At 45.2% G+C, this 72,089-nt stretch overlaps 2 protein-coding genes across 2 annotated transcripts; one reads left to right on the plus strand and one right to left on the minus strand.

Annotated features, from left to right (window-relative positions):
• Window positions 1-711: 711 nt before the first annotated feature.
• LOC121851876 (nesprin-3-like) lies at window positions 712-32,341 on the plus strand (the record flags this gene model as incomplete). Its single annotated transcript, XM_042345958.1, has 16 exons — window positions 712-884; window positions 2,196-2,505; window positions 3,949-4,110; window positions 6,513-6,842; window positions 7,101-7,234; window positions 7,839-8,013; window positions 9,825-9,983; window positions 15,393-15,536; window positions 17,953-18,075; window positions 18,914-19,069; window positions 20,959-21,119; window positions 23,895-23,967; window positions 27,973-28,122; window positions 28,532-28,687; window positions 30,109-30,147; window positions 31,322-32,341. Coding segments are annotated over 16 exons (2,643 nt in total), but the record flags the coding sequence as incomplete, so codon positions are not given.
• Window positions 32,342-39,213: 6,872 nt separating this feature from the next.
• LOC103189967 (neuronal acetylcholine receptor subunit alpha-7-like) lies at window positions 39,214-58,025 on the minus strand. Its single transcript, XM_007910555.2, has 9 exons — window positions 57,777-58,025; window positions 50,149-50,193; window positions 49,182-49,291; window positions 48,086-48,165; window positions 47,726-47,893; window positions 44,800-44,994; window positions 43,578-43,664; window positions 42,045-42,154; window positions 39,214-39,621 (listed from the first exon to the last, which is right to left on the minus strand). The coding sequence occupies exons 1-9, from the start codon at window positions 58,023-58,025 to the stop codon at window positions 39,214-39,216; spliced, it is 1,452 nt and encodes a 483-aa protein (XP_007908746.2).
• Between the last annotated feature and the right edge of the window lie 14,064 nt (window positions 58,026-72,089).

Genomic DNA, 72,089 nt, shown 5'->3' on the forward strand with positions numbered 1-72,089 from the left:
GTGCTGGCCGTTGTCAGCGACGTCTTCTGTCGGAAGGAACTTTAAACTGAGGCCCTACTTGCCTGTTCACGTTGACATTAAAGATCCCATTGCATTATTTGAAAAGAGTGGTTTCTCCTGGTGTCCAGGCCAACAATAAATTGGGTTGCCCACACAATAAAATCATTCCATTTTGCAGTCTTTGCGCTTTGAGATGACTTCCTGATGCAAAGGAGCTATATAAATAAGTATTATTTGCTTCATGGCTGTTTTGGGGATATTGCTGTGCGCAAATTGGCTGTCATGTTCACCTAAAATTACACAGTCATTGCACTTTACCATAAATCATGTGAAGAGCTTTGTGATGATGTGCTCCAGTGCTATATCAAATGCAGGATTATTATTTACTGGGGTGCAGTTCCACAATAACTTGCCCAAGTAGCCATTCCTTACAGAGCCCAGACATGAAGTAGTCCAATCAGCTGTGAGGGGCATTACAATTGAGCACAATTTTGCCCTCACTTGACTTCTACATCCAGCAAGGAACAAGTTGGAGTCTATGTAGATTCTACATTAACACCTGATGGCCTGGAATGGGAAATGTATGTTACTATGTAACTTACCTGGTGGATATATTGTAGAGTTACGGTAAATTAAGAATACTAGCCTATTTTCATAAACTGATTGAAAATGGGTTTAGGTAACATTAGTAACTGATTGATTTTACCGCAGAATATTTTGAAGGAGGAACCTGAAGGGAAACTCAAACTGCAGATGGTGCTGCTGAAAGCCGAGTCCCTCCTACACAATAGGAAAGGGGACAAAAAACATGAGATCCAAGCGGCACTGAAAGAGATCAAAACCATGTGGGAGGAGACGACAATATCCATGATCCATTGTCACAGGTAGGTAGGCAGCTTTCACACCCGAGTACAGAAGGCATTATTTCAGCATTTGACCTGCGAGTGTGAAAAGACAGTGTACTCTGTCTCCAAACCGTGCGGTTGCTGACCTGAGTGTTGGATGGACAGTGTAGAGGACGTTTCACTCTTTGTACTATGAATCTATCAATAACAACAACAAATTTACATACACGCCTAATAATAATCCCTCCAAAACCAAAAACAATAATAAATTGGTCATTTCAATCTACGACTGTTTGTGGGACATTGCTGTGCGCAATTGGCTGCCGCGTTCGCCCACAAATATACAGTCAATTCACTTTACAGTGTGTTCTGTGAAGCGCTTTGGGACGTCCTTCCGCTGTGAAAAGCGCTATATCAAATGCAAGGATTATTATTTGTAAAGTGCCTTTCACATCAAGAGGATGTCCCAAGATGCTGGGCAGTGCATAATTTGCCCCCGAGCTGGGTGTGCCTTTACTTGACATCTGCACATCCAGCGGAAAACAAGGTGGGGCTGGGGGAATGTGGGAAGAAAGATGACCAAAGGGTTGGTTAAATAGGAAAGTCTCGAGACGCACCTTGATGGATGCGAGAGAAAAGGCAAGTTGCAGGGACTCTGGGATGGAGATCCAGAGAGTGGGAGCAGAGAGGCTGAAAGCTCGACTGTGGATGGTGTGGGACATGAAGCTTGAAGAGATATTTTTCCAATATTGGCATTGTTCAGAAAATATTTTTTTTATCAGCAAGGTGCCTGACATTTTTCCCCTATCCCCTGCAGTGATACACTCAGTTTACCTAATTCCAGAGAATATCTGGCAAAAGTCGAAACTTTGGCGAATTACAGAGTGTGCGTTGGAGTAACTACTGGGGTTTAACCAGCTGAAAATGCATAGCTTGCAATTGAGAACACTGTATAGGGAGCTTCCTGCTGCATGTACAGCTAGGTCCACTCTACCAATTAGGGCTTTAGCTTGCAGGGTTAACAGGAGCCAAGTGGGAATAATCCCTGCCCCTTGTACCCTTCCTAAATCCTGCCAATGAGCCAAGCTGGCTAGTGTGTCATCAGCAGTGCCCTGGAGTACTGCAGATCTGCCTGGCTCAAGAAACTGGGCTAGTGCCTGCCACAGAGTGTTCTGACATTCTGTGGCTAGGCTTATCATCTTGGAGCAAATTCAGCTCCCATTAACCTCTCCCCTCCCCGTTCCCAGAGAATAGAATGTGGTTGTTTTGTAGGGAGTTACTGATCCTTTCAACAGCTGATTTTTCAGAGTTGAGAGTGAAACTGATTATATTTCCCTCTTTGCACTTTAGTCGAATTGAATGGGTTTTACTGCATTGGTCCGAGTATCTGAAAGCAGAAGGAGAATATTTTTCTTGGTTCTTGAACATGAAGCAGAAGTTGGAGCCTAACCTGGAGTTACAGCTGGACCTAAAGGAAAAACAGTTACAACTTAGCCATCACCGGATCCTACTCAGTAACATCCACAACCAGTCCGCCCTGCTGCAGCGACTGGCACAGGAGAGAGGATCCTTGTTTGAGAAAACAAAAGACCCGACTCTCCATGAGGACATTCAGCGGAAAGTAAATGCTGAACACCAAGAGCTGCAGAGACAAGCAAAGGTTTGACAATCTGCTGAGAAATTAGCCAGCTATTTGGTGAAGGTGTTGATTGAGGATTCTGGTATATTTGTAGAATTATTTAGTTTGGTATTGGCCAGAAGAATGGTTATGTAAAAACTGGATTAGTCAGAAGCAACTGACAGCTCCCGAGACTCTGGTTAATTTGCAGAGCACAATAATCCAGATTGTCGTGGGTCATGTTTTCCTCTTAGCAAGTGGTGCTGTGTTCTCACCTTGTAGGCTCATGTCCTTAGTTTGTTCAGCTTCCTACTTGAGATGCTGTGATTTCTGCTCAATATTTTGAAATGCAAATCTTTAAATTTTTATTCAGACTCACTAAATTGCATGGCTTTTAGTTATTGTCAGCAGTAATGTCAGTTTAAGAACATAAGAATTAGGAGCAGGAGTAGGCCATTCGGCCCCTCGAGCCTGTGCCCCGCCATTCGATAAGTTCACGGCTGATCTTCAGACCTAACTCTAATTATCTGCCCTATCCCGATATCCCCTAATGCCTCTGTTTTTTAAAAATCTATCAGTCTCAGCCTTGAAGATGTTCAAGGACTGAGCATCTACAGCCTTCTGGGGTACTGAATTCCATAAATTCGCTACCCTCTGAGTGAAGAAATGTTTCCTCAACTCTGTTCTAAAAGGCTGACCCTTAATTTTCAGACTGTGACCCCTGGTTATAGATTCTCCTACCAGGGGAAACAGTAGTGTCTACTTTATCAGCCCTTTAAGAATCTTATATGTTTCAATAAGATCTCCCCTAATTCTTCTGTACTCTGGAGAATACAGCCCTAGTTTATTCAGCCTCTCCTCATAGGTCAGTCCCCTCATCCCAGGAACTAACCGAGTGAATCTACGCTGCACCCCCTCGGGGGCAAGTAAATAAGGAGACCAAAACTGCACACAATACTCTAGGTGCGGTCTCACCAAGGCTCTACACAGTTGCAGCAAGACTTCCCTACTCTTATACTCTAAACCTTTTGCAATGAACGCTAACATGCCGTTCGCCTTCTTAGTTGCTGCTGCACCTGCAAACTAACTTTTTGAGACTGGTGTATAAGGACACCCAAATCCCTCTGCACTCTAACACTATCTACTCTCTCCCCCTCTAGAAAATAATCTGTTTTTCTATTTTCTCTACTGAGGTGAATAACTTCACACTTCCCCACATTAAATTCCATCTGCCACCTACTCGTCCACTCCCCGAGCCTATCTATATCCCGTTGCAATCTTTTTGCATCATCCTCAGAGCTTACTCTCCCACCTAGGTTAGTGTCATCCGCGAATTTAGATACGTTACATTCAATGTCCTCGTCTAGATCATTGATGTTTGCCGATATCCATCCTTTCAAAAGGAGATGTTAAATATTGTGTTGATGAACAACTCTGGTGGGCAGTGCATATAAACCTCATTTGTGGAATTGATGATTGTTTCAGGAAAAAGTGAATGTTTTAGAAGCAATTACAGAAGAGCATGAGCAATACCAAGAGAGTTTGGACAAATTCCAAAACTGGCTGAACTCCATCAGCGAAAAATATGATGGGATTACGACAAAAGACTACACAGGCTCCATTGAGGAAATACTGAAAGGTTTAAGGGTACGTCAACCATTTACACCTGGACAATATGTTAAATAAAGTAAGTCATGACTTGTGAACCGAGACCTAACAACACGCAATTTCCATCAAATCTTGAATGCAAGAGAAGTTAAAATAGGTACTATAGCGTATAACATCCCCTGCTTTCACTCCAAAACCTGGTTTAAAAATCATGTCCCTTCGCTTGCACCTTCCCTTGCCTCCTTCAAGGCACATCTCAAAACCCGCCTTCGACCACCCTCCTACCACTATCCTCCCTGCCCTCCACCTCTCCTGGTCCCAACCCCCAGCTCTGGTCCAAATCCCTGACTGTCCAGTGCCTTAGGATATCCTCCTGATGTGAAAGGTGCTATGCAAATATAATTTGTTATTGAATTGTTGGCGGTATCTTCCTTTGGATTAGATATTAAGTCGAGGTTCTATCTGCCTGTTGAGGTGGACATCTGAAAATCCCATGGTGCTATTGGAAAAGAGAATGGAGTTTTCCTGGTCAGCTGGCCAACAATCCCTCAAATAAAATTGGTTACTTGCTCCATGGCTGTCTGTGGAACATTGTGGTATATCCTGCAAAGTGCTTTGAGGCATCTCAATGCTGTGGTAAGGTGTTATAGCAAATGCAAGGTTTATTATAATTAAAATGCACAGTCAATACACTTTACAGTAAATCCTGTGAGACATTTTCACAATATGCAAGGATTATTATTAACTTATACTTTTCCAATACTACCTAGGAAAAGTAGTAAACAGTGAGGAGGACAGTAGCAGACTGCAAGAGGACATGGACAGACTGGTAAAGTGGGCATGGGAGGAAGAATGAGGAGAGGCAATATAAGCTAATGGTACAATCTTAAAGGTGGTGAAGGAACAGAGAGACCTGCGGATTCATTTAAGTAAATCTTTGATGGTGGTAGGACAGGTAGATAAAGCTATTAAAAAAGCTTCCGGGATACACGGCTTTATAAATAGGGGCATAGAATACAACAGTCAGGAAGTTATGATGAACCTTTATAAAACACTGGTTAGACCTCAGCTGCAGGATTGCGTTCAGTTCACATTTTAGGAAGGATGTCAAGGCATTGGAGGGGGTGCAAAAGAGATTGACCAGAATGGTACCAGGAATGAGGGACTTCAGTTATCAGAAGAGGCTCGAGAAGCTTGGATTATTCTCCTTGGTTAAGAGGAGACTTAATAGAAATTTTCAAAATTATGAAGGGATTCGTTCAGGTGAGCAAGAAGAAACTCTTCCCACTGGCGAGTGGGTCGGTAATTTGTGGGCACCGAATTAAAATAGTTGCTAAAAGAAATAGAGGTGAGGAGAAATGTTCTCACACAGTGAGTTGTTGGGATCTGGAATGCATTGCCTGAAAGGTTGGTGGAAGCTGATTTGGTAACAACTTTTAAGATAGAAGTAGATAATTATTTGGGGAGGACAAGTTTGCAGGGCTCTGGGGAGAGCGCGGGGGGGTGGGATTGATCAGGGCTATGGTGAGAGAGTGGGGGAGTGGGGTTGATCAGGGCTATGGTGAGAGAGTGGGGGAGTGAGGTTGATCAGGGCTCTGGGGAGAGCGCGGGGGGGTGGGATTGATCAGGGCTATGGTGAGAGAGTGGGGGAGTGGGGTTGATCAGGGCTATGGTGAGAGAGTGGGGGAGTGGGGTTGATCAGGGCTATGGGGAGAGAATGGGGGAGTGGGGTTGATTTGGAAGCTCTTTTTAAGAGCGGCACAGATACGATGGGCGAATGGCTTCCTTCTATGCTATATAATTCTATGGTTCTAGTACTATAATGGGTTTTATTAACAAAGATAATGAAATCCTTACTGAAAGAGGTAGTAGAAAAACATCTGGAAACTGAAAATATAATAAAGAATAGTCAGCACGGATTTCAAAAAGGAAGGTCATGCTTGACCAACCTCATTGAGTTCTTCGAAGAGGAAACAGAAATAGTAGACAAGGGGAATGTAGATGTAATATGTTTGGATTTAAAAAAAAACATATTGGACTAATAAATAAGGTCAGTGCATGTGGAGTCAGGGGAAACATAGCAGAATCAATAGCAAGCTGACTTCAAGACAGAAAACAGAGGAGGGGTAAAGGGAGCTACTCAGACTGGCAGGAGGTAGAAAGTGGTGTTCCACAAGGATCGGTATTGGGACCTACTGTTGTTCACAACTTACATTAACGATTTGACCGATTCACCAATAAGTGGAAATAATCTTTTACTGATTATGAAAGGCTTTCAGAACCTCTGGGTTTAATATATCCATAACGAGGATAGAAATAAGGATAGAAATTCATCTTGAGAGAGATACAACCGCTATCATTGTTCTTTCACAAGAATAAGGAGATCTTTGATGTTCGTTAGCCAGATACTTTTTCAAGAATTTAAGCTATGACCTTCACAGGAGCTGGCAGATGCAGTGAGTAGCAAAGAAGAAGACTTGCTGCAACTGGAACATAATGGCAAAGCTGTAACAGGGAATACATCTCCACTTGGCGCTGAGCACATCACCAGGGAACTGGAGGAGCTGAGAGAGAAATGGGAAAGATTGCGACTGAGCTGCACACAGGACAAGGAAGCGTTGCTTCAATCACAGCAGGAGTTCACGTCTAGGGCTCAGCAACTGGAGAAAAACGTGGCCGAGTTCAACAATCTGGTACATAAGGTGGAAGTGGAGACTTTAAATGTGGATGACACCAATGACGAACTGGAAACTACCTGGAGGAAATATGTGGTAAGTGAAGTCACGAGGTCATGGTTCACACAGCCTCCTCAAGCACCCATTTTAATTCACTTCATGGGTAATATTACCATAATAACATTACATTAGTGAACTCTTAACTATGGTCAATGGCAGAGACTGTCAATACCAACAACTTGCAGTTATACAGTGCCCTTCACGCAGGGTAGGATCCCAGAACGCTTGAACGGTCACATTCCAACCTCTTTTCCTGCCTCCAGTTGTATGCACATGTTTTACTCTGTGCCACAGATCAGCAGGAAAACGCTATTAGAGGAGCAGCCGCATGTAGAACATTTCATGTTGGAGCTGAAGGAACTTTTCAGCTTGTCGCAGGACCAGAATCTCTCCAACTGTGTCCTGCTTGCCATTCGAGAGTATCACAGGTAACATTCAGGAACTTTCCTCTGAACCTGAAAAATATGGAACTACTTGTATTAATGAAGTTTCTAATCATCAAGATGTAAAATGTCTATTTGGGTAAGATTTGCAAATTGTGTTTTTTACTTTCAAGCAGCATTCAAAGTTCTGTTACAGCACATTGTAACAATGAGAATTTAGTAATTGAGGGAAGAATGTCAACATTTGCAGATAACACAACAGAAAATGACAAACTGAGGGTGATTGTGGAGAGCTGTTGGATGGCATATAGGCCAGCAAGGTGGACACATTACTAGCTGATGTAACTCAATGAAGAACAATGTGAAATAACACATTTTAGATGTAGGAATATGTAAATTGTATGTAATATTACCGTAATAATATTAACTTAATGGTAATTTCTTGGTGTGCACATATACACAGGTATAAGCAACAGCACAGATAGATAGATATCACTAAGCAAAAGGCAAATGGATACCCTTTTGGATTTTATTCCCTCCACGTGATTTCTTTCCTGTTAGTTAAATGTTGTCCCTGGAATAGTACCATGGCTGGATTGTTCCTCATTGCTGACTGTGGACATTATATTTTTCTTTCACCTTCTGACAGGGTAACTGGAAGGTTAGATGTGATGTGTAACCAAGTAGAGATGAAAATGAGGCAGAATGTTCAGCAGCTCCAGGGAGAGTTTCAGCAGTGGAGGAGCAGGACTCGCAGATTGCTGGATTTGTCCTCGGACATCACAGACACAACATTGCTTGGTGTTTACCTCCAGCAAATTGAGGTAATTTATTGAATATAATTGTATGCTTTAGCAAAACATGATGGTCAAACTGGTTATGGAGTCCCAAAGCGCAGCGGTTAGTGCAGTCGCTTCGCAAGTGAGAGGACTGGGTTTGATTCCCGGGCAGGGCAAAACCTTAGGCAAATTTCCTTATTGGACACGCCTCTTGTTTATTTAGCAGTAAGTAGGAACCCAACAACAACTTGGATTTGTATAGTGCCCTCCTCGCCGGACGGCGTCTCAGAGCGCTTGAAGTTGTTAGACGATTGGAGGATTGCTTTCAGATAAATATCTCTAAACAAAAGGCAAAAAAAAATCCTCCCCAAAAAATTAAAAATTGATGAATTAATACACGACTGTTTGTGGGACACTGCTGTGCGCAATTGGCTGCAATGTTTCGCCCACAAAATATACAATCACTACAATTTACAGTATTCTGTGAAGCACTTTGAAGCGTTTCAATGACGTGATAGGCACGCTGCAAGATGGGCCAAATGGCTTCCTTCTGTGCTGTTATATTCTATTCCAAGCAGGGCGAAACCTTGGGCAAGTTTCCTTACTCCACACAGAGCCTAATAATAATCCCTCCAAAACAATAATAAATTGGTCATTTTCAATCCATGACTGTTTGTGGGACATTGCTGTGCGCAATTGGCTGTCGCGTTCGCCCACAAATATACAGTCAATTCACTTTACAATATATTCTGTGAAGCGCTTTGGGACGTCTAGAAGACGTGAAAAGCGCTATATCAAATGCAAGGATTATTTTTATTATGACATCCAATATTTTTACATCCAATTTACCTAGCGTTAGCTAAAGTGGATTCACTATATGTTAAAAACACATATAGTGAATCCACTTTAGCTAACACCAGGTAAATTGGATGTAATGTCTGGTCTCAATCCATTTGTATTCTTGCCTGTTTTATAAACACCTGTTAATTCAGGGGAAAATGCTGCACTGATCTCTGCTTAATGTACTCACTCCCACGTTCTGTGCCACGAGATGGGACGAATCACATTGTGATTGACAGTGGACTCCATCCATTCACAAGCGGGTGGGGAAAGCAACTGCTTCTGAGGGGATCAATTAGTGGGTTTCTGAGGTGATTGACAACTAACGGAGCCATTGCTAATTGATCCCCTTCCTGCCCAATGCGAACGGCAATGGGAGGAAAGAGGCGCTCAGCAGAGGAGACATCGGGAAGAGAAAAGTAAGAACTTTGGTTACTGGATACCGGATAAGTCAGACAAAACTCCCTGCCCTAAAGCAGATTCCACTGTATTCCTAGTTTCCTGAGTAAACCTTGCCAACCTGCACCAAATACTCTCTGGAATTAGGTAAGCAAAGTGTGTCCCTCCAGGGAGAGAGGGTGCATCCCACCCAGACATGGGAATTTCCATGTGTAGGGGCATGAATGGAACTCTGTCTAGTTTGGATACTCTTTAACATGGTGAGGCCCCCCGGCTGCGGAGCCCCCCCCCTCCCCCGGCTGGGCAAAGGAAAATCAGTCTGTGGGTGAATATTAGACACTGCGTTAGGTTCTTTTACGTCACAAATCCTGTTTGAGTAGACTTATTGGTAGAACTTGGATTTGTAGCTAAAGCCACAAGTTTATCAGGTTGGATATAAACAGGAATTACAAAGTTATCAGCTTTACCAACTGAAAATGTTCACATTGGAGACAGAGATTGTGATAGTAAATGCTCAGTTTGGCCCTTTCTTACAGTATTCTGGAGGCTCAAACATTTTCACTCATTCCCTAATTCAGTTTAATGAACAAAATGTTTTCTCTCATTCTCTCTCTCAGGATTGCCTGTCGCAGAGCTCTCTGCTGCACAACCAGTTCAGCAGCTCCCAGGTGAAGCAGAGAACAATGGGCATTGACTCCAGTGAAGATTTATCTGATGTGTTACAGCAGACACAGCTGCTTACTGAGAGGCTGCTGGAGCTGAGACAGAAGCTGCAGGTACTGTCTGACCTGTCAAACAAACCAACGTTACTAAGCAGCAATGTGGATAGGAAGTGCTGGATCAAATACAAAATTATTATTTTATCAGACAAAGTAGATATTAAACAACTTCATTGAGAGGTTGACCTGTGAAAGGAATATTTATTTTGTGATATTTTCTGCTGAGGCATTGCCAGATTTGCTACAAGATTTGAGAATCAAGGAAACAAAATAGAAATTTGCTGATGTTCCCAACATGGGAACATATCAATTTGTGACGAGAATTGTGAAAAATTGCAGGAGATGAAACTTAACTGAAGGCCCATCTGCCAACGGTCTCCTCTGTGTGATGGGAAGCCCGTGGAGTCCGGCAAGGATGGGGGTGATAGGGTCGCGGAGCCTATTGTGGGAGAGGACACGAGCTGCAAAGATCTGGATTATCTGTAGCCTATGGAGGGAGCAGTTGGGGAGGTCAACAAGCCGAGAGTTTGCGTAGTTGAGCCTGGATGTTATAGAATCATACAGAACAGAAAGAGACCATTCGGCCCATCACTTCCTGCCAACTGCTCCTCCAGCGAAGTAACTAAGCTCCAGGCAAACAAGATAGAGACATTTTGTAGACAATCAGAAAACTTTTACATCACAAAGGACAACAATTCTGACTTTACCTATGTTGCTATCCTACTTAGATCTTAAAAGTTATGAAAAAGTTAGTAAGTTAGAATCATAGAACTATACAGCACAGAAGGAGGCCATTCGGCCCATCGTGTCTGTGCCATCTCTCTGTTCCTTCACCCCCTTTAAGATTGTACCATCAGCTTATATTGCCTCTCCTCATTCTTCCTCCCAAAATGCAGCACTTTGCATTTCTCCACATTAAACTTCATCTGCCACGTGTCGGCCCATTTTCCCTTTCTGTCTATGTCCTCTTGCAGTCTGTTACTATCCTCCTCATGTTTACTACCTTTCACAGCTTAGTATCATCTGCAAACTTGGAAATTGTACTCCCTATACCCAAGTCCAGGTCATTTATATAGATCAAGAACAGCAGTGGCCCCAATACTGATCCCTGGGGGACACCAATGTACACTTCCCTCCAGTTAGAAAAATAAACGTTCACCACCACTCTCTGCTTTCTGTCTCCCAGACAGTTCTGTATCTGCTGTCACTGTCCCTTTAATACCGTGGGCTTCTATTTTGCTGACAAGTTTCTTATTTTTCATGCATAGGTTCATAGAATGTTACGGCACAGAAGGAGGCCATTCAGACCATCGAGTCGGTGCGGCTCTTTGACAGAGCGTCACTTTCACTAACCCCAATCACCAGCTTTCTCCCCATAACCCTGCAAACCCGTCTTCCCCGATACCTGTCCAGTTCTCTCTTAAAAGCTGTTATCGAATCGAACTTCACTGCCCTTTCAGGCAGATCATTCCAAATTCCAACAACTCGCTGAGTGAAAACATTTCTTCTAACCTCCCCTCTGCTTCTTTTGGTAGGTATCTTAAGACTGTGGCCACGGGTCACAGACACACCTACCAGCGGAAACAACTTTTCCTTATCTCGCCTGTCGAAACCTTTCATGATCTTGAAGACCTCTATCAGGTCCCTGCGTAACCTTCTCTGCTCTAATGGGAAAAGTACTAACTTCTCCAGCCTGTCCTCATAGCTAAGGTTCCCCATTCCTGGTATCATACTCGTGAATCTCCTCTGCGCCCTTTCCAGTGCCTTATGTCCTTCCTGAGGTAAGGTGCCCAGAACTGGATGCAGTACTCCAGCTGAGGCCTAACCAGTGTTTTGTATAGATTAACCATAACCTCCCTACTCTTATACTCTACGCCCCTATTAATAAAGCTCAGTACACCAAATGCCTTTTTTACTACCTTATCTACCTGCCCCGCTACCTTTAATGATTCGCTTACTTGAACACCCAGATCTTTCTGTACGTTCACCCCCCTTAAGATTGAGCTACCAAGTCTATTGCCTCCTATCATTTTTCCTACTTAAGTGTATCACCTCACACTTACCCACATTGAAATCCATCTGCCACATGTCAGCCCATTCCACCATTCTGTGTATGTCTGCTTGCAGTTGGTTACAGTCATCTTCACTATTTACTACCCCACCTAACTTTGTATCATCTGCAAACTTGGAAATAGTGCTCTCTGTGCCCAAGTCCAAATCATTAATGTATATTAGAAAGAGCAGTGGTCCCAATACTGATCCCTGGGGGGCACCGCTGCACACCTCCTTCCATTTCGAGAAACACCCATTAACCACAACCCTCTGCTTTCTGTCACTCAGTCAGTTCCTAATCCAAACTGCCACTGTCCCCTGACTACTGTGGGCCTCTAATTTTTTTATTAATCTCTGCGGTACTGTGTCAAAAGCCTTTTTGAAATCCATGTAAATAATGTCTACCGCATTTCCCTCATCAACCTTTGCAGTCACCTCTTCAAAAAATTCTATTAGATTTGTTAGGCAAGATTTGCCTTTAACAAATCCATGTTGGGGGTCTCTAATTACCTCATGTTCCTCTAAGTAGAGATTTATTCTGTCCCGGATTATGGTCTCCATTAGTTTTCCTGTTACCGAAGTTAGGCCTGTAATTTCCGGGCTTGTCTTTCTGCCCCTTTTTGTAGAGGGGGTAACATTAGCCACTCTCCAGTCTCTTGGCACCACTCCTGTGTCCAATGAAGATTGAAATATAATGGCCAAAGCCTCCGCTGTTTGAACCCGTATCTCCCACAGCACCTTGGGTGAAACCCATCTGGTCCTGGTGATTTATCAATTCTGAGCCCAGTCAATCTTTTCAGAACTTCCTCTCTGCTATAGTAATCTGATCTATTTCCTCTACCCTCTCATCCAATACTGCAGCATTTGGGGCATCCATTTCCGTTGTGAAGACAGATGCAAAGTACTCATTCAGTACATCAGCCACGCCCTCTGCCTCCACAACAAGATTGCTGTCATTGTCTTTGATTGGCCCCACCCTACCTTTAACTAACCTTTTTTCCTTTATGAGCTTGTAAAATATTTTACGATTCCCCTTTATGTTACCCGCTAACCTCTTGCGATCTTTTTGCCTGTCTTATCACTCTTTTAAGATCACTCCTGCATTCTCTATAATGCGCTTTGCTATCCTCAGTATCTTGCGTCTTCCAATTGTCGTACACCGTCTTCTTCTTTTTCATCCTAGACAGAAGATCCCTGGTCATCCAGGCTGGCTTGGTTGTCGTACATTTCCCTTTTGTGGGAATATATCTATTTAGACCTTGAGCTATCATATATTTGAAGATCTCCCATTGCTCATGAGTCGTTTTACCTGCTTGTCTTACTTGCCAGTCCACCAACTCTAGGTCCCTTTTTAGCCCATCAAAATTAGCCCTTTTCCAGTCAAGCATTTTCACCCTTGACTGTACTTTGTCCCTGTTCATGAGTAATCTAAATCTAAAATATTGTGGTCACTGTTACCTAGATGCACCCCTACCGAAACCTGTTCAATCTGACCTATTTCATTCCCCAGGGCAAGATCCAGCAATGCTTCCGTCCTCGCAATTTTATCAAACACCTTTTCAAAATCCATATAAACTGCATCAACTGCTCTCCCTAGCTTCTGATACTCCCCCTGTAGGATCTCAGCCCTTTTTTCCCTACATCATGGATCCCACAACTTCTGATGTTCTCCTTCCCCCTGTAGAATGTTTTGCACCCATTCTGTGATATCTTCAACCCTGGCACCCGGGAGGCAACATACCATGCGTCTTTGGTTGCAGAAATACCGGTCTACTCCCTTCACCAAGCATCCTGGAGGTCCCACATGGCACACATCATGCATGCAACCGGTCTCGGCTACCTTGCCATATTCCCAGACATGTTTTATATTAATATAACTTATATATTTTATAATTATGCACCTCTTTCCCTCTTTACACTGAATTTCCACTCTCACCAAATTCCTTAACTGAATTCTCACTCTGTTCTACCTCACTCAGTTCCCTCCTCACGCTGCTGGGCTCTCTGCTTATGAATATATGAATATATGTCCTGTAGCTCAGTGGTTAGAGCACTCGCTTTGCAAGTGAGAGACCTGGGTTCAATTCCAGGCAGGGTGAAACCTTGGGCAAGTTTCCTTACTCCACACGCCTAATAATAAACCCTCCAAAACAAAAACAATAATAAATTGGTCATTTTCAATCTACGACTGTTTGTGGGACATTGCTGTGCGCAATTGGCTGCCGCGTTCGCCCACAAATATACAGTCAATTCACTTTACAGTGTGTTCTGTGAAGCGCTTTGGGACGTCCTCCCGACGTGAAAAGCGCTATATCAAATGCAAGGATTATTATTATTATTATGTTGAACTTGATGTTGGCCTAGCTACAGTTACAGTATTGCGTATTTTGGCACTCAATTCTAGGAAAGCTGTAAAAGCTACGGAGTAGGTTCAGTGCGGCCTCACAGCCATATTATCAGGGATAATAATAATCCTTGCATTTGATATAGCACCTTATCATGTCTTTGAGACGTCTCAAAGAGCTTCACAGAATACTGTAATGTGAATTGACTGTATATTTTGTGGATGAAATGCAACAGCGAATTGCTCTCAGCAGTGTCCCACAAACAGACGTGGATTGAAGTGACCAATGTATTTTTTTTAAGGAATTATTACCCCCGGAAAAACGATCCACCAATCGACTAACAACCAGGTTCCTACTTACTGCTAGGTAAACAGGCATATGGAGTAAGGAAACTTGCCCAACATTTTGCCTTGTCAGGAATCGAACCCAGCTCTCTCTCCCGCTTGCGAGGCGAATGCTCTAACCACTGAGCTGCAGGACTCCACAATGAGGGATGAGGGTTTTCTCTTGAAAATAAACTTTGTTATGGGTTTTTATGCAATAATAATAATAATCCTTGCATTTGATATAGCGCTTTTCACGTCGGGAGGACGTCCCAAAGCACTTCACAGAACACACTGTAAAGTGAATTGGCTGTATAGTTGTGGGCGAACGCGGCAGCCAATTGTGCACAGCAATGTCCCACAAACAGTTGTAGATTGAAAATGAACAATTGATTATTGTTTGTGGTTTTGGAGGGATTATTATTAGGCTCTGTGTGGAGTAAGGCAACTTGCCCAAGGTTTGGCCCTCTGCCTGGAATTGAACTCGGGTCTCTCACTTGCAAAGCGAGTGCTCTAACCACTGAGCTACAGCACTCCTTGGCCTGCAATTACCTGCTAAGTGAAGTGGATGTGAAGTGGTGGATCTTTGGTATTGTATTGTGCAAAGCGTCTCAGTGTTTGACATCTGTAGAGCAAACCAATCTTAGTGCGGCTCAGAAAACAGAATAAGGAAAATCAAGCAGAAAAACAACTTTAGAATGGGCCTAAAAGAACTTTAACAAATTCTCTCCATTTATCCTGTTCAGAGTTCATTGTCTCAGTCAGAGGAATTTGCTGCTACTTACCAACTGTTGCAGGAGCGTCTGTCTGCGGTCAAAGTACAGCTAATGGCAAACAGGAAATTACAGCCAAGTCTTGAAACCAAAAGACAGCAGGTTGAACAGCTTCAGGTAATCGTGAGTCAAATAAGACTATGATGCTGTTAGAGCTAGCCAATAAATCATCAATCTCTGCAAGATTTCTATGAGTGAAAGGGATTCTTTGAATTCCAGTGCAAACTTTCCAACTCAGCTCAATTGCTCAAGCTGTTCATTGTATAACAGAGTTTGCGTAAGTATCTCAATCCATTTGGCACAAGCACTCAAAAAAAATTTCCAACTTTTTTCCATAGATTTGCACTAACTTGGTTACATCAGAGCTGCTATTGTGAGTGTGATATGGGAGCACTCGTCTGGGATTCAAGTGAAATATTGGGATGTAGGGCAAGATGTAAGCTGCAACCTGGAAATGTTGGACAAAAATTTAGAGGGAGCTTTATTCTGTCTCTATTTTCTATAATCTAAGTGTCTTGGAACATCCTCCCGATATAAATACAAATTTGTATTGTAGTGCAATGTAATATGCATAGAATAGGGCAAACAGGGAGTGGGGATAAATGGGTCCTTCTCAGATTGGCAGGTTGTGACGAGTGGAGTGCCGCAAGGATCAGTGCTTGGGCCTCAGCTGTTTACAGTCTATATCAACAACTTAGATGAGGAAATAGAGCTTAATGTATCTAAATTCACAGATGATACAAAGCTCGGTGGGAAAGTAAGCTGTGAGGAGGACGCAAGGAGGATGCAGAGAGATATAGACAAGTTAAATGAAGAAGGTGGCAGATGAGTATAATCTAGGGAAGTGTGAAGTTATTCACCTAGGTAGAAAAGAAGAAAAGCAGATTATTATTATTTTCGAGAGTGGAGGGACGAGGTAGTGTTAGTATTCAGAGGGTTTTGGGTGTCCTTGTACACCAATCACAGAAAGATAGTATGCAAGTACAGCAAGCAATTAGATAGAAAGGCTAATAGCATGTTAGCGTTTGTTGCAAAGGGGTTAGAATACAAGAGTAGGGAAGTCTTGCTGCAATTGTATAAGGCATTGGTGAGGCCGCACCTAGAATATTGTCTGCAGTTTTGGTCTCCTTACCTAAGAAAGGATATACTCGCCTTAGAGGGGGTGCAACGTAGGTTCACTAAGTTGGTTCCTGGGATGAGGCGGTTGAGCTATGAGGAGAGGTTGAGTAGACTAAGCCTATATTCTCTAGAATATAGAAGAATTAAAGGTGATCTTATAGAAACCTATAAGATTCTTAAGGGTCTTGACAGGGTAGATAGTGTGAAACTGTTTCCCTTGGTTGGAGAATCTAAAACTAGGGCCATAGTCTCAGAATTAATGGTCAGCCTTTTAGAACTGAGTTGAGAAAAGATTTCTTCACTCAGAGGATAGTGAATTTATGGAATTCTTTCCCCAAAGGCTCAGTCCTTGAAGATATTCAAGATTGAGATCGATAGATTTTTAAAAAAAAACTAAAAGGATTAAGGGATATGGGGATAGGGCGGCTAAATGGAATTAGGTTAGAAGATCAGTCATGATCTTATTAAATGGTGGGGCAGGCTCGAGGGGCCGAATGGCCTACTCCTGCTCCTATTTGTTATGTTTTTATGCATGAAGAAACTTAGCTTATTTTTTCTTCATCACTTCCAGAACATTGTCTGCCTTCGCCACTAGCTCTCCCCAAGGCTGCAGAGACCACTTATCAAGTGCAGCCTTGACTATTCCCATCTTCTCCCTGCACATGCTACAGACTATCCATAGCTCTGCAGCACATGTCCTCACTTGCACAAGCCTATCACCTCCATCCTTGCTTGGCTCCACTAGCTCCCCATTCCCCAGCTGATCCTCACGTTCAAATTCCTCCATAGCCTTGTCCCACCCTCTCTGTGACCTTCTGCAAGTCTACCGATCTGGCTGCTCCTTTTGCTCAGCAAACACTGGCCTCTTCACGTCCCCTGCCCTATCTTCCCACCATCAGTGAGCAAGCTATCATCTCTGTAAAGTGCTTTCAGATGTCCCCAAAATGAAAGAAGCTATACAAATGTAAATGGCTTTGTAATTCAAATTGTAATTGCAAAGCTCATCCCTCCAACATCAGGCTCATTCTCACTACTCTCTGCTGAGGCCGGAAATCCTACTGAAACATTAACAGTAAAATATTGTGAAAGGCTGGATAATTATCAGATACATTCTCTAATTATAGTTAAACTCTCTGAACCTAAATTGTAACTACAAGGAGGACATTTTACACGCTCTTAGATGATTGTGCTGTAAAGATTATCAATTGTCTGTTTAGCAGCAGTCAGTAAATCTTTACCCAAGCAGAACGTTTGTTAGACAGGACAGATGAATCTATGAAATTATTACAATTTTAGTATCATTTTGCTCCAGTTACTTAGATCCAGTTGAAATCAGAGCTTGGTTATCTGTATTAAATGCATTCTAGTTTGAGAATAATTTAGCATGTATTTGTGTCTGGATTTTTTGTTACAGTTCATTAAGAGGGTTTTGTTGGAGGTTGAAGCTGAAGTAAATAATCTGCACACTTCATTGGCTTCAAGCCCATTTCGTTGCCAGATTCTTGCCACAAGCCGTTCATTAAGCAAATCTCTTCAGGTATGCTCAGTGTGTAAAGATAAGTCATCCCTTTGGTATCAGTTCATTCCCGGAATTACTTCACAAAACACACAAGTCACTGAACTTCACAGAAAAATCCTGGGAAGCACTTTGAGACGTCCTCCTGACATCACTTATTATGCATTGCTGCTTTGGCTCAATTTTGGTCCTTTATATTCTCCTAATTTTATCCTAATTCATAATTCAGACAATTTGTAATAAAGTGGATACAATGCAATTTACAACAACAGTTTGCATTTATATAGCGCCCGTCATGCGGAGGGTTCATAGTGATGGACTCTGACACTGAGCCACGGGGAGAGGTAGGGGGGAGTTGACCGTAAGAACAATCAGAACAGTTTACATTTATATTGTGCCTTTCAAGAGGGGAGGACATCTCAAAATGCTTAAATGTTTATCACATGGAGTTTGGCCAGATGTGTGGGAGGAAGATATAATAATAGATATCTCACAAAGGGAGGGTATCGCAGGAGTCACATATGTACTTCACAGCCCGGATGAAGGCTTTCAACCTTTATTATAACTTCACTTATAATGCCTTTCGCATAGAAAGAGCATCTCTAAGAACTTATAAATGGAGCAGGAAATGGTTGAAAAGATGTATTTCTAAGAGGGTCAGGCTGGGACAGGGTCAGGCTGGATAGAGCTGGTCTGGAGAATTGTAAATGTTGAATATTTAAGTTTAAAAGTTAAGATCTGTAGAGAAAGATTGTTTTTGCTGTTAGTTTGTTCAGGCTCACCTAAATACATAATAATAATGTTTCTGCAACTAACCAGTGCCTGAAAACTTTTGTTTTGTGATTTGCTTGTTTTTCAGACATCACTTGGAACAAGTGAGCAGATAGTGATGGAGCATCAGCTGTATCTCGAGAACCTCTCTATTCTCCAGCACTGGCTGCTGTGTATCCAGCGCAGACTGCAATCCCACAGTCACAGCAGCCAAGATCTGCAGTGGTGGAGCAGCGAAGCTGAGGTGTGGTTTATACAATAAAAATAGACCAGATTATTGTTTAATAACTTGCTAATACATGACTTGTTTAATAACTATATAAATGACCTGGACTTGGGTATACGGAGTACAATTTCCAGGTTTGCAGATGATACTAAGCGAGGAAAAGTAGTAAACATGAGGAGGATAATAGCAGGAGGACATAGACAGACTGGGAAAATGGGCAGACACGTGGCAGATGAAGTTTAATGTGAAAAAATGCAAAGTGCTGCATTTTGGGAGGAAGAATGAGGAGAAGCAATATAAGCTGATGGTACAATCTTAAAGGGGGTGAAGGGACAGAGAGACCTGGGGGTTCATATAGTAAATCTTTGAAGGTGGCAGGACAGGTAGATAAAGCTGCTTAAAAAAAAAGCATACAGGATACACGGCTTTATAAATAGGGGCATAGAATGCAACAGTCAGGAAGTTATGATGAACCTTTATATAAAACACTGGTTAGGCCTCAGCTCGAGACTGTGTTCAGTTCTGGGCCCCACACGTTAGGAAGGATGTCAAGGCATTGGAGAGGGTGCAAAGGAGATTGACCAGAATGGTACCAGGAATGAGGGACTTCAGTTATCAGGAGAGGCTCGAGAAGCTCGGATTATTCTCCTTGGAGCAGAGAAGGTTAAGAGGAGACTTGATAGAAGTTTTCAAAATGAGGCGATTCACTAGGGTGAACAAGGAGAAACTATTTCCACTGACGGGTGGGTCGGTAACCCGAGGGCACCGAGTTAAAGTAGTTGTTAAAAGAAATGGAATGTGAGGAGAAATGTTTTCATACAGTGAGTTGTTGGGATCTGGAATGCATTGCCTGAAAGGCTGGTGGAAGCCGATTCCATAAGAACTTTTAAGAGAGAAGTAGATAATTATTTGGGGAGGACAAGTTTCCAGGGCTATGAGGAGAGAGTGGGGGAGTAGGATTGATTTGGATGATCTTTTAAGAGAGCCAGCACAGACACAATGGGCTGAATGGCCTCGTTCTGTGCTGTATAATTATGTGATTCTAACTTGCTAACTTCTTCATAATTTTTAAGATCTAAGTATGATAGCAACACAGGTAAAGGTAGAATTGTTGTTCTCTGTGAAGTGAAAGTCTCCTGAATGTCCACACCTACAGAACGTGTCTATCCTGTTTCCCTGGAGCTTACAGTTATTACACTGGAGTTGGGAGGAGGAATGTCACCTACAATTAGAAGGAACAACAATAATAATTCTTGCATTTGATATCCCGTCTTAATTTTATCACGTCTTCGAGACGTCTCAAAGCGCTTCACAGAATATCCTGTAAAGTGAATTGACTGCATATTTTGTGGGCGAATGAGGCAGAGTAGGAGAGTCCACTGGGGTAGGAAAGGGAAACTCATTAACCTTGCTGGGGAGATTTGTTCAGACGGGTGTCAAGTATGCAGAAACTCATCACCTTTCTCAAGAATATCCATAATGGACAGAATTCCAAATCTGCCTTGTGTCTGGAATACACACTCAGAATAACTCCCCCTGCCTATCCAAATCCAGAGAGTATTAGGCACAAATTGGTAAGATCCAAGGTTTCAGAATCCCTGAGTTTGGGATTAACTTCTGGAGTTTAATCAGCTAAAACCTTGCCTCTGGCTCCCTCAAGAAAACGCCTCGGTTGCTTGTTCAAGCTTATTCGGCTTGACCCCAATTTGTCAGAGTACAAAGGGAGATTCAATACTTAATTCCTTGTTAAAAATGTCATCTTGGTGCCAGCTCACCCCAAGTAAAATAATCAACACATGATCACAGGATAAAGTGAGTTGAGTCGGGGTGAAAGAACTGTTGCTTATACCACGCCGAATTAGATGCTGGTTTTAGCTGTTAATTCATTTGAATTGCTCTTTAATCAGTTACTAACAGCAGAGCTTACAGAGAAGGAGATTCAGCTCCATCAGATTGAAGTCCAGGCAGAGACGGTTTTGAAAAATACCTCTCCTGATGGAAGAAAATATATTCAGGATGAAGTTGAACATCTGCAGAGAATGTGGACAGAACTGAACAAACACTTCAGGTATACTCTCTCTCCCTTCTCTCTCTCTCTTATTGTTTCCTTATTTTAATTCTCTCTCATTTTGTTTGTCTGGCACAATTCCAAATTGTTCATTTGTAGATCAAATAGGATTAGGATTTTAGTGCAGTTTCACTAAACCATTCCTAGAATGAAACTAGAACAGTCCAGCAGATTTTCTGCTGCCGCAACTGGCATCAATTACAGGACAACTTATTTTTTTAAGTTATATCAAAGCATTTAACAAATAGAAACCAGATACAATCAAAGAAATTGTAAAAAAAATTGTAAAGATGTTGTTTCCTAATGAAGGAAATTGTACATTTTTATTTCCATTCCACTCTTCCTGTTTTAGCGAGCAACACAACGAAGCTCACTGACAGCAGTAACACAAGAGACATGGAAACTTATGGAACAGGCTATAAATGATCTGGAAGGCCTCCTCCTGTTCCTGTTTTCCTATGGTTTCAGGTGACGAAAGGGAGATGAGGGTTTCGGCTGTGGCGGGGATAGGTCGTGGTGGAACTCTACTTTTCCTCTTCTACCCTCAACTCCATGACCCCTGATGTCCTGACAGCTGCCTGTCTGACATCAAGTCCTGGACGAGAGACAACTTTCTTCAGCTCAATGTGCACAAAACTGAGGCCCTCCTGATTGGCTCACTTCAGCGCCTTCACACCTCAGGCGCTGACAGCATCAGCATCCAATAATAATAATAATCCTTGAATTTGATATAGCGCTTTTCACGTCGGGAGGACGTCCCAAAGCGCTTCAGAGAATACACTGTAAAGTGAATTGACTGTATATTTGTGGGCGAACGCGGCAGCCAATTGCGCACAGCAATGTCCCACAAACAGTCGTAGATTGAAAATGACCAATTTTATTATTGTTTTTGGAGGCGTGTGGAGTAAGGAAACTTGCCCAAGGTTTGGCCCTGCCTGGAATTGAACTCAGATCTCTCGCTTGCAAAGCGAGTGCTCTAACCACTGAGCTTCAGGACTCCACGATGATCCAAGGCTGCACTCTCCACCTCTCAAAGCCAGCCAGGATCCTCGGCTTTCTGTTCAATCCTGAGCTGTCCTTTCTCCCTTATATCCGCGCCACAACTGGCACCGCCTTCCATCACCTCCGAAACATCGCCAGACTACGGCACTACCTCACCCCTCACGCGGCTGAAACACTGGTCCTTTCCTTTATCACCTCAAGGCTGGACTATGGGAACTCTCTCTTCGCCGGCCTTTCCGGCCCTCCCTCCACACTGCAGGTCATTTAGAACTCTGCAGCTCGTGTACTGTCCCGCACCAGGCTTCGCGACCACATCACTCCCACCCTCGCCCTCGCTCGCCTCCACTGGCTCCCCATCCTCCAGTGGATCAAATTCAAGATCCTCACCTCCAAGGCCATTCACGGCCTTGCTCCCTCCTACCTCTCCAACCTACTATCCCCCTACTTACCTGCCCGTACCCTCCATTCCTCTGGCTCCGGTCTGCTCCACATCCCCCGCCCCAACCATCGGTGGCCGGGCCTTCAGCCTCTCAGCCCCAAGGCTCTGGAACTCCATCCCCCAGTGCCTTTGTCTTGCTTCCTCCCTTTCCTCCTTCAAGGCCGGTCTCAAGACCTTTCTCTTTGACTGTGCCTTTAGCTCCCCTCTCGACTCTACCGCCTCCTCGCTCCCTCCTTCCCTCCCCTCACCCTGACCATTTCCCCCCAATGCTCGGGTCCTGACCCAACTGTACAGCGCTTTGGGACGTCCTCCAGACGTGAAAGGCGCTCTATAAATAAAATCTTGTTGTTATTGTTGAAGTAAGGGGTATTGTGGAGGAAAGCAGACTTGATAAAATCCCAGTTGGAAAGTTTAATTGTATCATCCTAGTGAAACCCTCCTCTGTACTCTTTCCATCTGTGCAATACCCTTTTTATAATGTGGAGACCAGAACTGGACAAAACCTCCAAATATAGTGCAAACAAAGTTTTGTACAAATTCAACATGGCCTCACTTCTCTGCTTTGTCCCTCTGGGTATAAAAAGTCCCAAATTTTATTGGCCTTATCTTTGCCTTTTCTACCCCTGTAGCTACTTTCAGTGATTTGTGGATCTGAATCCTAAGATCTCTTTGCTCCTCTGCTCTCAGGTTCCTTCCATCTAAACCAGGAAGGTCCAGCCTTTTGGCTGCCCTGGGCCGCATTCCCTATTAAGAAAGGTACATGGACCTCATCCAGCGTGGGCTAGCTGGCGGCCCGCGGGCCACATCTGGCCTGAGACTATTTCCAACATTCCAACCCACTCCCCCGCTGGTGAACATCCCAAGGCAGCGGTTGAGAGAGGGGGGGGGAGCCCAGAGGTGGGGGGGGGGGGGAGCCCAGAGGGGGGGAGCCCAGAGTGGGGGGGGGAGCCAGAGGGGGGGGGAGCCCCCGGAAATCGACTAACAACTGGGTTCCTACTTTACTGCTGGGTAAACAGAAGCGTGCGGAGTAAGGAAATCTGCCCAAGATTTCGCCCAGCCGGGAATCAATCGCAGGTCTCTCACTTGCGAGGCGAGTTCTCTAACCTTGTTGAGGGCTGGCCTATGGAAATCAGACTGGAGGGGCTGGAGTAGTGAGTGGAGGGAGATGTATGAGTGAAGTTTGGTGGGAACAGCACATTCCAGGACTTTAGAGATGGACAAATCAGGTGAAAGCCAATTCAACATGTTTATTTTACAAGAAGGTGCTATGTAAGTACTCGCTGTGGAGACTTTCATTGTCAAGTACTCACACATGTATGTCACTGTTTCTGCAGAGCTTCACATAACACCAATGTCACCAGAAGCACCTCTAAGGTGGGAGAAAAAGCCAGTGAGTTTGTCGTGAAGGTAAGTGAAAGTTCCTTCAATAATTCAATAAAACAAATTGAAAACCCGACATTGAGCAGAAAGAGAAAATTAAAGCAACAATTGTCAGTGAATCTTCATGGTGTCCCGAGCTCTGGGGTAAATCTAAAGTTTGTGGCTATTGAAAGTTGTGTCAAATAGGTGTTTCATGTGGTTTCTTGCGTCTTGTCTTCTTAGTAACCTACTTGCTTGAGGGTTGGAACTGAGAGTGAAAAGTTCTGAATTTGAACCCAGATGGGTCCTCTCACTCTTCAATCTTGGATAATAAAATGAGTTTTATGAATCCAACAAGAGAGGGAGGAGAGGTAAAAGGGAATAAACCTTGTGGATAATTGAACTGATTGTGAGGAGTTTACAGGGAGCTCCACAATAATCCAAGAAATTGTTGATGGATGGCAATCCCAGGAATCCTGGGATGGAATCCTGATCCCAAATGATAATAGTGCTTCCCAAATCCTGGGATTTATAGAGATCTATATTAGAAAAAACAGCAGCAAAGTCACTTTCTGTTTGCCATTACATTTTGTTTGTCTCTCTCGCGCTCTCTCTCTCTTGTCTGCCATCCACAACTACTGTACCGCCCCACACACACAAATGTCTCAGTAGTTTCTTTCTGTTGATTTTATGTTCATCTATTTCACTGTCTGTTTCATTTCTCACTTTCTGTCAATCTCCTGTCTGTCTCTCTCTCTCTGTAATTGATGTTCCTTCTCCCTCACTTATGTGTACCAATGACCCTCGTTCAGTTTCTTTGTAAATGTGCATCTATCTCTATCGCGTATGGATCTAGCTCTTCCCCCTTCATTTGTGCCATTAACTGTCTTTCAGTCCTTCTGGTTTATATCCCTCTCTCTCTCAGTATAATAATAATAATCCTTGCATTTGATATAGCGCTTTTCATGTTGGGAAGACGTCCCAAAGCGCTTCACAGAACACACTGTAAAGTGAATTAACTGTATATTGGTGGGCGAATGCGGCAGCCAATTGCGCACAGCAATGTCCCACAAACAGTCGTAGATTGAAAATGACCATTTTATTATTGTTTTGAGTTTTTGGAGGAATTATTATTAGGAGTATCTGGATGTGCCACTTTTTCTCTCTTGTCAATAAATCTGTCCATCATTAAGCCCCCCCTCTCCCTGTCTCAGTCGGTGTCTTGTTGTCAGGCCACTGTGCTGAAGTCGAGGGAAGTGAGTCAGTGACTGGCTGGGTGACATGTCGCTGCGCAGGGCAGTCAGAGTCAGTGTTCTTAGCTGAAGCGAGATTTAGCATCTTGGGATCCCAGGGTTTGGGGCAATAAAATCCCGACATCTTGGGATTCAGAAAAAGTACCAGGATTGCAATCCCTATTGATGGGTGACCAGCAGGATATTTTGTGTAACCTCGAGAACTACCAAGGAATCTCAGTAATTTCCGTGGCTGTTCAAATCGTCACAGTCTGTACTTCAGATACATGGAGACCTGAGTTTGGTCAGAAACAAAAAGGTTGGATTCTGTTTTCATGAGGAATGTGTGAAACATTGTGGCTTTGAGTGAGATTGTGGAATGTCATAAAGCATTGGCACATGTAAGAGAGGGAGAAAGAACGTCAATTACAGAGAGAGAGAGACAGACAGGAGATTGACAAAAACCCAGCTACATTGTGATCATCATTTCCATCGGTTAAAAAAGCATCCGGGATACACGGCTTTATAAATAGGGGCATACAATATAACAGTCAAGAAGTTATGAAGAGCCTTTATATAAACCACTGGTTAGGCCTCAGCTAGAGACTGTGTTCAGTTCTGGGCCCCACACGTTAGGAAGGATGCCAAGGCATTGGAGACGGTGCAAAGGAGTTGACCAGAATGGTACCAGGAATGAGGGACTTCAGTTATCAGGAGAGGCTCGAGAAGCTTGGATTATTCTCTTTGGAGCAGAGAAGGTTAAGAGGAGACTTGATAGAAGTTTTCAAAATGACGAGGGGATTCGATCGCGTGAACAAGAAGAAACTATTCCCACTGGTGGGTGGGTCGGTAACCCGAGGACACCCGAGTTAAAATAGTTGTTAAAAGAAACAGAGGGGAGGTGAGGAGAAATATTTTCACACAACCAGTTGTTGGGATCTGGAATCATTGCCTGAAAGGCTGGTGGAAGCTGATTCAATAACAACTTTTAAGAGAGAAGCAGATAATTAGTTAGGGAGGACAAGTTTGCAGAGCTATGGGGAGAGAGCAGGGGAGTGGGGTTGAATTGGAAGCTCTTTTCAAAGAGCTGACACAGAAACAATGGACTGAATAGCCTCCTTCTGTGCTGTATGATTCTATGAAGTCTTTAGGTTTCTCACAACATTACACAAATGGCTGGGCAGCCAAGCCCTGGGGGGATGACTGAAAGCACAGTCGAAGAGGTACGTTCTTGAGGTAGGGTGGAGGGAGGCAGGAGTGAGTTGGAGGGACTCTGGGATGGAGTTCCAAAGCTCAGCCACCAGTGGTGGAGTGGAAAAGGTGGGGAACATGAAGCTGAGCAGAGGGAGCAGCCAAGTGGTAAAGGGTTGTAGGAGACTGTCAACCTCGTCCCCTTCCTTGGGTTATAAGTTCGATGTTGAACAACAGATGTACTCAAAACATAGAGTATAGGAATCAAAGTTTATTACAAAGTATAGGTGATAGTCTACACAATTGTAAGGGTAACATCAGGATTCTCTGACTGTTCTGCTCCCACCATTCTAGAAAACGCCCTCCTGTACACGACACTAATTTACTAGAAAAACCTGAGAACCTAATGATCTCATCCCTTTAAGTTATGGAAGTTACTGTTGTCAATGTCTAGACTTTTTGCCATGGACATCTTTATCTCTCCTTTGAGCTTTGTTGTCAAGGATGTTAGTTTCTTTACTACAACAACAAATTAAATTTGTATAGCGCCTTTCACATCAGGAGGACATCCCTACATTTGATGTTAGCTTCTCGACCTTCACACTTTATGAAGTACTGTAGCTCAGTGGTTAGAGCACTCGCTTTGCAAGTGAGAGACCTGAGTTCAATTCCAGGCAGAGGGCGAAACCTTGGGCAAGTTTCCTTACTCCACACAGAGCCTAACAATAATCCCTCCAAAACCAAAACAATAATAAATTGGTCATTTTCAATCTACGACTGTTTATGGGACATTCCTGTGCGCAATTGGCTGCCGCGTTCGCCCACAAATATACAGTCAATTCACTTTACAGTGTGTTCTGTGAAGCGCTTTGGGACGTCCTCCCAACGTGAAAAGCGCTATATCAAATGCAAGGGTTATTATTATTATTACACATTCCTGTGGCAACAGATTCCTGCTGGTCACTAGAATGGTTCAATAATAGTAACATTATTAAATGTTCCCCACCCTTTCTGCTCCACCATTGGTGTGACCACTGTGTGGTCCTCTGGTTTTCTGTGTCTGTTACTGTGGTTAACTGTTGCAGTGCAGATGTGAGGCTATTATTACAATTATCTGTTTTGTATTCTCCAAGTTCAGCAATTCTTATTGCAAAAAAATTAATCAATTAAAAATAATCGTTGATATTATCTGACAAAAACCAGAAAAAGCAAGGAAGAAGGGGAGCTCCAGGGTGGCAGCCAGGTGCTGGGATCACACACCACACTCTCCCTTCTGCGTCAGAAGTTTGTGGGTGAACTCACATAGTCGATGCAGACTCTGCAATGAAGTGCTGGGAGGATGTTTGCTTGTTGGAAGTGGATGTTAAAGTTCAAAAAAGAGAAAGGAGTTTCTCTCTCTCTCCCAGGGTCCTGGCAAGCAATCCCCCAAATAAAACTGCTCATTCAATTCATGACTGTTTGTGGGTTGTTGCTGTAGGCAAATTTAGTTGCTGTGTTCACCAGACAGAGAATAGAGATGCTTGCTTTTTAGACAGCAATGCTGCATATACTTGTTAGTACTCGTTTCAAGGTTGGCATTTGCCGACTCTTAGATTGTTACACTGTTAATATCCCATTAACTTTCTGACAGGTGAAAGGCCAAGTTCGAAATGATTATCATCAGCTAAGAAAAATGTTTGAAGAGTGGTTGAAAACTGAAAATCGAAAGCTGATGAGATTTTTATCTGGCAACATTTCCCAGAGCACTAAAGAGATCAAAAGCAAAAAGCAAGGTCTGAAGGTAATTTGTCACACATCTAATGGAAAGTACGTTATTCAGCTGGTAATTCCAGCATTTTAAGTGTGGCTGAGGTATGAAATCTGTTGTTACTAGCATTGTAGGAATGAGAGTAACTTCTTTCTACTCATAAAGCAAGCATGCATCACTCAACCCCCTGTGTCTCTCCCATCACAGACACGCACACCTACCCACTCACAAACACACGTTTTACCCATTTTGCCTCTGCTAAACACCTCCAATCCTACATTATTCTGTCTAAATATTTAACGAAAAATAGTAATGGTAACCAGGCATCTTACAATCAGTGACTGCGGGCGTGAGTGGGTGTGCGCGGTGACTGCGGGCGCGGTGACTGCGGGCGCGGTGTGAAGTCGTTGATGTCTCTGAAACAATTGTGACATTTTTACAGAGTCTGCGATCTCGTGTCACTCAGGGTCAGAAGCTGTTTGAGCAGCTCATTGACGTGGCGCCAGTGTTTTCCAACACTGAGGATAAGCAGCTGGAGGATCTGCGGTACCGGTGGATGTTGTATAAATCCAAACTGTCCACAGCTGAAGCTTTCACGGTAAGCATTGCATTCAGTCTCATCTGCAACACAGAGGCTTCCCCATATCCTTCAGTCTGTGGTTGTAATGGGATTGCCTTCAGGAAAAGGGAGTTAGTTATGTTTTAGAAATTAATATAGAAGATTTTTAAAAGAATATAATAATCCTTGCCTTTGATCCAGCACCTTTCACATCGGCAGGAATTCACTTTACAAGATTTGCTGAAAAGTGCAGTGACTATTTTTGTAGGTGAAAGTAAGAGTATCTTATTTTGCCTACAAAGCATACAGTGAGTAAATCCTGTGAAGCGTTTGGGATGTCCTCCTGACCTCTCAAATGCAATGATTATTGTTATTTGTTGAGGGGGAGGGTTTGGCCAACCAGCTGTTTGACACGACACTTGCAGAAACTTATCACCTTATGATGCAAGTTTCCCCTGTGAGGGAATGGAATGTGGACACTCCCTGGAGGGGTGCCCTCTGCTTACCTGATTCTGGAGAGTATTAGGTGTAGGTTAGCGACCACCAAGGTTGAGAGTCCCCAGAGTGTGTGTTGAGGTATTTATAAAGCAAAACAGCTTGCCTGTCAAATACTGTCTTTGAAGCTTTCCGCTGCTTGTTCAGCTGGGATTGCCCCTAACTTTATAGCATTAATTTTCAGGGTTAACAGGATCTGAATTGGAAGAATCTCTGCCCCCAGTGACCATATACCCTCTGTGTCCTGGTGATGAGCCAGGCTGGCCTTGTCTGTCATCAACTGTGCTTGGGATTATTACAACCTGGCTCAGGAAGTGATTACTTCGCTCACCGTTGATGAATGATTCCATTGCCCAGCGATCACCTTAGACACCTAGCTTAACTCCTCCACTAGTTGGGGATAATCTCTGATATTCATGATTGTTGTGTAAATTAAAATATTCCACATAACCAGGAATGGGGAACCTTAGCCATGAGGACAGGCTGGAGAAGTTAGGACTTTTCCCATTAGAGCAGAGAAGGTTATGCGGGGACCTGATAGAGGTCTTCAAGATCATGAAAAGTTTCGACAGGCGAGATAAGGAAAAGTTGTTTCTGCTGGTAGGTGTGTCTGTGACCCGTGGTCACAGTCTTAAGATATTTACCAAAAGAAGCAGAGGGGAGGTTAGAAGAAATGTTTTCACTCAGCGAGTTGTTGGAATTTGGAATGATCTGCCTGAAAGGGCAGTGAAGTCCGATTCGATAACAGCTTTTAAGAGAGAACTGGACAGGTATCTGGGGAAGACCAGTTTGCAGGGTTATGGGGAGAAAGCTGGTGATTGGGGTTAGTGAAAGTGACGCTCTGTCAAACAGTCGCACAGACTCGATGGGCCGAATGGCCTCCTTCTGTGCCGTAACATTCTATGAATCTATGAAAATAACATAAACCAGGCACTGTTCTCAATACTGATAACTTGTTATTACAGATCTCTGGTGGCCAAACTGAAGTAACTGGATTCAGAAAGGTAGTAACGTCAATTCTGATTATGTTTTTGCTTATTCCTTCTCCTCCATCTTAGGTTTGAGGCCTTGAGTCAACATATCCATAGAGAGACAGTTGGGATGTGGAACGTTCTACCAAGTAACATGGTAGACGGACTCCATTGTGGTTCCAAGAGGAAAGTAGACAGTGAAAGTTAGAGGCTTGAATGAGATTGATGCAGATTCAATGGGCAAAATGGAATCCAGCTATATATATATTGTGTCAATAAAACTCTTTCTAATTGTTAGTGTCTTCTCCAGCTAACAGTCCCAGATTGTGTCTTTCCTGATTGTCACAGTCTCCTGTGCTGTCAACCTTCTAGGTCACCAAACCATCTTTCTCCCAGCATATATTGTTTCCTTGTAGCTTTACATTAACTTTCCGATTCTGTTTGGTTAACTTTACTGTCTTCTTCTTACCCACTAAGAAAATACATTCTATCATTTAACGGCAGGGTTAAACATTCCCCTATTGTGTAGGTCTACCTGGGCATTGGCTAAATCTCCAATGTGTGACATTACTCTTTGTTTATTGATTGTTGTAAATTATAGTAAGTTGTTAAAACAATTCTAAATTGTTTTTCCTCTTTTATATCGTCTCAACAGTTTGCACCGATTAATTTCCCTTCTCTGGCACACATTTCCTTACAAACAGATACAACCACCTGCCAAAAGTGGTCATGTCACCTTCCCCCAACATGATTGTTATATCCCAACCTGTCCTGGCATATCACTTCAGAATATACCAACTGTGAATCTACAGTTTTTAAAAACCTGTGCCTACAACAAGTGAGGCTGAGCACCTGCAATAAGCGAAACAACCGCAACAGTCAGTGCAATTCTATGGCTCCTTCGTGCATGGTAGCATCTCCCAGCGTTAAACTGCAGCCCTTGCCTCGAAACTGTTCGATTCCTCTCTGCCTGGCTCAGCACCAAGCTCTGAGATGCTGTCCTGCTATATAAATGGAAGTTATTGCTGTATACCTACAGTACAGGTTTTTATTTAATTACAAAGAAAGGTATAGTTTTGTGCAATTGCCTTTTGAAATTTTGAAATGCTTAACTTAAGTAACATTTATTCCTGTGAATCAGTTTTATTATTGAAGCCAATAAGCTTTCATGGTTTCTTTACCTTCTGTGTTCTGATGTTTTTTGCAGAAATCTTCTGGAGGAATGTGTCGCTACCTGTACCGAGCATGTTGTGCCGCACTCCCTCTCCAGCTCTTCCTGCTCTTCTTACTGCTTCTGGCTTTCTTGCTGCCGCTCATACAGGAACAAGACAGCTGCAGCTTAGTCAATAACTTTGCTCGCTCCTTCTACCTGATGCTGAGGTATCAAGGTCCACCTCCAACTTAGCTCAGCTTCCCAAAGACTGCTCTTTCACAGCTGATCTAGTCACTCGGTGCAATGCACAGGATCCCAAGTCGTACAACGTGGACCATTTTTTTTTGCATTTAGGATATTGGCAACAGTATCAGGGATTTCAGTCACAACTCAGGAACAGCCTGAAGCACAAAATCACCGCCAACACCAACATTCCTTCAGATTGCTGGAAAGTTTTTAAAATTGCCTTTTCAGAGCATTTCTTTAACTTCACTGTTCAGCCAACAGAGAGAATTTTAACTAATTAGAGTCTTCAAATTGTTCAAAAAAATTCAAATGTTTCATCTATTTTCAGGCTGTGATGTCTCAATGTCTGTCCGGAGGCCATGGAAATCAGTGGGTTTATACAATTAATTTGAAGTGCAGTTTTTCTGCACTAATAACTTCATACCAGAGGGTGAATATGTCACAGCCATTCTAAATTTACTTTAATCTGGAAATAAATGATATTATTTGAAGAGTTGGATCAGTGTTCCAATACAGGAATACTAATGTCACTTCTAATGCAGGAATAATTCATCAAACTTTACAGATTCTCTTTACTCATTATCTATAGGTTTTTGAATAGCAAAGGGATACTGGAGTGCTGGAATATTACATTAGGCACATGGCTTGCAGGAGGTCCTAGTATCTGCTATACACTGAGCGTGCCTCATACCTGTGTTGGTTGGGTGTCAAATAACTAACTCGTGACTATGGAAGGTAAGTAAGCAGGTCTGCTTGCAGCTGAACTGTCTGCCAATAGATTGTCAGAATCGAGTCAGTCCTCTGTGGAAGTCTCAGTAGTCCGGTTCCTGAGACACATGGATCTGCATTACTCCAGGGCACTACTGATGACAGATCAGCCAGCCTGTCTTGCCAATAGGACTTGGAAGGGCAGGTAGTCACTGAGAGCAGAGATTCTTCCCCCTTAGCTCCTATTAACTCTGCAAAGCCAAAGACTTAATGGGTCAGGAGTTTCTAGCTGGACTAGCAGTGGGTAAGCTGGCCAGACAGTGTTCTCAATGGCAAGCTATATAGATTTAGCTGGTTAGACTCCAGCAGTTACCCCAACACACACTCTGGACTCATAAGTCTGCCAACTTATGCTTAATACATTCTGGAATTATGTAAGCAGCCCCCCCCCCCCGAACCGAGTGTGAAATCCATTTGTATGTGAAACTGTCTGATTTAGATACTCGTGAACAGGATCATCCAATTGGCGGCTCATGGGCCACATCAGGCCCAGTGGGTGATTTCATCCATTCCGCCTTCCTGTGCCCACCCCCCCCCACACACACACAAAGAAAAGTCCTCTCATGGCAATGGTAGGAGCCAACGGTTGGGAGGACACAGCGAGTAAGGAGTAAGGGGGGGAGAGTGATTAAGGGAGAATGGGATAGATAGAGCATGCTCTGGAGATGGAGAGATTGAGATATGGGAAGAGAGAGTGAGAGAGACAGAGTGTGGGAGAGCGCATGCGAGAGAGTAATTCGGAGGAGTGGAGGGGAGTGATTGATCACCCTAGTCCTTGCTAGGCTCCACTGGCTCCCAATCACCGAACAGATCGATTACAAGATCCTCTCACTGGTCTTCAAATCCCTTCATGCCCTCGCACCTCCCTCCCTCCCTCTCTTTCCAGCAAACATCAGCTTGCTTCATGTCCTTTCCCACCCCATATGCCCCACCATCACCATGTTGCTCCCACTGTCTGGAGCTCCATCCTGGAGTTCCTCCAACTTGCTCCCTTCTATTTCAAGCCATGTCAAGACCTAACTCTTTGGCTGCGCTTTGTCATCTTTTCCCCCCACCACCCTCGGCTTAGCTCCCACCCCCAGCTCAGGTGTCAGCATTAGGGTCGAGCACTTTGAGATGTCCTTCCAACGTGATAAAGGAGCTGTGTAAATGTTATGTTTCTGGAGGGGAAACAAAAAATATTGATTATACTGCTCGCGGGCATTTCTCAAAGAGGGAACCCCGCCCCCGGCAGCACCTGCTGATCAACCAAAATTGTCTCCAGTGCTATTTATGTTGAATAAGTTTATAAACACTGGAGGACTCGATACGAAACCCTGCACAATCCCTCAGCAGACTATCTCCTCGCATCAATATTAAAAATAATACAGCAAAATGGAAAGGATTATATTAGTTGCAGGATCTTTTTCGACTCATGGCTGCCTCTGCTTCCTGTTGCTCAGCCAGTTTGCTCCCCACTGAGTGGCTGCAGTGTTCCTGTTCCTACATTGTTCAGGAAACACCGTGTGGAACCTTCTCAAAAGTGTTTTGAAAATCAAGGTAGATAATGGCTATTGGGAACTTATCCTTCATTGGCTTAATCATCTTGAAGAAACTCACTGTGTTTGTTGGGACGATATTTTGCTACAGAAAATTATTGTTGAGCAGCTGAGAGATGAAGTTCCTCAGTGGCTTCTCCTTATGTTTCTCTCAGAAGTTCAGAATGAGGTTCCTATTTAGGTGCAAATTGTTTTTTTTAACATCATGTTTACATCGTGAATTTGGTTTAATGTTTATTTATTGACCATCTCTGAATGGGTGAGGTTCATGGTCACCAATATAACATTGCTACAACCTAATGGCATGTAAGGGTTGTGCTACATTGGATATATAGTTTGAGGTTCTTAAAATGAAGGATAGTTGTGAACACAACTTATCAAGGTTCACTGCATTTACTCACACTTCTCTTTAACCTATTCCTGTGTAACACAAAGTGGCATTCTTGAGCTGAGCTATGAAGATGATGAGAGGTGAATTATTCATGAAAATAATGTAATTCGAATAATCAATGTATATGCAGTATTTTATATTTAAACATTTTTATTCTTAAAGTAAAACTCAGAGCTTCAGACATTATGTTCACATAAAACATTTATGTGTTAAAGCATTTTCTACAGAAATTAATTAAAAATATATAAGGACATATTTAATAACAAATGTCTAGTATTTATTTTCCTTTGACTTGAGAAGTGAGCAGTGTGCGCCTATCCTGAGAAAATTGGTACAGATGAGTTTTGCTTCTGACAGCCCAGTGCGATCTCTTTTGGCCACAGGGTGGGACCCACAAAAGCTTGTGAAAATGACACAATTAGGGTTGAGGGGCATGAGGGAGGCTCTACCACTCAGGGGATTGGGTTAGGGTTTGTGAATTAGGGTTAAGGAGACTTGGTCTACACCAAATAGGGTTTAGGGTTAGGGCAGGATGGGGTGGGGGGGGAGTGGGAGTAAGGGTTAGGGGTGGTTAGGCTTTAGGGTTAGGATTGTAAGAACTGAGCCAGCTCTCTGTGATGATCTCTAGTCTGGTGCCTGAGCCAGGCAGGTCCACAGTACCCCAGCACAGTATTTGGCTCATCGGCAGGACTTGGAAGTGTCACCCAGACATTGGGGGCAGGGAATCCTCCCACTCAGCTCCTGTTAACCCAACTGACCTCTCACCCCAACACTCTCTACTCTCCCCCCACCCACCGGACGCTTTTCCCCAACACGCCACGCATCCTCCCCCGCCCCCATCTCTCACTCACTTTTCCACGTCTCTCTCAAGTACAGTATAAATTTACTGTTTGCATAGAGCGTCACCGTCACCCTATGGCCATCATGTGGTAATAGGAAAGGTAAAGACTCCAGCAAACAGCCACTGAGCAAGCGAGCGATTTTATTTGGAGGATTTATTGGCCAGGTCACGGGGAGAGAAAAACTTTTTTTTATCAGCGAGGTGAGAGATCTTTAATGTGCACCTGAACAGGCAGATGAGCTCAGTTTCACATGGAGTCCTATAACTCAGTGGTTAGAGCACTCGCCTCACAAACGAGAGGACCCGGGTTTGATTCCCAGGCAGGGCGAAACCTTAGGCAAGTTTCCCTACTCCACACACACCTGTTTACCTGCAGAAATCCAGTTGTTAGTCGATTGGGTTTTCCCAGGTAATAATTGCTTAAAATAATAATAACAATAATAATAATTTGGTCACTCAATCCATGACTGTTTGTGGGACAATGCTATGCGCAATTGGCTGCTGCGTTTTGCCCATAAAATATACAGTCACTACACTTTACAGTATATTCTGTGAAGTTCTTGAAGACGTCTAGAAAATGTGATAAGGTGCTATATCAAATGCAAGGATTATTATCAAAGTCTCATCCAAAAGGCTTCTCTTACAACGCTCTCCCGATAGCATCGCCTGGAGCATCAGCTTAGACTGTGACTCCAAATCCCACCCTGGGTCTCAAACCCACAACCTTCAGACTCAGAGGCCAGATTGCCTTGGATAGTCACCAAAGGTGGGGGAGGTTCCTATGTTGGAGGATTGTTATAATTTAAAAATCTACCTTTCTCTCTCCAACCCTCTCACTATCCCCAACACCAGAGTGGTTTTAGCAACTGTTTATTTGGGGGGTTGTCTCATCTGTCCTTCAGATAAGACATTAAAACCAAGGTTCTGTCTGCCTGTTCAGGTGGACATTAAAGGTCCCATGGCGCTATTCGAAAAGAGAAGGGAGTTTCTCTCTGCTGGTGTCCTGGCCAACAACCTCGGTCTCACTTGCGAGGCGGGTTCTCTGACCACTGAGCTACAGGACTACAGGATGTCTGAAATCCAAACACAGAGGAACCAAATTCTATTTACTCTGGAGGTTGAGATAAGAAATTGTTAGTAACAGAGGTTAGAGTTAGGTCCTGCCAATTAGTGTTAGGGTGATTAGGGCGAGAAGTAGGTTTTAAGTTTGGGTTAGTGTTGATTTAAGGGCTTTTGGGTAGGTGGAGGTTAAGGTCAGGCCTGCTATTTGTGCAACTGGCCATACTGTTCAAAATAAATTAGGTGTGGGGATAGAAGGTAAAGAATGAGGATATGTGAATAGTGACAGATGTTTTGCAGCAAGGCTAAACATTGATGCTTTATTCGCTATGAAAACTAATGGTTTGGCTGGAATGAGCCACTCAAAACACAAAATACTGCAGATGCTGGAAATCTGAAAACAAAAACAGAAGTCACTGGGAACTCAGCATCTATGGACAAAGTAAAGGGATCTGCTTCAGCTCCACGACCTCTGCATTCCCACTTTTCCCAGTCCTCTGCATTCCCACTTTTTCTTGTATTTGAGGAAGCCTTTTCTTTTACTTTGATACCTCATTGGTCAATGGGGTCTTGGATGGTGAGCGTTTTGCTGGAGAGGGAGCGGATGTTTTGTAGGCTGATGCGGAGGGCACTGTTGGTGGGGGAATGTGGGGGGCGAGGAGTGGGGAGGACTGACAGGGAGGGGCGGATGCAGATGAGGGAGGAGAGGTTGGCTCCATGATCAGGGACAGGTGGGCCTTGCTGCGAGAATAGAGGATAGGGCAGTCAGAGTGGCTGCTGTTAACAGCCAGTGGCGTCTGCCATGTGGGCCCAACGGAGGATTCGCAGGCTGGAGCAGAGGGCGGCTGTGGGACAGTTGAGCAGTGATAGGAGATGGGGAAGGTGGTGGAAGAGGAGGAACAAGTGGGTGCAATGGAGCGTAGAGGACAGGGGTGGGAGTACTTTGGGGAAGCAGCTCAGGTTGGTGGCAACCAAAATGCACACACTGAGAGTTAGCGGCTGGTGAGGGACAGCACGGGGGGAGGGGGGACCGGGGGGGAGAGGGTGGTGGTGTGGGGGCCGGGGGAGACGGGAAGGGGAACGGGGTGGTGGGCTGGGGGGGAGGGTGGTGGGCTGGGGGACGGGTGGAGGGTGGTGGGGGGGCGATGGGGGCTAGGGTGATGGGCCGGGGGAGGGTGGTGGGGAATGAGGATGGGGGGGAATGTGGGGGGGGTGGTGGATAATGTTGTAGACCCAGTGAGTCCAGGCTCAGAAACTCAAAGGTGATGTCACGTTTCTTCAGCCGATCTCTGATTGGCTGTTGACCACCAGGAGAGCCAGCGATGGCCTTGGACTGGGAGGCCTCAAGCCCAAGAGCCCCCCCCCCCCCCCCCCACCCCGGCTCCACACCAATCAAACTCTCACTCACCTGGTTTTCAAAAAGGTTTTTTTCCCCCTGTTTTTGCAATCCACGTTTGGTCACATCATCACGATGCCATCCTCCACACTCCATCCCGCTGCTCGCTCCTGTAATAGCCGCTACATCATACCCTTTAAGCTGAATTTGTGCTTCTAACTCACTTGTTTTATTTCTTTTGCTCCATTCATTTGTGTAAATAACTACTATCCCCCTACCCACCTGCCCGTACCCTCCATTCCTCTGGCTCCGGTCTGCTACACCTCCCCCGCCCCAACCGCCCTACCATTGGTGGCCGGGCCTTCAGCCCCGAGGCTCTGGAACTCTATCCCCCAGTGCATTCGCCGCTTCCTCCCTTTCCTCCTTCAAGGCCGGTCTCAAGACCTTTCTCTTTGACCTTCAGCCTTCACCTCCCCTCTCAACTCTCTACCCCCTCCTCGCTCCCTCCCTCCGCCTGACCATTTCCCCCCAATGCTCGGGGCCTGACCCAACTGTACAGCACCTTGGGACGACCTCCTGACGCGAAAGGCGCTCTATAAATGGAATCTTGTTGTTGTTGTAACGCTCATGTGGGTAATCCCCAACATGTCTATATGCCCTGATGGTGTTCTTCTCACACTGCTTGACTTGATTCATTCACCCTTTTGTGATAACCTTATTTCTTCCTGTAGTATTATGTTATTTGTTTGTATTCTGGCCAGTGCTCTCATCCTCTCCTTACCTTATGATTGAGTTGTTTCCACCCGACCCTCCCCCAACCACTACCCTCCCCCCCTTAATGGTTTAAAGCTTTTTTACAGTCCTATTTATTTATCCTTTCCGCTAGAACCTTGGTCCCAGCCCTGCTCAGGTGCAGCCCATCCCAGCCTCAAAGTGCTTCACAGAATGTACTGTAAAGTGTAGTTACTGTGTATTTTGTGGGCGAAATGCGCAGCCAATTGGCATAGCAATGACACGTCTCATCAGCCATGATCTTATAGAATGGTGGAACAGGCTTGAGCGGCTGAAGGGTCCCATGTTCCAATCTGCATTTCATTGAAATTGACTAAAACGCCTTTTATACCCAGGTCTTTGAGGTGAAGACTGTAATTCAGAGGTGAATTTGGGATCTTCATCCAACCATAGTTTAGGACTATAATAATCCCTGCATTTGATTTGATATAGCGCCTTTATTTTGTGGGTGAAACGTGGCAGCCAATTGCGCACAGCAGCGTCCTACAAACAGTCATGAATTGAGTGACCAAGTTATTATTATTAGTATTTATTTATTTTGAACAGATCCCCAGAAAAGCGATCTGCCAATTAACTAACAAGCGGATTGCTACTTACTGCGAGGTAAACAGAGGCGTGTGTATGTTGTAAGGAAACTTGCCTAAGGTTTTGCCCTGACCTACCCGGGAATCGAACCCGGATTGTCTTGTTTGCGAGGTGAGTGTTCCAAACACTACAGGACTCCATGATTTAGGACTAGTTTGTCCAATCAAAGCATAGGTACATTCTGTCACTAATGTCCTAACCCTAAAGAAATTCAGCTTTTGTGTCTTGTTCTTGGACAAAGCCATTAAAAAAGCAAATAGCCCAGAGTGTGTATTGGGGTAACTGCTGGAGTCTAACCAGCTAAACCCACACAGCTTGGCCATCGATATCACCGTCTGGCAAACAAAGTGAGAGAACGAGCAAGGAAAGCAGGGAGGGAGGGAGGAAGGATCACAGGAAGTCCTTGGCGAGTGCGTCCCCGAAGCTGGGGGCTGACATGAGGATGGAGATGGTCGACAGGATGTTAAAGATGGAGAAACCCACGAGACACATTCTGTCCATCACAGCGGCCGCGAACCTCCATTCCTCCCTCTCCTCCTCCTCCTTCTCTCGTTCCCTCTCTCGCTCCGTCAGGTACTCCACCTCCTGCAGCAGGCGTGTGAGCTCGGGCCCCCCGGTGACCCCCTGGGTGGGGTCAGGCCCCAGAAAACCCTCCCCTGAGATCCCCGGGTACCCCTCGCTTGCTGAGCTCCTGCGGCGCTGACAGGGCGGATGATGGGAGACGAGGTCCTCTCTCGGGCCCCCAGGCTTCTTCATCCGTAAACACCAAGCTCCCCAGGTCAACAACAAGACACGGGTCTGCAGGAAAGAGAGAGAAAAGGGGGTGGGGGGGGAGAGAGAGAAAGAGGGGGAGAGAGAGGGAAAGAGAGGGGGGCGCAGAGTGGCAAAGTGAGATGGGGAGAGGGAGGGGTAATGAGAAAGGGAGGTGGAGAGAGAGATTGGGAGAGCGAGGTGGGAGAGAAAGGGAGAGAATGTGGGTGGGGGGAGAGAGAGGGGAAGTGAAGGAGGAGAGAGCGATGGAAGAGAGAGAGCGGGGGAAGAGAGAGAGGAGGGGAAAAGAGAGAGGGAGAGGAGGGAAGAGAGAGGGGTTAAGAGAGGGGAGGAGAGAGAGGGGGAGGGAAGAGTGAGGGGGAGAGGGAAGAGAAAAAGGGAGCGAGAGGGGGAGCGAGAGGGGGGAGACAGAGGGGGGGGAGAGGGGAGAGATATAGGGGGGGAAGGGGGCAGGGAGAGAGAGGGGTAAAGAGGGAGGGGCAGAGAGAAAGGGAGGGGGGACAAGAGAGAGCAGGGAGAGAGGGGGGAAAGAGATGGTGAGAGAGAGGGGGGTGGGGTGAGCGGGAGAGATAGTGGGGAGGGAGAGGGGGCAAAGGAGAGGGAGGTAAAGAGAGAGGGGGGGGAGAGCGGGGGAGAAAGAGAGAGTGAGCGTGAGGGGGAGAGAGAAAGGGGGAGGGGGGAAGAGTGCAAGCGGGGAAAGAGTTAGGGGAGAGGGGAGAGAGCGAGGGTGGGAGAGAGGAGGGAGAGAGAAGGTGAAAGAGAAGCGAAAGAGAGAGAGGGATAAGAAAGAGAGGGTGGCAGAGAGATGGGAAAGGGAATGAGAGCGGGAGAGGGGAGAGAGTGAGGGGAGAGGGAGAATGGGGAGAGGGAGGGGAAATGAGAGAGGGAGGTGGAGGGAAAGAGTGGGGAGAGAGAGGGAGAGAGAGAAGGGGAAAAAGAGGTGGGGGAAGAGAGAAAGGGAGAGAGGGGGGAGAGGGAGGTGGAGGGGAAGGGAGAGAATGGGGAAGAGAGAGGAGGGAAAGAGAGTGATAAGAGTGAGGGAGAGGGGGAAGAGGGAGCGGGGAGAGAGACAGTAAGACAGAGAGGGAAGGAGAGAGAGGTGGGGAGAGAGAGGGAGAGAAAAGGGGGAAAGAGAGAGGGGGGTGAGAGAAAGAGGGGAGAGAGAGATGTGGGGGAGAGAGAGGGGGAGAGAGAGATGTGGGGGAGAGAGAGAGGGAGGTGGAGGGGAAAAGAAAGAGAGGGGGGGAGAGAGAGGGAGGTGGAGGAGAAGGGGGTGGGGGACAGGGAGAGAGAAGGGGTGAGAGAGAGGGGAGGAGGAGAGGGGGAAAGAGAGAGACAGATTATAATAAACTAATCCTTGCATGAAAGAGGGAGAGAGAGAGAGAGACAGAGAGGGGGGGAGAGGGAGTGGGAGAGTGCAAGAAAGGGAGGGAGTGAAGTAAAGGGGGGAGAGAGGAAAGAGGGAAAGAGAATGAGACAGAGGAGCGGGAGAGAGATGGGGGAAAAGAGAGAGAGGGAGTGAGGGGGGAGGGAGCGAGTTAGAGAGAGGGGGAGAGAGGGAGTGAGAGAGAGGGGGAGAGACAGTGAATCAGTCAGACATCAGTCAGTCATCAGTGTGAAAGAGTGAGACAGAGGAGGGAACAAAATAGAGAAGGGGGGAGAGACAGGAAGAATGTGTGTGAGAGATTGTGTGAAACACAGTGAGAGGGAGGGAGAGAGAGGTGGGGTGGGGCATAAAGAGAACGGAGGCATAGAGAGATGAGGGGGAGTGAGAGTGTATGAGAGCGCGTAAGAGAGACAGACAGTGTGTGAGAGAGATTGTGTGAAAGAGAGGCGGACAGAGAGCGGATGAAGGGGGAGGGAGAGGAAGAGAGAGAGTTGTAAGAGAATGCGTGGCCTCTTACCCAGTGATCTGACACATATGGAAACCCATCCCCGTTGCTTAAGAGTCTCCAATACCACCTGAGAATTCCCCACATCCCACCTACACCTGGAAACCTCAGAGATAGGTTATTGGAATTGAATGCCCTGGAGGGACGCCCCCTGTTTACCTAATTCCAGAGAGTATTAGGTGCAGGTTGGGTGAGAGCCAAGGCTTGGGGGGAGCCCAAAGTTTGCGTTGGGGTAACTGCTGGAGTCTAACCAGCTAAACCCACACAAAGCTTGGCCATCGATATCACTGCCTGGCAGCTTTCCTGCTGCTTGTTCAGCTAGAACCCCCCTCCCCATTAGTTGGGGCTTTGGCTGTAGGGTTAACAGGAGCTGAGGGGGAGGATTCCCTGCCCCCAGTTGGCCCTTCCAACTGCCGATTAGCCAGGCTGGGCTGTGCTGTGGTCAGCCGTGAGTTCTCTGGGACCCTAGAGGCTGCCTCGTTATTCAGTTGCCAAACATGTCGCCTTGGAATTACATTTCAGTTTACACAGTGGCTTTCACCCCCAGAGATGTCTTACCCATTTGGGTATTTTGCCCCCGGTCGGGTTGTGATGATGATATTGTAAAACGACGACAGTTGCGATGACAGTCATACCCACAATGATCATGGTGCTGGCGAAATACTGTCCTACAAAAGAACACACAGCGGACAGTAAATACCAATAATAATAATCATCCTTGATATCACACAACACCTCATCACGTCTTTGTGACGCTTCAAAGCGCTTCACAGAATATACTGTAACGTGAATTCACTGCAAAGTATAGTCACTGTGTGTTTATAATAATGTTGTTGAGATGTTTCTAAGCGCCTCTCAGGATGTGTAGTGTAGTGATTGTGTGATTTTTGGGCGAAACACGGCAGCTATTGGCGCACCAAAACATCCCACACACTGACGTGGATTATTCCCGGGCAATTTAGGCAAGTTTCCTTACTCCCCAATCATCTGTTTACCCAGCAGTAAGTAGGAACCAGCTTGTTAGTCGATTGGCTGATTGATTTCCAGGGTTAATAATTCCTTTGCAAAAAAAATAATTTGGTCGCTCAATCCGTGACCATGGCTTTTTGTGGGACACTGCTGTGCACAATGGGTTGCTGAGTTCCGTTCACAAAATACAGTCACTACACTTTACAGTATATCTTGTGAAACACTTTGAGACATCTCAAAGACGTGATAAGGTGCTGTGTAAGTGGTGAAGTGTTGTGAGATATCTCTATTCAATGTAAATGATAATAATAATCCTTGCATTTGATATAGCGCCCTATTTACTTCACAGAATATACTGTTAAGTGAATCGACTGTAAATTTTGTGGGCGAAATGTGGCAGCCAATTGCACACAACAGGGTCCCACAAACAGTCCTGGATTGAGTGAACAAATTATTATTATTATTATTATCATTTTTGAAGGGATTATTGCCTCCGGAAAGTGATCCACTGCCTGAAAGGGTCGGTGGAAACAGATTCAATAACAACTTTGAGACAGGAACTGGACAGGTTCTTGAAGAGGAAGAAAATTGCAGGGATATGGGGAAAGAGCGGGGGAGTGGGACTGTTTGGGGAGCTAATCGAAAGAGCAGGCACAGGCACGATGGGCCGAATGACCACCTTCTGGCTGTAATATTCTATAGGATTATTATTGTTATAATAGGGTATATTTACCAATTATAACAATAATAATCTGTAAAGTGTAGTGTCTGTGTATTTTGTGGGTGAAATGAGGCAGCCAATTACACACAGCAGTGTCCCACAAACAGTCATGGGTTGAGTGACCAAATTATTGTTTCTATTTATTTTGAAAAGATTATTAGCCCCGGAAAAGCGATCTGGCAAACGACTAACAAGCAGGTTCCTACTTACTGCTGGTAAACAGAGGCGTGTGTGTGTGTGTGTGTGTGTGTGGAGTAAGGAAACTTGACCAACCTTTCGCCCTGCCCGGGAATTTAACCCGGATCCGCTTACTTGTGAGTTGAGCGCACTGACCACTGAGCTCCAGGACTCCAGGTTAGGGGTAACAGGAGGGGCTAATAGGGAGGGAGGGTTATACTTACCTATCAGGGGGATGGAGTCTGATGTTGCAGGCATGATCTCTGCCACCAGTAACATGAAAACCGTGAGAGACAGGAGAACGGTGATACCTGTGTATACAAACACACGTACACACACACAATATAAACACATACAGACACGCACACACACTGTGGTGAAGTGGGACACTGAGCGAGGGAGAAGAGACAAGAGGAGGGAAGATATAAAATGTGCGGTCAATATAGACAAAGACACAGGAAGCTAGCCAGGGCGGTGTGACGGGTGGAATAATAATAATAATCCTTGCATTCGATACAGCGCCTAACCACATCTTCTAGGCGTCTCAAAGCGCTTCACAGGCTATACTGTAAAGTGAATTTAGTGTGAATTTTGTGGGCGAAATGCGGCAGCCAATTGCGCACAGCAGTGAGGGTTCCACAAATAGTCATGGATTGCGTGATCAATTATTGTTATTATTCAAAAAAATATACATTTAAAAACATTGTTGAAAACATGTGTAGCTCAGTGGTTAGAGCACTCGCTTTGCAAGTGAGAGACCTGAGTTCAATTCCAGGCAGAGGGCGAAACCTTGGGCAAGTTTCCTTACTCCACACAGAGCCTAATAATAATCCCTCCAAAACCAAAAACAATAATAAATTGGTCATTTTCAATCTACGACTGTTTGTGGGACATTGCTGTGCGCAATTGGCTGCCGCGTTCGCCCACAAATATACAGTCAATTCACTTTACAGTGTGTTCTGTGAAGCGCTTTGGGACGTCCTCCCGACGTGAAAAGCACTATATCAAATGCAAGGATTATTATTATTATTATTTACTGTTAGGTAAACAGAGGCGTGCATGTGTGCAGTAGAAACACTTCTCGCAACACTTCACTTACATTAAAGGCGCTGTGTAAAGTTAAGTGATGAAATGCTGTGAGGCATCTCTCTGGTCAATGTAAATGTTTGTGGAGCCCTGTAGCTCAGTGGTTAGAGCGCTCGTCTCACAAGAGAGAGACCTGAGTTTGATTGCTGGGCCGGGTGAAAGTCTTAGGCAAGTTTCCTTATTCTACACACACGCCTTTGTTTACCTCACAGTAAGTAGGAACCTGGTTATTAGTCGATTGGCAGATCACTTTCCGGGCATAAAAAAGGGGGTGTAGTGGAGGAGAGCATGAGGGTGGGGGTGTGAGGGAGAGGTGGGGTGTGTGACGTGAGGGATGAGGGAAGTGGGGGAGAGACTGACCAAGGGAGATCTTTTCTCCCGAGTCCGCGGGCAGGAGGAACACGAGGAGGGTCATGGAGGATAGCAGGACGCAGGGAACCAACAGGTTGAGAGCATAGTACAGCGTCCGTCTGCGAATTGTCACATAGAACGTCACGTCAGGGAAAGGTTCCGGACAACACTCATAAAACACCTCATGCCTCTGTCCTGGGACTCCTATATATATATATAGAGAGAGAGAGAGACACAGAGTGAGGGAGAGAGAGAGTGAGAGACAGAGACAGAGAGAGAGACTCAGAGAGTGAGAGAGAGACAGCGAGAGAGAGTGAGGGAGACACACTGACACACACAGAGCGAGAGACACCTTCAAAGACCTCCATGATCTTGCTCCTCCCTTCCTCCTGTTCGCTCCCTCCGCTCAGCGTGCTCCGACCTACTTCACGTCCCTGCCTCGCCTGCCCCACGGTTGGTGGGCGGGCCTTCTGCAACTCTGCCGCCACCCTCTGGAACTCCAACCCACATTCCCTCCACCTTGCCCCCTCCCTCGCCACCTTCAAGACCTGTCTCAAGACCCTCCTCTTCGACCATGCTTTCAATCTTCCTGCTCCCCCCCCCACCCCATCCTCCACCTTCCCCGATCCCAAACCCCAGCTTGGGTCCGAAACACTGAATCTCTAGTGCCTTGGGACATCCTCCAGATGTGAAAGGCGCTAAACACATGTCATTTTGTTGTTGCTGTATGTAGGTGGCAGAACAGGTTGATTGAGCTGTTAAAAAAGCATATGGGATCCTTGGCTTTATAATAGAGGAATAGAGTACAAAAGCAAGGAAGTTCTGCTAAGCTTTATAGGTCATTGGTTAGGCCTCAGCTGGAATATTGTGTCCAATTCTGGGCACTACACTTTAGGAAGGATATTAAGGCTTTGGAGAGGGTGCAGAGGAGATTTACCAGATTTGTACCAGGGATGAGGGACTTTAGATATGTGGAGAGACTAGAGAGGCTTGGATTGTTGTTCTTAGAGCAGAGAAGGTTAAGGTGAGATTTAATATAAGTCTTCAAAATTATTAGGGGGTTTGATAGAGTAAATAGAGAAAAACTGTTTCCATTGGCAGGTGGGTCAGTAACCAGGAGACATAGATTTAAGATAATTGGTAAAAGAACCAGGAGGGAGATGAGGAGAATTTATTTTATACAGAAAGTTGTTACAGTCTGGAATGCACTCCTGAAAGGCTGGTGGAACAGATTCAATAACAACTTTTAAAAGGGAATTCATTAGGTTCTTGAAGAGGAAGAACATTGCAGGGATATGGGGAAAAGCGGGGGAGGGGGACTGATTGGAAGCTCTTCCAAAGAGCAGGCACAATGGGCTGAATGGCCTCCTTCTGTGCTGTAATATTCTACGATTTTATGAGTGTGTGAGAGAGAGCGACAACAGAGTGAGTGCGTGACACACAGTGAGAGAGAGACTCAGAGAGAGTGACAGAGAAAGAGACAGAGAGAGTGAGAGTGTGACACAGAGACACATACACAGAATCATAGAACACCTTGTTTCTCTGACTCAGAGAGAATGTGAGCGAGAGAGGGTTAGACACATACAGTGACATAAAGAGGGAGTGTGGAAGAGAGACAGAGTGAGAGAGGGCGGGAGAGAGAGTGACACACAGAAAGAGAGACACACATACATAGAACACCTTGTTTCTCTGTGCTGGGAGTGAGAGAGAGAGTGAGACACAGAGAGAATGAATGACAGAGATAATAGGCATAGTGAGCGAGTGTGTTAGGGAGAATAAGTGTGTGCGAGGAGAGTGTGTGTGATGGTTGTTTTTTAGACTGGATATCTAAACAACAACACCACCACCTTGCTCTGTCCTGGAGTCTTACACATAGTGAGACCGAGAGAGAGCATGTGTATGTGTGAGAGAGAGAGAGAGAGAAAAACACTGAGAGAGTGACACAGAGAGGGGGCGGGGAGAGAGGCCAAGTATGAGAGAGTGTTAGAGAGAGGGGTAGGGAATAAGAGTGTGAATGTGTGTGAGAGAGCGAGAGAAAAATAGAGGGAGGTGGGGTGGTGGGGGAGAGAGAGAGAGTGAAAGAGAGATGGGGAGAGACACACATATAGACAGAGAGAATCACTCTCCCATGGCTCCCTCTCTCTCACATGCACCCGGCAGGTCCCACTCCCCCCTATCCCTCACTCTCTTACACTCTCATCTCACACACTCTCCCTCTCCTTTTACCCTCCCTCTCTCATCCAGCATGTCTCACACACTCTCTCTCACACACTCTCTCCACCCCCCCCCCCCCCCTTCTCTCACACACATACTCTCTCCCTCCCCTCCCTCTCAGATACTCTCTCTCTAACTTCACGCAGTATTTCTCTCTCCCTCACACTCCATCTCTCATCCAGAATGTCCCACTCCTCTGTCTCACACTCTCTATCCATCTCCCCCTCCGACTCCCTCTCTCTCAAGCACACTCTCTCCCTCTCTCAAACACTCTATTTCCTCTCTCTCTCTCTCATTCTCTCTCACACTCTCTCTCCCCTCTCTCTCACATTCTCTCTCTCACCCTCACCCCACCCCCCTCTCTCTCTCTCTCTCTCACACCGTCCCTCTCTCACCCATCAGGTCCCACTCCCCGTTGAACCTGGTTAAATGAGTCCCTCACACGCTCTCTCTTCGCCCCCGCCCGGGAATTGAACCCAGGTCCTCTCGCTTGCAAAGCGGGTGCTCTAACCACTGAGCAACAGGATACTCACCCAGAAGGTTCCACTTCCCTCTCTCTCACTCACTCTCTCTCTCTCTCTCCCCATCTCTTTCCCCCTCTCACTCTCTACCGCACACTCTCACAACCCTCTCTTACACACACGCTCTCCCTCTCACATACTCTCTTGCACACACACTCTCTCCCTCACACTCTTTTTCTCACATACTCCCTCTCTCTCACCCAGCAGGTCCCACTCCCCGTTTGGGATGAACCCAGATAAATCAGCGGGTGACATTCGCAGATCGAGGAGCCAGCCATCATAGGTCCAGGATCCGAACTTTAGCTCACATTCCTGTGTGTCAAAGGGAAACCACCTCACATCAACCTGGCACGAGCTTCGGAATATACCTGTGTGAGAGACAGAGAGTCTGTGGGTGAGAGAGAATGAGAGAGGGAATATGAGTTTGTGAGAGAGTGTGAGTGTGTGAATGTGAGAGAATGAGAGAATGTAAGAGTGGGTATGAGAGTGACTGTGTGTGAGTGTGAGAGACAGTGTGTTTGAGAGACAGTCTGCGAGAGTGCATAAGAGAAAGATCTTACCTGGAGGCATAAACGTACAGTAACCGGTGGAGTTAACGAGAACATGGGGTTTATATGTTGAGTCAAAGTCATCATCAGCGCTGTAACAGAATAGATTCCGTCACTCTCTCTCTTTTACGTTCTCTCTCTCCTGTCTCTCTCAATACCCCCACAGCCAGCCTGGTTCATCGTAGGGCAGACCAGTCACTGTGGGCAGGGAGTCATCCCACTCAGCTTCTGTTAACTCTGCAGCCAAAGTCGGGTAGGGTGGTCTTAGCTGGACAAGCCAAAGCTTGAAAACTTGCCAGACGTAGGAATATAGAAACATGGGAACAGGAGGAGGCCATTCAGCCCCTCAAGCCTGTTCCACCATTCTATAAGGTCATGGCTGATCTGTACCTCAACATGGCTGATCTGTACCTCAACATGGCTGATCTGTACCTTATTAGATAAACAGAGAAATGTGGAGTAAGGAAACTCGCCTAACGTTTTGCCCTAAACTGCCTGGAATCTAACCGTTTCCTCTCGCTTGTGAGCCGAGCGCTCTAACCCCTGAGTTACACAGCATCTCTTGTTCCTATCAACACCCCCATCACTCTGGTCCCTGGCTGTTGCTTATTCTGGAGTAGATGTTGCCTGTTCTAGAGTAGTTATTACATGTCCGAAACTCTGCCTGTCCAGCACCTTGGGACGTCCTCCCGACTTGAAAGGTGCTGTACAAGTGTAATTTTGTTGTTGTTGTTCTTTTTCTTCAGGAGATACTGTCTATTCTGGGGGAGACCCTGTCTGTTCTGAAGTAGATGCTGCCTGTTCTGGAGTAAACATCGGTTCTAGAGTAGATATTACATGTTCTTAGACAGACCATCCTCCAGGGTAGACTCTGCTTATTCCAGAGCAGATCTTATCTGTTCTAGAAAATATTACATGTCGGTGGTCTAAGGTAGATATTGTCTGCTCTTGAGTAGGCCGGGTCTGTTCTAGAGTAGATTTTGTCTGTTCTCAGGGTGAGGGGGGGCCACTATCTGTTCAGCAGAAGTTATTGCATGTTCTAGAGAAGCTGTTGCCTGTTCCAGAGGAGTCTGAGCTGCTCCCTGTCTGTTCTGTTGTGGAACCCTACCTGTTATAGAGCAGGATGTCAGGTGTCCAGACCTGATCCGCACGGAATCGCACGTTCTTGACCCCCGGAAACTCCGACTCATTCCAGCGCAGGTAGTGATCGAACCAGGTCTGCAACAGAGCAGTCTGGTCACACCAACTCCTGATAAACCACCCCCCTCTTCCCCTGTGGTAAAGCTCCTGAGCCAGGAGGGGCCGCAGTATTCCAGGGCCCTCACTGCTGATGACATCGGCTCATCAGCAAGACCTGGAAGGGCCGACCAGTCACTGGGGGCAGGGAGTCATTCCACTCAGCAACTGTTAACCCTGCAACCAAAGCCCTAATGAGGAGGGTGGTCCTAGCTGGACAAGCAGCGGGAAAGTTTGTCAGACAGTGATATCAATGCCCAAGCTGTGTGGGTTTAGGTGGTTAGATTCCAGAGTTACCCCAAACCACACTCTGGGATCCCCAAGCCTTGGCTCTCAGCAACCTGCGCCTAATACTCTCCGGAATTAGGTAAGCAGGGGACGTCCCTTCAGGGAGCATGACAGAGCACGCATTCCATTCCCACAATCTATCTGGGATTGCCATGTGCAGGTGGGATGGTTGGAAACCTCAGTTTGGATTGGATATATTTTGAATCCCTGCATTTGATAAAGCACCTTAACACATCTTCGAGACGTCTCAAAACGATTCACAGAATATACCGGAAAGACTATATTTTATGAGTAAAATATGGCAGCCAATTGTGCATGGCAGTATCCCACAAACAGTCATGGATTGAGCGACCACATTATTATTATTAGTTTTTTGGATGGAGTAGTACGCCCGGAAAGCAATCCGCCAATCAACTAACAACCAGGTTTCTACTTACTGCTAGATAAAAAGAGGCTTGTGTGTGGAGTAAGGAAACTTGCCTAAGGTTTCGCCCTGCCGGGAATCGAACCCGGATCCTTTTGCTTGCGAGGCGAGTGCTCTAACCACTTACCATGTGTAGCCAGAAATTCGTTGTCAAAATCTGGTTCTTTTCATCCTGCAACAGAATAACATGCCTCAGTTTGTCTGTCTGTTGTGTGAGTCTTTCTGTGTGTTGAGTGCATCTGTCTGTCAGTGTGTATCTGTCTCTTTGTCCGTCCATCTTGTGCTTTCTGCTTGTGTCAGATCACAGCGATGGGGTTTAGCAGTGACTGTGTGATTGTGTTTCAGTACACTTTACAGCATGTTATGTGAAGCGCTTTGAGACGTCTGAATGACATGATAAGGCGCTGTGTTAAAGGCAAGGATTTTCATTATTAGATTATGATACATATATGATTGCATACATAAATTTGTCTAAACATATATATATCTGTGTGTTTACTTGAAGACGTACGTGTGACTGTAATAGTAATCCTCGAATTTGATATAGAGCTTTATCACCTCTTTGAGACATAGGAACTTAGGAACAGGAGTCGGCCATTCAGCCCTTTCAGAGTCTGTTCCACTATTTAGCTAGATCATGGCTGATAAGAACATAAGAATTAGGAGCAGGAGTAGGCCATTCGGCCCCTCGAGCCTGTGCCCCGCCATTTGATAAGATCATGGCTGATCTTCAGACCTAACTCTAATTACCTGCCCTATCTCCATATCTCCTAATCCCTCTATTTTTAAAAAAATCTATCAGTCTCAGCCTTGAAGATGTTCAAGGACTGAGCATCTACAGCCTTCTGGGGGAGTGAATTCCATAAATTCACTACCCTCTGAGTGAAAAAATGTTTCCTCAACTCTGTTCTAAAAGGCTGACCCTTAATTTTAAGACTGTGACCCCTGGTTATAGATTCTCCTACCAGGGGAAACAGACCCTCAGTGTCTACTTTATCAGCCCTTTAAGAATCTTATATGTTTCAATAAGATCTCCCCTAATTCTTCTGTACTCTAGAGAATACAGTTTATTACAGTTTTAGAGAATATAGTTTATTCAGCCTATCCTCATGGGTCAGTCCCCTCATCCCAGGAACTAACCGAGTGAATCTACGCTACACCCCCTCTAGGGCAAGTAAATAAGGAGACCAAAACTGCACACAATACTCTAGGTGCGGTCCCACCAAGGCCCTATACAGTTGCAGCAAGACTTCCCTACTCTTGTACTCTAAACCTTTTGCAATGAACGCTAACATGCCGTTCGCCTTTTCAGTTGCTTGTTGCACCTGCAAACTAACTTTTTGAGACTGGTGTACAAGGACAACCAAATCCCTCTGAACACTAACACTATCTAATCTCTCCCCCTCTAGAAAATAATCTGTTTTTCTACCTAGGTGAATAACTTCACACTTCCCCACATTAAATTCCATCTGTCACCTACTCGCCCACTCCCCGAGCCTATCTATAATCCCATTGCAATCTTTTTGCATCATCCTCAGAGCTTACTCTCCCACCTAGTTTAGTGTCATCCACGAACTTAGATACATTAGATTCAATGTCCTCGTCTAGATCATTGATATAAATTGTAAATAGCTGAAGCCCAAGCACTGATCCTTGTGGCACTCCACTAGTCACATCCTGCCAATTCAAGAATGACCCGTTTATCTCTACTCTCTGTTTTCTACCCATTAGCCACTCTTCAATCCATGCTAATATGTTCCCATTAATCCCGTGGGCCTTAACCTTGTGCAATAGCCTTTTGTGTGGCACTTTGTCAAATGACTTTTTAAAATCTAAATATACTACATCTACTGGTTCCCCCCTATCTAACCTGCTAGATACGTCTTCAAAACACTCTAAAAGATTAGTTAAGCATGACTTCCCTATTGTAAAGCCATGTTGACTCTGCCTAATCTTGTTATGGTCTTCCAGGAATCCCATAACGACATCTTTAATTAAGGACTCAAGAATTTTCCCTACCACTGATGTCAGACTAACTGGTCTATAGTGCCCCATCTTTTCTCTCCCACCCTTCTTAAATAGTGGTGTTACGTTTGCAATCTTCCAATCAATAGGAACCGTTCCAGATTCCAGAGAATTTTGGAAGATCAAAGACAAGCCATCCACTATCTCAGTAGCCACCTCTTTTAAAACCCTAGGATGTAGGCCATCAGGTCCAGGAGATTTATCAGTTTTAAGACCTGACAATTTACCTAAAATCATTTCTTTACTAATATTAATTCCTCCAAGTTGATCGCTAACATTGACTTCTTGGTTCCCCTCTATTCTTGGTACGTTTTCAGTGTCTTCTAATGTGAAGACAGTAGCAAAGTACTTATTTAATGACTCTGCCATGTCTTTGTCACCTACTATAATTCCCTCCGTCTCTGCCTGCAGCGTACCCACATTTACCTTCGACAGCCTCTTCCTCTTTATATATTTATAAAAACTCTTGCTGTCTGTTTTTATGTTCTTTGCTAGTTTGCCCTCATATTCCATTTTCTCCCTCTTAATGGGGAGATCCCTGATCTGTTAAACTAATCCTTTCAATCCATTCCTGTCCTTGCTTGAGCCAAGTCTCTGTAACAGAAGCTTGACTCAATCAAGGACAGGAATGACAGCTGAATATTCCTGGCTATAATGTATTCAGGAGGGATAGGGAAGGAAAAAAAGGAGGGGGTGTGGCCATTTTGTCAAAGATACGGTTATAGCCGTGGAAAGGTGCAGGAGGACCCCAAAACGGAATCTATCTGGTTAGAGTTCAGGAACAATAAAGGAGCTGTTACGCTGGTCGGGGTATACTATAGACCACCAAATAGTGGGAAGGAATTACATGAGCAGATCTGCAAGCAGATCTCAGACAGATGCAAGGCCAATAGAGTTGTGATAATGGGGGACTTTAATTATCCCAACATAGACTGGCAAAACATCAGCGCAAAGGGCAAGGAGGGGGAAAGATTCCTAAAATGCATACAGGACAACTTTCTTGATCAGTACATTTCCAGCCCAACGAAGAAGGAAGCAGTGCTAGATCTAGTACTGGGGAATGAAGTGGAGCAGGTTTCAATGGGAGAGCATCTGGGCAATAGTGATCATAACATCATTAGATTCAGAGTGCATATGGAAAGAGACAAGGAACCATCTAAGATGAAGATACTCAACTGGAAGAGGGCAAATTTCAGAGAGTTAAAAAGGGACCGAGCCAAGGTGGACTGGAAAGAAAGATTGGCAGGTAAAATAACTAAAGAGCAGTGGGAAGTCTTGAAGGATGAGATAGCTTGGGGACTTTTGTGGGAATAAATACATTCCCACAAAAGGGAAAAGTAGGGCTTCCAAACATCCCTGGATAACAAAGGTAATTGTATCTAGAATGAAGCAGAAAAAGGAGGCGTATGACAAATGTTAAACCCAAGATACAGAAGACAACCAAATAGAATATAGGAAGTGCAGAAGAGGTTTGAAAAAGGAAATAAGAGGGGCAAAAAGATTATATGAAAAAAGGTTAGTGGGTAACATTAAAGGGAATTCTAAAATATTTTACAAACATATCAAGAAAAAAAGGCTAGTCAAAGGTAGAATGGGGCCAATTAAGGATCAAGGGGGAAATCTTATTGTGGAGGCAGAGCGCATGGCTGATGTGCTGAATGAGTACTTTGCATCTGTCTTCACAAAAGAAGTGGAGTATTGCTGCAATGCTGCAGTATTGGAGGAGAGGGTAATGGATAGGATAAGTATAAACAGAGAGGAAGTACTGAGAAGGTTGACTGGGTTGAAGGTCGACAAGTCGCCCGGTCCGGACGGGATGCAGCCAACGTTACTATGGGAGGCACGGGTACAAATAGCGGAGGCTTTAGCTACAATTTTTCAATCTTCGTTGGACACAGGAGTGGTGCCAGAAGCCTGGAGAGTGGCCAATGTGACTCACCTGTATAAAAAGGGACATAAGGACAAACCTGGGAACTACAGGCCAGTCAGCCTAACATCAGTAGTGGGGAAACTCCTGGAGACTATAATCCGGGACAGAATAAATCTTCACTTAGAAGAATATGGATTAATTAGGGAAAGCCAGAACGGATTTGTTAAAGGCAAATCTTGTCTAATAAATCTAATAGAATTTTTCAATGAGGTAATGGAGAGGGTGGATAAAGGTAGTGCAGTTGATGTAGTTTATATGGACTTTCAAAAGGCATTTGACAAAGTGCCACATGAAAGACTTGTAAGAAAGATAGAAGCCCATGGTATAAAAGGGACAGTGGCAGTGGATCCAGAATTGGCCGGGAGACAGAAAGCAGAGAGTTGTGGTGAACGGCTGCTTTTCTGACTGGAGGGAAGTGTACAGTGGCGTCCCCCAGGGATCGGAATTAGGACCACTGCTTAATATACATTAAGAATACATAAATGTATCTTAATATACATAAATGATCTGGACTTGGGTATAGCAAGCACCATTTCCAAGTTTGCGGACGACACAAAGTTAGGGAGGGGGTAAACAGTGAGAAGGATAGGAGCCGACTGCAGGAAGACATAGACAGAGTGGTAAAATGGGCAGACACATGGCAGAGGAGTTTCAATGTGGAGAAATGCGAGGTAATGCATTTTGGTAGAAAGAATGAGGGGAGGCAATATAGGCTGGTAATACAATCTTAAGGGGGGGTAAAAGAGCAGAGAGACCTGCCGGCATTATTTTCTCTATTTCCATTTTGTTATGTAAGCTTTTCACTTTGACCTATTATTATCATAGAATCATAGTATCGTACAGTAAAAAGAGGCCATTCGGCCCATCGAGTCAGTGCCAGCTCTTTGAGAAGAGCAATGTCAATCCCACTCCCCAGCCCTTTCCCCATAACCTGCAAACCCGTCCTCCTCAAATACCCATCCACCGCGTTTTTAAAAGTAGTTATCGAATCGGCCTCGACCGCCCTTTCAGGCAATGCGTTCCAGATTCCAACAACTCGCTACGTGGAGAAATGTCTTCTCACATCCCCTCTGCTTCTTTTAGAGACTATTTTGAATCTGTGACCTCGAGTTACCAACACACCCACCAGTGGAAACAGTTTTTCCCTATCTAACCTATCAAATCCCCTCATGATTTTGAAGGCCTCTATTAGGTCTCCTCGTAACCTTCTCTGCTCCAATGAGAATAATCCCAGTCTCTCTCGCCTTTCCTCATAATCATAATAATAATCCCTCCAAAACCAAAAACAATAATAAATTGGTCATTTTCAATCTACGAGTGTTTGTGGGACATCGCTGTGCGCAATTGGCTGCCGCGTTCACCCACAAATATACAGTCAATTCACTTTACAGTGTGTTCTGTGAAGCACTTTGGGATGTCCTCCCGACGTGAAAAGCGCTATATCAAATGCAAGGATTATTATTATTATTAATCAAGGTCCCTCATTCCTGGTACCATCCTCGTAAATCTCCTCTACACCCTTTCCATTGTCTTAACATCCTTCCTGTTGTGATGCCCAGAACTGGGCGCAGTATTCTATCTGAGGCCTAACCAGTGTTTATATAGGTTAATCATAACCTCCTGACTCTTGTACCCTATGCCCCAATTTATAAAGCCTAGTATCCCATATGCCCTTTTTACAGCTGTATCTACCACCTTCAAGGATTCATTTACCTGAACCCCCAATATCTCTCTGTTCCTTCACCCCCTTAAGATTGTATTACCAGCCTATATTGCCTCCCCTCATTCTTTCTACCAAAATGCATTACCTCGCATTTCTCCACATTGAAACTCATCTGCCATGTGTCGCCCATTTTACCATCTGTCTATGTCTTCCTGCAGTCGGCTCCTGTCCTTCTCACTGTTTACCCCCTCCCTAACTTTGTGTCGTCCGCAAACTTGGAAATGGTGCTTGCTATACCCAAGTCCAGAACATTTATGTATATTAAGAAGAGCAGTGGTTCTAATACCGATCCCTGGGGGACGCCACTGTACACTTCCCTCCAGTCAGAAAAGCAGCCGTTCACCACAACTCTCTGCTTTCTGTCTCCCAGTGAGTTCTGGATCCGCTGCCAGTGTCCCTTTTATACCATTGGCTTCTATCTTTCTTACAAGTCTTTCATGTGGCACTTTGTCAAATGCTTTTTGAAAGTCCATATAAACTACATCAACTGCACTACCTTTATCCACCCTCTCCGTTACCTCATCGAAAATTTCTATTAGATTTGTTAGGGTCCCTTGTACAGCTGGTATATTGTCCTCACCTCTACTGTAAAAATGGTAAGTCAGCTATTTCCTTATTCTTCATTATAGTCTCACCTACATCTGTCTTTAATGGACCCACATTCTCCTTGACCATTCTCTTTCTTTTAATATATTTATAAAAGTTTTTACTATTGGTTTTAATATCGTTGCTTTTCATACTCCCTTTTTGCTCCTCTTATTACTGTCTTTGTATCCCTTTGTTGCCTGTTGTAGTTCTCCCAGTCCTCTGCAATCCCACTTTCTTGTATTTGAGGAAGCTTTTTCTTTCAGTTTGATACAGTCTCTAACCTCTTTTGTCCACCATGGTTGCTTAACTACACAATTGGAGTGTTTGTATTTTGGGACTCTGTACTATGTGCTTCTTCTGTATTGTATCAAATACTTTTTTCAATAGTTCCCATTGTTCATCTGCAGGTTTACCCACTAACCTTTCAGCCCAGTTTACTATATTTCTCATCCCATCAAAGTTTGTCTTATTTAAATTTGAAACCTTGGTTTGGGTCTCTCCCTTCTTCCTCTCAGACCCAATGTCAAATTCAATCATATTATTATCACTATTTGCAAGATGTTCCCTTACTGTCAGATTGTTAACTAGTTTGGGCTCATTACTCATCACTAAATCCAGTGGCTTGTTCCCTTGATGGTTCTAAAACATATTGTTCCAAAAAATCTATCCTGAATACGTTATAGAAATGTGTTGCCCTGACCACCTGAGGTGTCCTGCTTCTACCAGTCTATGTGAAAATTAAAATCTCCCATTATAACCACATCGCTTTTGCTACATGCTTCCCTGGTCTCCGTATTTATAAATTTCCCCACTACGTCACAACTCACTGGAGGTCTGTAGACTACTGCCAACAGAGTCTTATCCCTTTTGCTGTTCCTAATTCTACCCACAGTGTTTCCATGACCTGATCACTCTGACTGAAATTGTTCCTTTCCACTGCTGTAATAAGTGTCTTCTATCGATATTGCTCCTCCTCCTTTCCCAATATCTCTATCTTTTCTAAAGATCTTATAGCATGGAATATTTAGCTCCCAATCCTGCCCATCTTGTAACCATACCTTTAAGCTGAATTTGTGCTATTTACTCACTTGTTTTATTTCTTATGCTCCTGCATTTGTGTAAATAACTTTTATTTTGGTAACTGTCCCCAGTGTCTATATGCCCTGACGATGTTCTTCTCACATCTTTTTTCACCTTTTATGGTAACTTCCTATTATCTTTTTTCTTTCGTGTAGTATTTATGTGGTTATCACTGTTTGTATTCTGGTCATTGCTCTCATCCTCTCCTTGCCTTATGTTTGGGTTTCCACTCGACCCTCCCCCCAACCACTCTCCCTCCCCTCCTTACTGGTTTAAAGATTTTTACAGAAAGCTTCAATCTCAAAGCACTTTACAGAATATCCTGTAAAGTGTAGTGACTGTGTATTTTAGGCAGCCAATTGCGCACAGCGTCATCCCCACAAACAGTCTTGCAGACACAGATTCTCACCACGTCCAGGATCTGTAGGAAGCTGATGGAGAAGGTGACCCTGAGAGACACAGAGTCATTCCACACGGGTCGCTCGAGAGGATTATAATCCTTCATCAACTCCCGATACAGTCTGCGCTGCCCCTCCCCCTGCTGAGAGCCTGAGAGGGGGGGTGAGAGAGCAGAGAGAGAGGGGGAAGGGAGAGGCGGGTGGAGTGTGGAGAGGGGGGCGAAGAGAAAGAGAGGAGAAAGAGTGGAGAGATCAGTCATGTCAATCTCATTACATTTGATATTGCGCGTTTTCGAGTTGGCTCAAAGTGCTTCACAGAATATACTGTAAAGTGTAGTGACTGTATTTTGTGGGCAAAACACGGCAGCCAATTGCACACAGCAGTGTTCCACAAATAGTCGTGGATTTGAGTGACCAAATTATTATTTTTTAAAGTGATTATTATCCCCAGAAAGCGATCCACCAACTGGGTTCCTACTTGCTGCTGGTAAACAAAGGCGTGTGTACGGATTAAGAAAACTTGCCCAAGGTTTTGCCCTGACCTGCCTGGGAATCGAACCGGGGTCCTCTCGCTTGCGAGGTGAGTGCTCTGACCACTAAGATAGAGGATTCCATGATATAATAATAATATAATAATCCTTGCATTTGATATAGCGCATTATCACGTCTTCAAGACGTCTCAAAGTGCTTCATAGAATGAAGTGAATTGACTGCATGTTTTGTGGGCAAAATGCAGCAGCCAATTGCTCACAGCAGTGATCCACAAATAGTCATAGATTAAGTGATCAAATTATTATTTGATGAAGGGACTATTACCCCGGAAAAGTGATTCCACCAACAGACTAACCCAATAAGGGTTCCTACTTACTGCTAGGTAAACAGGTATGTGGAGTAAATAAACTTGCCCAACGTTTCGCCCTACTGGGAATCGAACCCAGGTCTCTTGCTTGTGAGGCGAGTGCTCTCACCACTGAGCTACAGGACTCCACTCCAATAATAATAATCCTGCTGGGAGAAAGAGTCTGAGAGGGAGCGAGAAAGTGTTTGAGAGGGAGTGTATGTGAGAGAGGAGGGAGTGTGAGAGAGAGTGTGCGAGAGGGAGTGGGAGAGAGAGTGTGCGAGAGGGAGTGGGAGAGAGAGGAAGAGAGTATGTGAGAGAGGGAGTGGGAGAGAGAGGAAGAGACTATGTCAGAGAGGGAGTGGGAGAGAGAGTGTGAGAGGGAGTGGGAGAGAGAGGAAGAGAGTATGTCAGAGAGGGAGTGGGAGAGAGAGGAAGAGAGTATGTGAGAGAGGGAGTGGGAGAGAGAGGAAGAGAGTATGTGAGAGAGGGAGTGGGAGAGAGAGGAAGAGAGTACGTGAGAGAGGGAGTGGTAGAGAGAGGGAGAGAGTACGTGAGAGAGGGAGTGGGAGAGAGTATTGAGTGAGGGAGTGTGAGAGAGGAAGAGATTGTGTGAGAGGGAATGTGAAAGAGAGGGAAAGAGAGTGTGTGAGAGGGGGAGTGTGAGAGAGTGTGTGTGTGAGAGGGAGTGGGAGAGAGTATTGAGAGAGGGAGTGGGAGAGAGAGGGAGAGAGTGTGTTAGTGTCAGAGAGAAACAAGCGAACCTTGCAGATGGAGAAAGATTCCGAGGAGACAGAGAGTGCGGTGGCAACTCATGGGTTAATGGTTTCTGCTCGCTGTAAGTGAGTGAGAGAGAGATAGGAGAGAGACTGAGAGATAGTAGGAGAGAGCAGAGTGAGGGAGAGGGAGGGAGGGAGAGAGAGAAACAGCTTCCAGATCACCAGCTCATCAATGCTAGCGATCCTCAATCAATAGGAAGAGAGAGAGAGATACGGAGAGAACGCGACAGAGATAGAGACAAAGACACAGAGAGAGACAGACACACACACACAGACACATACCGAGAGAAACATAGAGAGAGAGAGAGACACACACACAGACACATACCAAGAGAGACACAGAGAGAGACACACACACACACAGCAGTGAGAGCTTCCCCAGCAAAACACCGTCAGCAACTCTCTGAGGCTCTCACTCACGCACACTCATTCACTCACACACAGACCCAAAAACACACACACTCACAGACACAGAGACCCCCCCACCCCCCACACACATAGACACTGATAGACACACAGACACTCTGACATAGACATACAAATACTCACACACTGACACAAACACGCACACAATCTCACATACCCAGAGAGACACACAAACACTCACATACACTCACAGACAGACAGACAGAGACATACACATAGATACTGACAGACTCTCCCACACTCACACACAGACACAGATACACACAGACACACATACACAGAGACACTCACAGACACACACATATATACACATACGCAGTGACACAGACACACAGACAGACACAAACACAGATACACACACACAGTAACATACGGCTTTGGGTGAGGATTTGACGGAGAAAGAGAAAGACTGAGCTTTGGGGCTGAGATCAATAAGTGCTGATCTCACAGAAATGAAGCAACAACACAGCCCGTCCTGAGAGGCTGCAGTGAGAGAGAAAGAGAGAGAGAGTGAGGCAGTGTAACTGCACAGAGACAGATAGACAGACACAGCACAGCGCCCTTCACACAGGATAGCGTCCCAGATCGCTTGACAGTGGTGGAGTGCGATGCCAAGCGGGTGGTGTGGGGCAGGTGACCGTAGCCACGGTCGAAGAGGAAGGTTCTCAGGCGCGACCTGAAGATGGGGAAGGAGGGGGCGAGGCGGAGGGAGGGATAGAGGGAGAGACTGACATTGTTTTGCGGCGCAATGGCTGAAAATGCAGATACTGATGGGGGAACGGAGTGAACGAGGGATGTGCTGGAGGCTGGAGCCAGTCGAGGGGAGGCAGTAAGTTGTGGGCTCAGTCTGTCAGAGGTTGAGAGGTGTGGGGCCTGAAGGGATTTGAAAGCGAGTGTGAGGATCTTCAAATCAATCCAGAGAGAGAGGAAGACAGAGACACACAGAGAGAGAGTATCAAGTGTATTAATAATAAGTCTTGCATTTGATACAGTGCCTTATCATGTCTTCTAGACGTCTCAAAGTGCTTCCCAGGATTCACTGTGAAGTGGAGTGACTGTGGTTCAGCACTCACCTCTGAAGGTGCTGTATAAAGACAGGTGGTTATTTCGTAGGAAACCAACTGTGCACAGCAATGTCCCCACAAACAGCGAGCGAGCAATTTTATCTGTCGACCTGGATACTGGAAGAGAGAAACTCTCTTGTCTTCCCCTCCACCCTCTCCCCACACCCCCCCCCCCCCCCCCCACCACTGATATTGATGGCTTAACGGCTCATACTACCACTAATAATCCTTGCATTTGTCACAGCACTTTATCAGATTGTGGAGACGTCTCAAAGTGCTTCACAGAATATACTGTAAAGGGTAGTCACTGTGTTTTCTGGGTGAAAAGTGGCAGTCAATTATGCATTTTTGTTTAATAATAATTCATTTTTAATAACAATAATTTGCAAATGTCAATTCATGATTAAAGTTTATTATTAAAATTATTTAGTAAAAAGAATCAATGATAATTATTAATATTTTGTTAAATAATTAATTTGAATAACAATTGTTATTTTATGAATAGAACATTTGTAAATTACATTAAAATTAACTTACAATTCTTAATTTAAATGATAGTTTTGGTTAATAATGAATATATATTTTTAATAATTGTAATTTGTACATTTTTTAATAATAATCTGTAAATTATTAAATTATTAAATTAATTATCAACATAAATCATTTTTATTAAATTTATTTATTAAAAATTCATAGAATTATACAGCACGGAAGGATGCCATTCGGCCCATCGTGTCTGTGCCGCTCTTTGAAAAAAGCTTTTCCAAATCAATCTCACCACCAGCTCCTCCCCAAATAATAATCTATTTCTCTCTTAAAAGCTGTTATCGAATCGGCTTCCACCAGCCTTTCACACAATGCATTCCAGATCCCAACAACTCGCTGTGTGAAAACATTTCTCCTCACCTGCTCTCTGTTTCTTTTAACAGCTATTTTAACTCGGTGCCCTCGGGTTACCGACCCACCCGCCAGTGGGAATAGTTTCTCCTTGTTCACCCTATCGAATCCCCTAATCATTTTGAAAACTTCTATTAAGTCTCCTCTTAACCTTCGCTGCTCCAAGGAGAATAATCCGAGCTTCTTGAGCCTCTCCTGAAGTCCCTCATTCCTGGTACCATCCTGGTTAATCTCCTTTGAACCCTCTCCAATGCCTTGACATCCTTCCTAAAGTATGGGGCCCAGAACTGAACACAGTCTCCAGCTGAGGCCTAACCATTTTCCCAGTCTGTCTATGTTCTCTTGCAGTCTGCTACTATCCTCTTCACTGTTTACTACTCTTCTTAGCTTAGTATCATCTGCAAATTGCCAAAATAATCAATGATAATTGTAATATTTTTGTTTACTAATAATCTTTTTAAATGATTAGTTTGTAAATGCACACATTAAAATTAATTATTAGTAAAATGATTTATTACAAAATAATTATTAATAATATGTTGTTTAATAATTCTTTTTTAATAATAATAGAGAACATTCTATAATATCATGGCTGATCTGTAAGACAACTCCAATTACCCACCACTAACCTAATAAACATATATCCACCTCAGTCTGTGAATGGATCCAGCATCCACAGCCTTTTGAGGGGGAGAGTTCCAGATTTCCACTAGCCTTTGTGAGAAAAAACTGCCTCCTGATTTCATTCCTGAATGGCCTGGCTCTAATTTTAAATGATGTTCTCTTTTTCCAGACTCCCCCACCCACCAGAGGAAATAGTTTCTCTGTATGTATCCTATCGAATACCTTTATTATTTTAAACACCTCAATCAGATCAACCTTGACCTCGTGAACTCAAGGGATTACAGACCAAGTTTATGCAACCTGTCCTCTTAATTTAACCCTTTAAGCCCTGGTATAATTCAACAACAACTTGCATTTATATAGCAATTATTATTATATAGCGCCCTTCACACAGGTCCCAGAGCACTTGACAGTGGCGGAGCATGATGCTGAGCTGGTGGGGGTGGGAAAAGGGGGGTATCGTTTGTAGGCATGGTCAAATAGGAAGGTAATGAGGGGCCAATGCAGATGGATAGAGGAATAGTGTTCCTGTGCATGGTGTAGCTGGGGATATCAGCAAAGAGGGCATTTGAAAAGTCGAATCGGGCTGTGATGAACACATGGACGAGGGTTTCGGCTGCATTTGGGATAAGGTACAGTCAGAGGTGGGCAATGTGGCGGAGGTGGAGGAAGGCGGTCCTGGTCAGGGATTGGATGTGGGGAAGGAAGGACAGCTGTGGGTTGAACCCAATGCCTAGGTTGTGCACTGGTTCAGTAAGCTTGAGGGATAGACTGGGGAGGTTGAGGAGGTCAGAGCTGTAGAATAGAAGACGTTGATGGGAGCCAATGAGTATGGCTTCTGTCTTGTCATATTGAGTTGTAGGAAGTTTTTTCTCATCGAGGCCCTGGTGTCCGCCATTACGTGCCTAATTATTCTATATTGGTGAGACCCTTGTATCAGTGGCTCACTAAATTAGAAGGATTGGAGAGTTTGAAAGACTCTGACCAACTGCAGGTGGATGTGGAGAAACTGCAAAGCACCATTTTGCAGGGCTACCTGCTAGAACTTAGAACGAGCGGTAAAATTTAACAGTATCTCTGCAGGTGGGAGAAAATTCTTCTATAGCAAGAGTGGGAATTGCTACTTCTCAAATATATCAATTTTGAATTCTCCCAAGCGCCAAGAAAATTTTACTTGGAAGAGCGTACTCTCTGCTGTTACTATGGTTTTAGCTAAAATAGGAATTTAGCGTAGCATGAAGGGAAAATTACATTCTCATTAGCATGTGTCAGCATTAAATCTGCAGCGCAGGGAAAAGGTAAAAGCCAAAAGGCTGTAAGATCAAGAAGGACTTGGTGGGAGAGATGCTTACAGGACTCCCACAGTTGAGTTCCTTACTAAAAAAAGAGATTGACTTGGATTTCCAGGGTCTATTACCTGAAACCAAACCCCCAGAGGAAGTGCATCCTTGAGGTTTGGTGAATGGGTTGGTGATTGCATACTGTGACGACTCTTCGCAGGAGTTAGATAAAACTTCTCCCATCGAGCACAAAGGCAGTAATTGGTAGTGATCCTGCCTGTGAGTGTGCAGAGCCTACACTGACAATTTGATAAATTGGAGAACTGGACTATTCACAGGGGGAAACCCTTTGTCCACAGAGCAATTTGGCAGCAGGTTTGGGAGGAGAAGGAGGCAAAGACCCTAATCCAAGTGTGGCAAACTCTGAGCCATCAAAAAGATGGTATCCATAATTATGATAATAACCGTGCAGACTTGCCGGCGTGCTCTATGTGCTATTTAAATGAACCGCAGCATCAGTTTCTGTAATTGGGATGGTAGATTGTACATATAAATCAGACCCTGAACTAACACAGCTCACGACCAACAGGGCAGCTGAAAAACATTGCCCGACTCTGCCACTGCCTCACCCCTCAGGTCGACGAAACCCTCATGCATGCCACCTTTCATACCAGAGTAACTGAAATGTCCTCCTTTTTCCTTGACCGAGGATTCCCATCCACTTTGGTAGACAGAGCCCTTGACCAGACAGAGATGTCTATTTCCCGCAACTCTACCCTAACCTCTTTCTCCTCATCCCAGAACTGTTTTAGGGTCCTCCTAGTCCGCCCCACCAGCCTCAACATGCAACAAATAATTCTCCGCCATTTCCAGAACCTCCAGTGTGATCCAACCATCAAACATATCTTTCTCTCCCCTCCTCTTCTCAGCATTCCGAATGGACCTTTCCCTCCGTGACTCCCTGGTTCATTCCTCCATCACCACCAACAGTTGTTCTCCTCCCCCTGGCACCTTCCCATGGCAGCACAGGAGATGCAACACCTGCCCTTTCACCTGCTCCCATACCACTATTCCAGGGCCCCAAACACTGTTTCACGTCGGGACGTCCTCCCGGTGTGAAAGGTGCTATACAAATGTAATCTTGTTGTTGTTCTTGTTTTTAAGTGGGACAGCGATTTACATGTAATGCCACCAATGTAATTTACTGCATTCGTTGCTCACAATGTGGTCTCCTTTACACTAGGGAGACCAAACGCAGATTGGGTGACTGATTTGCCGAACACCTCCTGTCTGTCTGCGAGCACAACCCTGAGCTTCCAGTTTCTTGCCACTTCAACTCTTCCTTCCACTCGCACTCTAACCTCTCCATCCACGGTCTCCGACATTGTTCCAATAAGCCACAGTCCAAGCTCCAGGAACAGCACCTTATCTATCTGCTGGGGACATTACAGCCCTCTGGCCTCAATATTGATTTAAATAATTCCAGACATTCCTTCCATTGCCCCACAAATCCTTTTCTCCAACTCCAAGTGCAAGGAAATGTTGCATTTTTTTATGCCCAAAATTGGGATGACCTTCAATGCTGCTTCTGCCCTTGGAACTGCCACCTCAACCCCACTTCCCCCTCTGGCCTCTACTCAACAACGAAATTACATTTTCACGTCAGGAGATGTCCTAATGCCCTAAACAGTTGGGGATAAGGATCTGATCGTGGGGGGCAAGGTTGGGATGATGGAGGGCAGAGAGGTATGAGGGCGGCTGAAGGCACGTTTGAAAAGGAAAGTCTTGAGTCGTGCCTTGAAGGGAGGGAGCAAGGCTAAGGGATTGTGGGATGGAGTTCTAAAGGGTGGGGGCAGAGTGGCTGAAAGCCTGGCCACCGAGGGTAGGGTGGATTGGGCAGGAGACATGGAACAGGCCAGAGCCGGCTGAGTGGAGGGAGCGGACAGGTGATAGAGAGGTAGAAAGGGGCAAGGCCGTGGAGGGCCTTGAAAATGAGGATGAGGATTTTGAACTCTATCCTCTGACGGATGGGGAGCCAGTGGAGCCAGACGAGGGTGGGGTGATGGGGTCACGAACCCTGTGGGAGAGGACACAAGCTTCACAGTTACTTGCTAAGGCCCCTCACATGAGGACCTGGATTAAACAGCTGGTGTTGAGTAACCCTGGTACGCAGCATTGGATTGGATCTCGAGAACATCAAGGTGGCTGACCAAATTTGTGACGAACTTCCTTGGAGCGTGGTGGTGGGGCGGGAGTGGTAAGTGGGGTCTCCTTGGAGCTGAACTAGTTCCAAGGTGACATGCCTGGCATCAGAATATCTAAATTGAGACAGCCCTCTGTGGCGGTTTTGGTTATCCGGTTCGTGAGCCAGGTGGATCCAGAGTATTCCAGGGCACGGTTGATGATAGAATAGCCCAGCCTGGCTCATTGGCATGATCTGGAAGGGAAGATCAGTCACTGGGGGTGGCAGGGAGTCATCCCACTCAGCTCCTCTTAACCCAGCAAACCAAAGCTCTAACAGACAGAGTGGTCCTAGCTAGACAAGCAGTGGGAAAGCTTACCAGACAGCAATATCAATGGTAAGCTGTGCAGTTTTATCTGATTAGACTTCAGCAATTACCTCAACACACATTCTGGGCTCCCCAGTCCTTGGCTTCTGCCAATTTGTGTTGAATACTTTCTGGAATGAGCCAAGCAGGGAGAGAGTGCACATTCCATTCCAACAATCTGTCACTGGGATTTCCATGTGTGGGTGGGATGTGTGGAATTCTCAGCTTGGTTTAGATACTCCTAAGAAGGTGATGGGTTTCCACATGTGGCTGACATAAAAAAAAGTCCCTCAAGAAATAACGGATTATTCAAAAGGATACAGCTACCTTACCTCCTGCAGGTGGAAAGCATAGACAGTGAGACCACGGCCATCAACAGCTGATCTTGGGAGCTGTGCCTTACCCCCTGCAGGAAGGTTTCAAAAAGGAGGTGTAGGACAGCTATGATTTACTTTAGGTAAGATATAGATTTTTGTACTGATAAGTACAAACAGATGTTTAAGAATAAAGTATTACAAAGGATAATTGTTAAACAGTAAAGAAATACAAAGGAAATACGCTTCCTCATCTCCCTCTTCTACCGCATCACTCTCCCCTCTTCCAAACCCATCACCCTTTTTTTCCACCATGGAAGAAGTTCCTCACAAATGCCCTCTCTTCCTAGGACCTCCTCTCCCTCTGGTCTTCCACTCGCAGCTATCCTGATGCAGCCATCAAGCTGATCAATCATCTCTCCACAACCTTCAATTCCCTGGCTCCCCTGAAATCCAGGATGGTTTGTGTGCATGCGTTTCTGTGTGTGTGTGTGTGCGTGTGCGCGTGTGTGTCTATATACTGTTATACTGTCGCCCACAAATATACAGTCAATTCACTTTACAGTGTGTTCTGTGAAGCGCTTTGGGACGTCCTCCCGACGTGAAAAGCGCTATATCAAATGCAAGGATTATTATTATTATTATTATTATATCCAAATAGTTTGATATTAACAGTGAGCATCTCAAAATAGTCTGATATAGTATGTGTGTGTTTGTGTGTCTGTCTCTATGTATCTATGTTTGGCCTTTCAGCACCTTGGGATGTCCTCTTGATGTGAAAGGCGCTATATAAATGTAATCTTGTTGTGTGCATCTATGCATGTGTGTCTCTGTGTTTGTGAGTTTCTGTGTGTCTTTGTGTATTTGTATCTGTGTGCGTGTATGTCTTTATGTGTGTTTCTCTGTGTAAGTGTGTCTATCTACTGATATTAACAGTGACAACCTCTATCTAGTCTGATATTAACAATGCCACTGCCACATATTGATATTAACAGTGAGCTCCTTTATATAGTGCGTGTTTGTGCGTCTGCATGGATGTGTGCCTGTGTGTATCTGTGTCGGTGTGTGTGTGTTTGTGAGTTTCTGTGTGGCTTTGTATGTTTGTGTGTGTGTCTATGTCTGTGATTCTATGTGTGCATATCATAAAAATCATAGAATCATACAGCACAGAAAGAGGCCATTCGGCCCACCGTGTCTGTGCCAGCTCCTAAAAGAGCTTCCAACTCAATGCCACTGGCCCTCTTTCTCTCCATAGCCCTGCAATCCTATACTCCCCAAATACCCACCTACCTCTCTCTTAAAAGTTGTTATTGAATCGGCTTCCACTGCCCTTTCAGATAATGCATTCCAGATCCCAACAACATTTTTCCTAACCTATCCTCTGTTTCTTTTAACAACTATCTTAAATTGGTGTCCTCGGGTTACTGACCCACATGCCAATGGAAACAGTTTTTCCCGGTTCAACCTATGAAATCCTCTCATGATCTTGAAAACCTCTATTAAATCCCCTCTTAATCTTCTCTGCTCTAGGGAGAATAATCCTAGTTTCACTAACCTCTCTTCATAGCTAAGATCCTTCATTCCTGGTACCATCCTGGTAAACCTCCTTTGCACCCTCTCCAATGCCCTAACATCTTTCCTAAAGTGCGGTGCCCAGAACTGAACCCAGTCTCCAACTGAGACCTAACCAGCATTTTATAAATACTCAGCATAACTTCCTGACTTTTGTATTCTATGCCCCTATTTATAAAACCTAGTATCCCGTATTCTTTTTTAACAGCTTTATTACCTGTCCTGCCACCTTCAGATTTGCTTATGTAGACTCCCAGGTCTCTCTGTTCATTAGCCCCCTTTAAGATTGTGCCATCTGGTTTATACTGCCTCTCCTCATTCTTCCTACCAAAATGCAACACTTCTCCACATTAAACCTCATCTAACACATTTCTGCTCATTTTACCAATCTGCCTAAGTCGTCTTGGAGTCTGGTGCTATCCTCCTCACCATTAACCACTTTTCCTAGCTTAGTATCGTCTGCAAATTTGGAAATTGTGCTCCTTATATCCAGGTCCAGATCATTAGCATAGATCAGAAAGAGCAGTGGACCTAATACCGACCCCTGACGGACACCACCACACCCCTCCCTCCAGTCAGAAAAGCTCTACCACTCTCTGCTTTCTGTCTCCGAGCCAGTTCTGGATCCATATTGTTGCCACAGTCCCTTTAATACCATGGGCTTCTATTTTGTTTATAAGTTTCTGTGGCACTTTGTCAAATGCCTTTTGAAAATCTAGATAAACTACATCTACTGCACTACCTTCATCCACCCTCTCAGTCACTTCATCAAAAAATTCTATTAGGTTTGTCAGACACGATCTGCCTTTAACAAATCTGTGTTGACTGTCCTTTATTAAACCATATTTTTCTAAGTGAGAATTTATATTGTCCTGGATTATAGTCTCCAGAAGTTTCCCTACTACTGATGTTAGGCTGATTGGCTGTAGTTCTCAGGTTTATCCTTCTGCCCCTTTTTGTACAGGGAGTCACATTTGCAACCTTCCAGGTCTCTGGCACCACTCCAGTATCCAAAGAGGATTGAAAGATTGTGGCCAGAGCCTCCGCTATTTCCACCCTTGCTTCCCTCAGTAACCTAGGATGCATCCCGTCCGGACCGGGTGACTTATCTATGTTGAATTTACCGCTCCACTCTAGCCTCGGCCAAGTCGTCCTTCTACTCCAGGATAATCCTGGAGGCGAAGAACAACCCCAGGCTACTGTTTTCCACCACAATCCGACTCCTCCGTCCCCCCCGCCACCCCGCGCAGGTCATCTCCTCCAACCTTCACTGCGAGGAGATGCTGGATTTCCTTGAATCCAAGATCAAGGGAATCCGCTCCGCGGTCACTTCCCCTCCAACTTCCACCCACCACCCACCCCTTCCCTCCCACACTCCGACTCCTACCCATCCTCCCCTACACACCTTCGTACCCGTTTCCCCACCCTCTGTCACTGAACTCATCCTATCCCTAAAACCAACCACCTGCTCCCTTGACCCCATCCCCACTCCACTCCTTATCTCCCAGCTCCACTTTCTTGCCCCACATATCACTGACATTGTCAACCTGTCCCTCTCCTCTGTCTCTGTCCCCATTCCATTAAAAACTGCCATCATCACTCCCACCCTGAAAAAACCCTCCCTTGATGCGTTGCAGCTATCAAGTTACCGGCCCATCTCCAACCTCCCCTTTCTCTCCAAGGTCTTGGAAAGAGTTGTCGCCTCCCAACTGCGCTCTTTCCTTTCCACCCATTCTCTTTTCGAACCCCTTCAGTCAGGTTTCCGTGCTGCCCATAGCACAGAAACTGCCCTGGTCAAGGTCACCAATGATATCCTGACCATCTGTGACCAGGGCTCCCTCTGTCTCCTCGTCCTCCTCGACCTATCGGCAGCATTCGATACGGTCGACCACGCTATCCTACTCCACCGCTTGTCCTCCCACCTCAACCTTCAAGGCACTGTCCTTGAATGGTTTAGGTCGTACCTTTCTCACCGTCTTCACTTTGTCTCGACGAATGGCTTCTCCTCCACCCCCCGCACTGTCTCATGTGGTGTCCCTCAGGGCTGTCCTCGGTCCCCTCCTCTTCACCCTCTATATGCTCCCCCTTGGTGACATCATCCGCAGACATGGAGTTAACTCCCACATGTATGCGGATGACACCCAACTCTACCTTTCCTCCTCTACTCTCAACTCCACGACCACCGATGTCCTGACAGCTGACTGTCCGACATCGAGTCCTGGACGAGAGACAACTTTCTTCAGCTCAACGTGCGAAAAACCGAGGCCCTCCTGATTGGCTCACGTCAGCGCCTCCGCACCTCAGGTGCTGACACCATCAGCATCCAAGGCTGCACTCTCCACCTCTCAAAGCCAGTCAGGAACCTCGGCGTTTTGTTCGACCCTGAGCTGTCCTTTCTCCCTCACATTCGCACCACAACTGGCACCGCCTTCCATCACCTCCGGAACATCGCCAGACTACGGCATTACCTCACCCCTCACGCGGCTGAAACCCTGGTTCACGCCTTTGTCACCTCAAGGCTGGACTACGGGAACTCTCTCCTCGCCGGCCTTCCCGCCACCTCCCTCCACAAGCTGCAGGTCATTCAGAACTCTGCAGCTCGTGTACTGTCCCGCACCAGGCTTCGGGACCACATCACTCCCACCCTCGCTCGCCTCCACTGGCTCCCCATCCCCCAGAGGATTGATTTCAAGATCCTCATCCTCACCTACAAGGCCATTCACGGCCTTGCTCCCTCCTACCTCTCCAACCTACTATCCCCCTACCTACCTGCCCGTACCCTCCGTTCCTCTGGCTCCGGTCTGCTTCACGTCCCCCACCCCAACCGCCCTACCATCGGTGGTCGGGCCTTCAGCCTCTCAGCCCCCAGGCTCTGGAACTCCATCCCCCAGTGCCTTCGCCTTGCTTCCTCCCTTTCCTCCTTGAAGGCCGGTCTCAAAACCTTTCTCTTTGACCGAGCCTTCAGCTCCCCTCTCGACTCTCTTCCCCCTCCTCACTCCCTCCCTTCCCTCCCCTCACCCTGACCATTTCCCCCCTCCTTGCTCCCTCCTTTCCCTCCCCTCACCCTGACCATTTCCCCCCTCCTCGCTCCTCCCTTCCCTCCCCTCACCCTGACCATTTCCCCCCTGCTCGGGTCATGACCCAACTGTGCAGCGCCTTGGGACGTCCTCCTGACGTGAAAGGCGCTTTATAAATGTAATCTTGTTGTTGTTGTTGAGCACCGACAGCCTTTTTAGTACCTACTCTCTGTTGATTTTTATCATATCCAATTTCTTTTCACACACCTGTAATATTGTGGCATTGGTTTCATTGTCTTCTTTTGTGAAGACAGTTGCAAAGTACTTATTTAGTACATCAGCCATGTCCTCTGCATCAACAAGAAGATTTCCACTTGGGTCCCTAATTGGACCCACCCTATCTTTAACTAACCGTTCACTCTTGATATGCTTATAAAATGCTTAGGGTTTCCTTTTATGTTTCCTGCTAATCTTTTCTCTTACAAACTTTTCACCCCTCTTATTTCCCTTTTCACTTCTCCTCTGCACTTCCTATATTCTATTTGATTAGTCTGTGTGTTTTGGATCTGACATTTGTCATAAACCTCCTTTATCTGTTTTATTTTAATCCCAATTTCCTTAGTCATCCAGGGAGGATTGACTGTCCTACCTTTCCCCTTTGTGGGAATGTATTTGCTCTGTCCCCGAACTATCTCTTCCTTGAAGGTTTCCCATTGTTCATTTGTTGTCTTACCTGCCAATATTGTGAGATCACTGTTATCCAGGTGCCCTCCTACTGAAACCTGCTCCACTTGCCCCACTTCATTTCCCAGAACGAAATCCAGCACGGCTTCCTTCTTTGGTGGGCTGGAAACATGCTGATCCAAAAAGTTCTCCTGCACACATTTCAAGAATTCCTCCCCTTCCTTGCCCTTTACACTGTGTTTCCCAGTCTATGTGAAGATAATTGAAACTCCCCATTATC

The sequence above is a fragment of the Callorhinchus milii genome, unplaced genomic scaffold (genome assembly GCF_018977255.1).
Source record: "Callorhinchus milii isolate IMCB2004 unplaced genomic scaffold, IMCB_Cmil_1.0 Scaffold175, whole genome shotgun sequence".
Taxonomy (NCBI): Eukaryota; Metazoa; Chordata; class Chondrichthyes; order Chimaeriformes; family Callorhinchidae; genus Callorhinchus; species Callorhinchus milii.

Excerpts from the sequence above, each read along its gene's own strand:
- LOC103189967 (XM_007910555.2), bottom strand. The coding sequence starts at position 58,025 with ATGACTGATCTCTCCACTCTTTCTCCTCTCTTTCTCTTCGCCCCCCTC. Across the intron at positions 47,894-48,085 it reads CTGTACGTTTATGCCTCCAG|GTATATTCCGAAGCTCGTGC; the intron begins GTAAGATCTTTC and ends TCTCTCACACAG. Across the intron at positions 43,665-44,799 it reads GGGAGAAAAGATCTCCCTTG|GTATCACCGTTCTCCTGTCT; the intron begins GTCAGTCTCTCC and ends TTGTATACACAG.